The sequence below is a fragment of the Colletotrichum fructicola genome, assembly GCF_000319635.2.
Source record: "Colletotrichum fructicola Nara gc5 chromosome Unknown KSG_Nara_v1_contig02, whole genome shotgun sequence".
Lineage (NCBI taxonomy): Eukaryota > Fungi > Ascomycota > Sordariomycetes > Glomerellales > Glomerellaceae > Colletotrichum > Colletotrichum fructicola.
The window spans coordinates 2852994-2903667 of record NW_027094052.1 but is presented as its reverse complement, the minus strand read 5'-3'; the positions used below and the strand labels follow the sequence as shown (position 1 = coordinate 2903667).

The window sequence follows — 50674 nt, the reverse complement described above, 5'->3', positions numbered from 1 at the left end:
TCTCGCCAAAGGAGTGCCAGGCCAGGTACCGTAGGTATGTACACGACGCCTGTGCCGCGACGACCCTGACCCTTGCTCCCCTTCCCTCTTCTTTCCCCCACCCACCAGATTTCCCGACCCTTCTTTTTCGCCGGTCGAGTTCGCTAAGCGCACACCTGATCCCTCCACCCCGTCCCGCGCCTCTGCACACCCTCAACCCATCCCATCCCGGTCGCGCGCCCCCCGCAGCAGCCTCTTGAGACTCTGGGAGAGAGAAGGGACGGAGTGCAGAGAGAGAGAGAGAGAGAGACTGAGAGAGAGTGACAGCCACCACACCTCCCCTTGATCGATGATCATTCCCATTGGCCGTGGCCTCGACCGGCTGCTCGACAACGGTCATGCGTTCATCCGTGGAGTCGACACTGAGCTAATGTCACAGAGACCAATGAGCAGCATCCAGATATCCCAGCCGAGATGCCCTTCTCACTCCTTGATTTTCTTCTTTCCCGAACCTCTTTCTGCCGCCGTGTCAACTTGTCAAGGGTTTGCGATGCGTGTGTGTGTACTGGATAGTAAGTACTCTCTCTCTCTTTCTCATCGGGCTCTCCTCAATGCGAGCGAGCGAGAGAGATCCATACCCACCCTATCTACCCAGCTAGCATCAATTATTTTTGGGCCGGCCGCCTCGGTGGTGCCTATGCCTGTATCCCGTACAAGAGCGAAGGGAAGGGCACCAAGAGAGCAGGCCTTGTGCCTGAACCTAAGCCCATGCCATGCCATACCATGCCATGCTATGCCCTGCAAGCTGTGCCTGTCCGTCTACTTTTTTTACACTGCGGCCGCCCCAAAGAAGGGCCTGAGGTGAGGAAACAGACCAGAAGGGGGCCCCGTTCGCACCCTGTCTCATTCTCTCAAAACCGTCCGCCTGGCTCTGCACTGATTCAGGTGTCAACATCAGCCAGGCCCGTTCTGGGTCACCGCTGCCGCTGCTCTCTTGTGTACTATGGTAGGATCTGTCGTCTCAATCTGGCGAATCTCTGGCAACACGGACCAGGTCGCGCCATTACTGGGCTGAGCTGGATGGGCTGGATGGGCTGGTCGTCGGTTGTGTGGTTCCAGCAGACATCACGGCATTAGCCATTCAGCCGACGCGAAAATCTTAAGGCCATGGGCGCCGGTGATATAGCTGCTACTATCGTCCGTCCGTCTGTCACTCGCCTTTAGCGAATTCCCCAGGCTCTGCCCAGGTTTTCTCGAACAGCGCCAGGGTGGAGTGGAGGAGGAGCCGAGCGAGCAGGCCAGCACCAGCAGCAGCCAGCGACATGGACGACCCACGGCTGGTGTACAGAAATATCCACACCCATACACATTACACGCACAGATGCTGGAGTGGACTAGACTGACTGACTGACTGGATGCTGGATGGACTGGGTCACTCACCACCCAATTCCCACTGACTGGGAACAACCGGAGACTGGAGACCGGCTGTGGCTCAGCCAAAGCAACCAGCAGCAAGAGCAGCAGCAGTAACGGGAGTGAGCAGCAACATCGCAACTTCACCAGCAGCTGCCACCCACACCAAACCACACCCCCTTCACCCTCACTCACCCTCAATTCACTCAAGTACCTCACCACTGACCAGAGTCCAACGCACCGGGGGGGAGACCAGCCTGGGGGCCTGGCGGGCGACCTTCAGTTCGATGCCCATGGCATGCCTACCCGCCTGGCATAGCATGGCATGGCATGGCATGGGCATGGAATGGCACATGAGCTGCTGCTGCGGCTTTTCTCGAATCGACATGAGCCTTAAAACAGTGCATCGGGTCCCCTTTCGAGGCCTTCATCCCCACTACGACGGTACGGTACCTGGTCCTCAGTTCCCTTCCCTTGCCTTGCCTGGCCCTGCTCCTCCTCCAGTCCTCCTCCTTCTTCTTCCCTCCCCCTCCCACCCCCTGCTCATTCAACCTTGGACACCACTGCTCACTCACTCAGGTACCAGGTACCGTATGTACCTACCGTCAAGTCAACCTTGAACCCTCGTCGTTCGACGAGACCTACCAGCCGTTATCCCATCGTGGCCGCCGCCCGTGCTTGCCCTGCTCCTGTCCGGATCCAGCCTCGACATTTCTCCGTGTGGATGGCAGTACCCTTCGGTATTAATTCCACCTCTGTCATACTACTGAGCAAGGGCTTCCCTACCAGACTGCCTTATTACAACCACGGGTATCCCAAGGACTTGCCCACACGTAACGGGGCCTGTCAGTTCCAGGCCTGGGAACGCCTCCCAGTCGATCGACCCCGCCATACTATCAACTGGCACACCCTCAAATTTATACAATATATGATCGATCCTACCTACCTCGTGGGACCTGGGGTAGCCAAGTCCTCGTTCCCTTTTTCATCATCCTCTCTTCCTCTTCCCAAAACGAACTTGACTTGACGCATCAACACATCCATTCACTCCTTCTTCTTTTTTGATTAAATTGCTTCTGGGCCCCCGTCTTTGGTCTTCATCTAGAACCCAGACACCTACACACCTTGACCCTACGACGTCAATTTGAGCTACCCGTTGCCCGACCCGTCGGTTGCTCTGCTCCTCAATCTATCACAGCTTTGTGTGAGCTTTACAAGATTGCCAACTACCACGGTTATTCTTGTTCATCAACAACAGACATCAGAAGCCGTGCCTTTAGTCACCTCTGATATCCTCACGTCACGAAGAGAAGAACTCGCTTGGAAAAGGTTCTCGATGCGCCATCACACCATCTGAATCTGGACATCGATCTCGGAACTCGCCACTCGTTGAACAACACCACTCTCTCTTCAGGAAACACCCACACTCCTTACCACGCCTACATCGGCCCAAGCACACCTCTACAGACGTTTCTCAGATCGTCTGTCAACACCCCAACCAACACACATCAGCCCAAACCTCCCAACAGTCCCAATGCTCGTTACCAGGCAGTTCGATACCACTGAGCAGAGCCACTGGTCTTACAGCAAGTTTGAGAACCCCATTCACAAGCCCGGGCCCGCCACACCTCCACGCATGTCGAACCAGTTCGAAGCCCCGTTGCCCACGCCTCCCGAGTGGCAGGGCCAGCAGTACTCATACCTGCCAACCCCGGAGAACAACAACGTCTTCTCGCAGGCCTACGAGACCGGCAATGACTCCTCAGAACCTCGCACTTCGGCCGGCGCAAACACTCAAATAGAGATCACAACAAAGTCAGAGTCAACCGCAGACAGCCGCGGACCCGTGGACCCCCTTGGCCTTCGACAGGTCAAGCAGCCCACCCCGGAAGACGAGCCTGAACTTCAGCAGCACACGCTCAAGCAGGAGCAACGACACAACAGTGTAGAGAAGATGGCCGACGCCGCACCCCAGGAGACCATGGCTTCGACGGAAACGCAGAGCGTAACGATGGCTTCAGCCCCTTCGTCGACGGCAGGCGATGTTCCCACGGTCCAAATCGAGAATGATGAGGGCTCCTTGAGCAAGGATGAGGACGACGACCTTGATGACGATGACATGCTTGACGACGGAGATGGAACTCCCCAGACTGCCGCTGAGCGGACAGCCGCCCGCAGGAAGATGAAGCGCTTCCGGTGAGTGAGCTGGTACTACTTGACTTGCACTCATGTGGCTGACCAACAACAATAGTCTTACACACCAGCAAACGCGATTCCTCATGAGCGAGTTCGCCAAGCAACCTCACCCTGATGCCGCCCACAGAGAACGCCTGTCTAGGGAAATCCCCGGACTCAGCCCTCGCCAGGTTCAAGTCTGGTTCCAGAACCGGTAAGTTTGCTCGCGGACTCACCATACCAAACATGGCAGCATACTGACTCAAAATCACCAGCCGTGCCAAGATCAAGCGTCTCACAGCCGACGACCGTGACCGCATGATCAAGATGCGCGCCGTCCCTGACGACTTTGACAATGTACAGGCCCTCCACTCCCCCTACGGCGCCGTCCACGGCCTCGGCACTCCCCTCGCCTCGCCCATGGGCTTCGGCACCCAAGCCTACGCCGACCACATGATCCGACCCTTGATGGTGGACGTAAGGAGAGCAGAGGGCGGTGAGGACCACATCTCGTCCTCATCAATGAGCCCAGGCTTCGGAGGCATGTCCTACACCCCGCCCGGCGCCATGAGCAGCCCCGACATCCTCTCCCCCATGACCCCCAACTCGACTGGCGACCACCGCTACGGCTACGGCAGCCACCTCTCCCCTATGGGCCCCGGCCCCCGCACGTCGAACCCCTTTGCTCGCCAGGGCGCCATGGAGAACTCGATGTCGATGCACAGAGGCCAGCCCGCCCGCCCCCTGCAGCCCCTCCAGCTGCGCGAGACCATGAACAGGTCGAGGTCCGAGAACCTCAACTCCCCTCTGCGATCCAGCATGTCATGGAAGGGTGACTCGATCGACTACAACTCCTACCACCACGGTGCCACCCCCAGCCCCCAGCTCAGCGGAAGACAACAGTCCGTCTACCAGCCAGACCAGATGAGCGGCTCATCAAGCAGCGGTCTCTCCTACGAGTCCGGCTCGTACTCTGGAAGCCAGGTTCACTCCCCGCCAGGTATGAACTACTCAAACTTCCAGTCCCAGCCCAACCGCCTGCGCGCCCGCGCCTCCTCCGGCACCGTCCCCCTCGGCCTCGACCTGCGCAACCAGTACCGCTCCGTCAACTCCGTCCCTCCCCCAGGACACGCTTCCACCCCGCGTGCCACATCCGCCCAGTTCGCCACATCAGGCCCTTACACCTCCTCCTTCCCCTCGGCGCCCCTTACCGCCCCTGTCGACTTCTCCCTCCCCCGCACACCCGGCCACCGACCCGGCGGTGTCCAGGACTACTCCATGCCTCAGATGTCGGCCCCCATCGCCGCCCCCAACGACTTCTCCCAGGCCTTCCACGCCAGCATGACGACCTCCAACGCGCGCACCCCCATGCGCGACTCCTTTGGCGGCGCCGGCGGCCCCATGCCTCCTCACGCAGGCGAGCACCACCAGCAGAGGGAAGAGCACGGCCAGGACTTTGGACTCAAGAGGAAACGCAGCTTCAGCGGTGCCTCTGCCGGCCCTGCGCCACCTCAGGCATACGGCAGCACGGCCTAAACACACCGGAGGAGGAGAAGACACAAGGAAAAAAAAAACTTTTAAAAACACAATTTTGGAAAGACGTCATGGTCGGTAAAGATACCCAAAGGAAAGGCAAGGGAGGAAGACACAACAACAATTCATCATCATCACAACATGGCAGGCATCTATCTGTTTCTGGTTCAAACGGGAGGGGGAAAGGCAAAGGGGGCGGCAAAGGTCGGGAAATCTGCTTTATTAGAAAAGGCGAGCGCGCTGCTCAAACGACACGAAACTCTTTCACTGGTATTCTGCTGCTGCTTTCTTGTCTCTGGGTCACATAACCTGTCGTTTTCTCTGCGGTTTCTTGTTCTTTTTCATGTGCTGACGACAAACATTTTTCCAACCAATTTTTCTGTCTTTTTCTTGTTCAAAGGCTTATCCAAATCCCAAATGCACATACAAATTTTCTCTCCAAATTTCTTGCTTTCCAACAAACAACGCATCTTTTCCGCTTGAGCCAAATCTTCGGGCGTCGTCGTCAAGGTTTTCTTTACCCTGATTTGGTGGTTGTCTTGTTCGGAAATACCCCTTCTCGCGCGCGCCGTTTGACCGGACTCAGAGTTCTTGCGTGTATCTATCTTTTGGTTGTTTTCAACTGGTCTCTTGTCATCAAGTTGGCTTTTTGTACATTACTTTGAAATTTAAGCAAAACCTTTCCTTTCCGAGACCATGTTTTTAGTACATACATATACCATTCCATCCTACAACGTCCAAATCTCTCTCCTCCTTCTGCAAGCAAAGCGAGTTATACAGTGTATCTGTTCGATCTCTAATCTACACACTGTTTTTCTATACTTGAATATTATGAGGTCGGCGTGTGTGGCTCACTTCACTCCTGGTTGGTTCACGAGCATGGGGCAGACGGTAGTGCAATCCCAAGGGCGGGAGAGGAGGCAAAAGAAAGCATCCGAAACGGAAACTCCATGTCGGTTAGGCACGCACGCACACACGATGCTGTGTCGTTGTTTTTTTGCCCAACATATTTTGTACGTACGTCCAGTCGCTTATGCGCTTTCCGTCAGAGAAGATGCATCGCGAGAGATATTAGCCATCGTCATAACTCGCCTCCGTGGCGAAGCTAGCAACGACCGATTGCATATGCATCAAGGAACTTCACTCTGTGGAAAAACTCGTCACCATGTCTCGAATGCCTTAGAACCCCTACCCATGCTCCTCAAGCGCTGTCTGGCTAGGTTTGTGAAGAAAAGACAAGCCGCGGCGGCGGCCCATGTTCGTTCGCCTCCTCCTCCGCCCCCGGTCCTTCGATGCCGCGGATTGTGGGGAACCAGCCCGAAATGTCCATCTCCTGCAACGTGGTTGGTTGGCTATGAAATCCCGTCGGCATCACCTAGCCGGCATCATCTCGGCTGTCCCAGCCGGGAAGGCCCAGACGACGGAGCAAGCGAGGGCTGACTGAAAACCAGGAACAGAAAGGAGGCATCTTGCCAAGAGCAACTACATGCTGCCCTTGCTTGGTTGCGATTGGACCCCGATAACGCCCCCGAAGCTGCAGACTTGCGTGGCTGCCATGTGGTTGCCATCTAGGCCTGATAGACGCGGGGTCGCTGGGTGCACGCCGTGGGATCAAGGCTGGGTTGCTACGCCATTGTCTGTGTTGGCGCATCCGACTGATTATCCCACGATACTACGGCGCGGGACGGTACCGTGGTTGCGTTGCACAGGCAAAAAGCAACGAACAGAGCCAGGAGCCAGCTCCGTCTAAGAGCTAAGCTCTCATTGCAGCGATAATCGTTCGATCTGCTCGTCAATGTGACAAGAGTTGATCCCCTCATCAGCCGCGGTTCCTTTGCAAGGTAGCATCTGAGGTACCGTTCAGCCGAGGGTTCCGGGGGGGCTTCAACCGCGGTCGGTCCCAGCGGAGGGCATTCACATCCTTCCTCTTTGATCCGGCCGCATTATGCCTGTCGGTTGATAGCGAACATCTCGTCCTCTGATGAAACTAGACGGCGCGGCAAAAGGCTGTGAGCCTTGAACCAGGGACGGTAAGCCACGATGGTACGACAGCAGAGTCAACAACCAAAACACGATGCCGGCGGCCTGTCCTGCTCTCCAAGTCGCATCTACTTGTCGGCCGAAGACATGCCTGTGAAGAGTTGCAGCAGAAGCACCAGGTGTTTCGCAAGTCCGTCGCTCGACCCATCCGACACCCATGATCCGCATGGCTATCAGACTGTCTGACACCTGCCGAACAGCATCCGCAGCTGGCCGGTCGACGGGTCGGCCAGCACAGGATCTCTAGTCGGATTGGGCAACCTCGGAGGCTGTGAGCTGTAGGACCGCTTGTCCACGGCTTGTCCACTCCGTACATGCATGCCTTTGAACCGCGTTCTGCGAGCCTACATGGTTCTGCCCGTGAATCGCGCACACCATCGTATTGCCAGACTGTTGACTCGGGTCTCGACCTGGTGATACAAAGACAAAGAGTGCAAGACGGGCCAAGTCTGGCGCGAAGCTTCCTATTGCCAAAGCCGTCATCTTGTCACCGCGACCAAGATCGTCATTACCGCCACAGCAGTCAGACAGAGACATCCTGCGGCAGCCACAATTGGCTTCGATTGAGGCAATGGTAGCACCTTGTGTGAGGTAACGGAAAGACATCGTAGAGGCATATACGAAATCCTCTGGTGCCTGCTGTCTCATGGCGGGTAGCCGAGTAATCGCTCCCGATCCGTCCGTGTACAACCAGGAGACCTAAGCTTACTCTCTGCATGGTAAGGGTGTCCGGACAGCGTGCAACATACACCCTTGGCCGGTTGAAAGCCGCCCGACTTTTGTGCGCCTGCCCGAGAAATGGGCAGAGTTCGGGAACATGGTGTCAAGTGTAAGCGCGCCCGGCATCGACAAGACGTTTAAACCTTAGCCTCGTCCTACCCACCACAACAAGCCTGGACAAATGGCCATGTGCGTTACAACCCCCGGATTTTCTCTTTGAAATGGGTGCCTACCAGCCGACTGTCATGTATGCAGGTTGGCTGGATCAGCAAGCTAACGCGAGGCACTTCTGAAAATATGGTTATTCTCAGCGGCGATGGAGTGGTGTGACTGCAGAGCGTCGATCAAGGTTCGCGGAGAGGACAACGTTACCGACGTACCACAGAAGAGGTGGCTGGAGAGATGTGCTTCAGGCACGGCTTATTGCGTTGGGACCACCATTGGCGAGGCAGAGGAACGGCTCGTATGCTTGTTGAGCTAAGGCAGTTAGTTCCCGAAGCGTCAGATCGGGGGAGGATTGTCGAGGGTTACGCTTGGCTCGATGTGTAGTCGGAAGGAGACGGCCGACGGCAGAGATCGCCAGTGTGATAGGTGGAGTCGGGACTTGGATGGCAACCGTATTATCCCTCCTTGTCGTGGGCTAGGCATATCATCTGCACCATGCGGGGTATGCTTCAACAATCGTGAGCGAACGTGCAGTTGCCCATGTGCAATCCGATTCGCGCCTTGTTGTCAGCTAACGGGACGGTTCTTTGAAAACTCCTGGCTGAAGAAATAGGGTCGTAGTCAACCGGTCTAGAGGGGTATTTTCTAGCGGAGATGTTGCCGACGAGCCTGACGAGAGCATCAGCGGCCCCTCAACCCTAGTCCACCGGCAGAGCCAAGGTGAAGCTGAACCAATCGCGGTACGCATTCGAAATTGCGAGTTGCTGTCGGCGAGGGGTGCCGTCTGTGACTGTCCAGGGGTGTACCGGTTGACAATCAAAGTTGGCTCTTCTGTGCCGTGGAAAAAGGCCGGCTGTTAATGATTCTCTCCGAGACGTGATGCTTGTTTTGCTCCGAATGTGACATGACGCCGGACCGTTGACACTCAATCGAGGGGCAATGCGTAGAGCTTTTCCAGAGACAGGTCTTGAGGCGTCAGTCCAATTTACGGGCGTGCATCTTTGTCGATGTGAATTTGCGGAGTGCATGCTCATTGTATAAAATCCCGAGAATGAGGTCTAGGTTGATGAATGAAGTTGAGGAGGTTGGAAGGAAAATCCGGGGAGAGATGAAGTTGCCGTGAGGTGGGGGAGGGGAAGGTGGGATCCATTGTTGAGTGCCTCTGTGGTGCACTGACCTCCGCCGCAATTTATCGGGGATGTCTAATTTCAACGTCGTGCTTGCAACTTCCCCATTTCAACTCTTTCCACTCCTATCAGTAAGTATGGCTGTAGATAGTTACGGCCAGAGTAGGAACCCAAATTCACAAGGCTGGTCGGATTCAAGATCGAGAGCACATGGAAAGCTGTTTCCTCCAGGCTCATGGCCCCAGGTTGGGAAGCCTTGGACAAAGTAGGAGCAAGCTTCGACTTGCCAGAACTAAACCAAAGACGGTAATCTGCGGACAAAACCTCTGTTGTTATTCCATTAACGACGCTAGAGAAAACAAGTTTCTAAGATATGACGGTTCCATCTTCAAGACCTACGTACTCCAACATTGCACTTGCTATTTCGGCAATGTATCACTGCTAGCACGAATCTAATTAATAAAAGCCCGTCGTTGAAGAACTATTCTTTTTGATATTTCCTTAAGGTATGTTCCCCGGCGTAAAATCCGCAATATTATCCTTGTTTTGCTTACGTATCACCTTTTCCAGAATCTTTTTCGCTACAGGGCCGAAGAGCACAACAACCTGCTTGAAGAGCTCATCCGGCCACCTCATTTCTGTTATTCGAATGGTTCTCCTCATACGTCCCATGATCCCCTGGCAACTCGACCGCAGTAAGATTTCCAGACATCTCGTGAACATCTGGAGCCGCAGAGGTCCTGTGAGCTATGTCATCCAAGCCAGGCGCCTGTTGAATCTCCGGGCCACGCTTTTCGTACGCTGGTGGGTTTGCGGTTGTTTCGTCGGAGACATACTCAGCCTCTGCCGCTTTTCGCTTCTTACGTCTCAAGAAGAACAGAACAAGGCCTATTGTCAAAGCCAATCCAACTACACCACCTACCACTGCACCCACGATCGCTCCTACATTCGGTTTGGCAACTTCATCGGGCCTTGCGTTGCTAGTTGGGTCAGACGTAGGTTCTGTCGAATCCTCCAGTCAGTTCTCTAGTCATCTTTGTGTCTTTTTTCTCACCTACTTAGAGCAAATAATGACTCCACGTCCTTATTCCAGGCGATTTCATTCATTCCACCACTGTCGTACCATTGCCTTACCACCGCTGGACTGTCATATTTAGCTGCTGTCCCGTTGTACTTGTTTGACCAAGTCATTTGCGTCAAATCAAATACGCCAAGCCCACGCGTCCAAGGGTCACGATTGTTCCAAGATGCAGGAGGCTCATAGTCGCTCGATCCTCCGATAGAGAGCATGTGACGATTGCCAATGAGAACGCAGGCATGATTCAAGCGGGCGGTGGTTGAACCAGGACTCTTGGCTTTGAAGAAGCGGAATCCGGGCAAAGTCAAAACGTGAACCTCGTCGGATATACCATCTTTCCCTATGCGACCACCATACATGAAACTAATCATATGCATATGTATTAGTATGCGTGATGCGCTTCTTAGTCTTCGACTTACATGTCAAATGTGTTGTTTGGTCCATCAACACCCACCGTACAAAACTTGTCTCTTGGGGTTGGCTGATCTCCTGTAGTCTGTTGCTTGTGCCATTTTCGGGCTGATCGCATGTCAGCATGCCATATCAAGGGGTGACTACCAACCCTCACCTTTGAGATCGTATATGAACACATGCCTAAAATCCATCAAATTCCAATCCTCATCGGTATTTGCTAACGGAGGAGCTTGTGATCCGCCGAGGACAAGGAGCAATCCCTCAGGACCGAAGGGTATGGCCTCCATGGAACCATCTCTGAAAGTATTGTAATCTCCAAATCCATCCGATGAGGTATTGGCAACCTGCATGCTGGACATATTATACGACACAAGCCCTGGAAGTGCAACACGCTCGCGCTCGAAACCTGCTATGGAACTATCCGTTTTCGGCGAGGCGAAGCCACCAAAATAGTACGCCATGTTTTTGCTCTGAGCATAGGCCCCCCCTTTTGGCTGCTTAAGCCTGTTGAAATCTTCGCGGTTGTCGATGGTGGCATTTTTCCAGAAACCTTTACCATTTTGATCGGCCTCAAAGAGCCAGATATTCGAGGGCTTTACCTTATTTTTGTATGGGGTTTCACCGCCCCATACATAGAAACCTCTCGAATTGTGGTCTCTCCATATTGCTTGGAAGTTCAACCTCGGCATAGTGGCTTTGTCTGAGGTTTTTATATCGACAATGGAAGTGTTCCATGATGATTGCAGATCGATAGAAAGCGTAAAGTTGACTACTCAGGAGATGCCTTGCGTGAGCTCACATCTTCCATTTCGCTACTTCTAGAATACTCACCAGACTGCGATGGATGATGCTCCGATAGCGCATTTTCCCCATTACGCATCCACGAGATCTCACCACCGTCGATGTAGACGTAGTTTCCGTTGACAGTAGCTTTGAGATGTTAGTGGTAGGCTGTCGGGTCGGAAACTGAGCACCTCACCTGAACAAAGCGATCTCCGCAAGAAATCCTCATTCTTAGGATTGCTTGTTGCTTGCCCGAGCGTGAGCCAGTACTGCGTTGAGACTGCCAGTAGAGACAGCCAATAGAACGCTGAGTAGCGCATTGTTCTCTATGTCCGCGCTATGATATCGCGAGTCCTTCAGAAGATCAAAAGCATGGAATAATAAACAGGGTAAAGAAGTGATGCGTGCGATGTCAGGGGACACTGGACAACGCAGCATATGGCAGATCTATGAGGAAACCGAGACTTGATCCGGTCGACGCCCCGCCCTCGCTCCAAGGTCTTGCAAAATACGCCTATACGCCACATGTGCTACTAAAGAGAACAGTACTGCTTATTTCCTAATCCATGTGAGCTGAGGCAATCAACGGGATTCAAACACCCGCCATATTCGCCAAAGTCCCGCGCAGCGTGTCTTGATTCAGACACCGCTCCGTTGCGGGAATTACGAATTACTGATATCGAATCAATTCGTTCAGTTATCTTCCTCTTTTTGAGATGCTCATTGGGATAAGCTCTTTATCTATTCCCGTCAGCACCGACGGGCTTTTCTCGAGTGTTTCCGAGTCACTGTTGAAAATCCCAAAATCCATGAGTAGGAAGCTCGATTGCACGCATACGTTTCCGACTGTGCGACTCTCATCAAGTTATAAACCTTTGATGCCTTTCCCACAGCCCCATTACCGTGCATGACTCCAATCGCCGGGAATCCAGGGTGGGCTGCAGAGGCTCTTGCATGCGTGTCCGGAATCATTCCAAGCTACTTTCTGCAGAAAGGCCTTGGCGAATTTTGAGCTGAACCCTCGTGTCATGTCTGGATTCGGTACGTTAGATGTCAAGTAGAACCATTCCTTTGTGGCGCTGACGAACCGCAGATGTCTTGTAAGTGGCTTACGATGATCCGTCATCAGCCTAAACACGACTTTTGCAATCGATCTTTGTGGCAGAATTTCCAGCCGATTTCTACCTCGAGAATCCTGAATCTGGGATAAATTAGCATCGACCTGATATGAGTGAACCATGTTTAGCCAATGCCACCTTTGGGCCAGTCCTGTTCGTCGCACAAATGTTATTCAGACATCGGTATGCAATGTCAGACAAAGCTGTCTTGCCTCAGCACCCGCGACTTTGGGTCACATAGTGAGCTTTGCTTCAGAATGTTACCATCATAAAAGGCTTTGGAAGACCGGTCTCTTCACATAGCTTGGCCGTCTAGTACTGGAATAGCAGCTGGCTTTGGTATCGCCTTGATTTCAACATCCAACGAGCTCCATGACTTTCGTAAGTCGATGGAAAGCGTATCATTTACTGTCCGAGAATGGTTATTTGACGTCAGCCCATTGAAGAAATTGATAGAGATAGAAGTCTACTTACGTTGCCATGATGGATGATCATACGTGGACTCGTTCTTTACATTGACCAGGACAGCAATCTCTCCACCGTCAATATAAGCGTGATCTCCGAGAACAACTACTGTTGAAAGTCAATAAAATCGGAAGAAGCCCACAAGGGGAGATCCATCCTCTCACATGAGCAAAGCGTTCTTCTTAAAAAGTCACTATTTCCAGGATTACCATTACGCGCAACAAGATTCGGCTTTCTAAAGATAGCCGAGACTGGCGCCGAAGCTAACAGCCAGGCCAGCAAGATAAATTTCGAGCAGCACATCGGTGACAGCCTCCGTATGCCTTTCTTATTCATGCCCTTGCCATAGCTAATAGGATTGCGGAATTCCATTCCTTATTATTGATTTTTTAGAGATCCGGCGCTTTATGACAAAAGAATCCGTGAAGCTGTATCACAGTGCCCAATGAGCGGTTTCGAGCACAAGCGAGACATCCTTCTCAGCGCGTTTGGTTCGCCCAAATGTCGCACAGAAAATACTTCCAACCATCACAGGGAGTAACAGTCTTGGTGATACTGCTCGCTGCCGAGGTCATTCGGTCACAAAAGCTTCGCGAATAATGGTATTACGGGTCTCTTGAGGCCCATGTCTACGAGATTGAGGGACACCTCATTTTGGACGACAAGGCCCTTCTATTTACGTTCCGCTCTGACGAGGACTTCATAAACCGTATATGGACTTCTCGTTCTGAGATCCCCTGCATCATTTCCCATGAGTATCGCCAAAGTCACGCGAGGTAGCGAACAAGAGCGGTACTAGATGTTTTGGGTTCAAGTGAGAAGACACTGGTCTCGACAACGAGAATTACGGATGACAGCTGGAATTGTGCTAATGACCAGATTCAAGTTCCAATTTCGAGCAGAGTTGTGACACTTTTCAGGAATGTCTCAGTGCTTTGTCCTGAGTTGCTACGCGATGGATTTGAAGGAGCCTGTTTGTGAGCCACTCATTCGCATACATTTGAACAGATCAAATTCGCACAAGAGCCTTATAAGCTGACGCAACCCGAAACAGAGTGACCGTCGGATACTGTCACTGGATGATAGACACCTATCAAATGATCAGATTGGCGACTTGTACACATTCTTTTCCAGAATCTCGCCTTGGCTGAACGCCGCTTTGGAAGGTTTTCGTATTCTTTTGCCTGTTGTGAGGAACTGAGTGCTTGGATTTCGAGCATCAAATTGCATGGGGTTTGCTTCCCGTCATACAGTTCACTGGCTAATTTATACTCCTACAACGGTACGAAGGAAGTATGGCGATCCATGAGTTCAAGGCACGTCCTTGGTGCTTCTACGGTCAAGTATTCAGGTATCCTCTTCGAAGTAAGCTCAATATCACAACATTTGAATTCATTTTCTTTATTCCCGTAGGACTTATATTTCGTGTCCCTGCAGGCCCATCCTTGAGGATAGTGAATGGGTCGTAATTCACAGACTTTGTGCAGGGCCTGGTGCCAAGCGCTATTTCCAGAATAGTTTGATCGATCGCGGACATTCCTGGTCTCGAACAATGTCCACATCTAGGAGGCTCTGCTATGCTATGGGAGATAGTGGTGAGCCGGGGCCCCCAGTCGCGTGGCGGCAGTCGACGCGTCCGGGAACGTCGACGTGCAGGCCCTCATAAAGAGAACGAATGGATGCCGACCGCCCGGGGAGCTCATGGGAAACGTGCACTTCTACAGACGCGGGATGGACATTTCGCCCGCCATTGGAGGGGCGAGGCTCAGCCGAGGAACTTAAGTTTCTGCTTCCGCGGGAGGGGCAAGGGCTGAGGGAGCCGGGGAGGGGGTGGCCAACGGGTGGACTACCCGGACTGTCGGTTGTGAGAGTCACTGTCACGATCAACGGTTCTGGTCTGTGTGTCTGATGGAACCTCTCGCTTCGAATTGCCAGGCTAAGACGGATCTGGACCGCACGTAAGGTATGGGCTGCGCAGCTGGGAGGTTCTGCCCACACCTTATCATGCCGAGGGCGTTAGAGGCCGCGGCCCGCGTCAAGTCTGTTAATATGCCTTTCAAGTGTATGGTCTTCCCCGAAACTAAGATTTATTTTTTTCTAGTCTTCGTTGGTCTCGTAGCTTAGTTTCGAGTAGCAGCCCCCATGATAATGTCTACAACGACTACTGCCGCCAACGCTTTCTCATGTTCCAACCAGAAACGCAAAGACTAGTAGGAGATGACGAGTTGTCTGAGACCCTATTGCCGTGCAAATATGTTCCGTCACGAGAATCCGCTGGTGCTGACTATCCGCACTCGGCGGCCCGATGGGTGCTTGGTAGGACTACTGTGGCTTTGGCTTAGGTTGGGTTGGTCTAGTTGATTTGTCTCCGGTGTAGATCTGGCTGGGTTTCGAAGAGGAACAGCCTTGTGGTTTTCTGCAGTTGCCATCAGTCAGCTTCAAAGAGTTCCACGAGGCCACCAAAGCAGTCGTTCATGCTCACAGTTGTCTCTCAAGCTCGGTGGTGAAAGACATGGTATTCGTCGCAAAGTCGCGCTGAGCAAAGGACAAGACGCGTGACAGTCAGTGGTTTGAATACGCAAGAAGTCGCAGTCGGAGGCTTGTCGGGGGACAGAAAATTGCATCGCTGTCCAGCTCGCGATACTGAGGGGGTTGGAAGGGGGCGTATTTATAGGAAACCAGAGTCAATTTTGCTACCATCGTAGTTTTATTCTTCAGTTGTGTGCCCTAGAAGAAGGAAGCAAGGTCTGTCTGCCCCGTATGCGTGATCAGACATGACAGAGATCCCGACAGCTGACGATGTTCAAACTTGAGGCTAGCTAGTCCTCGCTTCTCCTTGCTACCATGCGGCCGTCGATGCAGCCGAGTACGTTCGAGGGCACGATGCGGCGTCTCCTAGGCACTGCGCCGCAAGACAAGTCAGTGAACAAGCCTAGGGGCGTATCGAATGTGCAAAACACCAGCGGAAGCACGAAGTCGGGCGTGGTGGTTGGTTCGTGGGGAGCCGGGGAAGAAGGCGTCCCGCGTCACCTACCCCGGCACTTTCCTCACCCATGAATACCACACCTCAGAGCAGAGCGATAACTTCGCATATCAGCTCAAGGGGACTTGGGGGCTCAGGTATCCTCCCCCGGCTGTGGTGCCGGGGCGGCACGGTCCTCATGTGCCGCGTCTGATGAACTCCCTCGCCAGCAGGGGAAGGGGGGCTTGCGGTGGCGTTCCGGGCCTGGTCGGTTGAGATTGCAACATGCGTGCCCGTAGTGCGTTGGCGGTAAACACAGCCAGGAGCACAGCTTTGGTGTCATACAGGGACCCTTCTGCAAAGCTCCTTCGCTGGGAGACCCGTCCTGTTCCTCTGCAGCTGTCACGCGATTCTGGTGACGCGTTGGCGTTGGCGTTGGTCTGCCCGACGCGTGCGCCGGCCTGCGATCGAAGACATCCAGCTTCAGCATGCAATGCGTGATTGACTGCTAGAATCGAAGGAATCCTGGTTGTCTACCGTGAACGACAGGCTGGGGTGGTCTGTTCTGGTTCGGTCAAGGTGAGCGACCCAGCGAATCAAACCATGTGTGCTTGGGACCAACGAAACCGGTGACAGGGGAAGAGAATCCCCCTCACCTGGGGCTGAAGAGGTGGTTAGATCTGCATGGCTGCTGCCGTCGCCGGAAGCCCCCTTCCCTCCCACCAAGCTTTCATTTGCCCATCCAATTCCATGGACAAATCCACGCCGTCTGCGCGGAGTTTGGGACCTGCGACAGACATAGAGCCATTGAATCTACCGCCGCCCATTGAATTTTGCGCTGGCAAAATTACGACCCTGGATGAAGCAGGGACCACACCGATCTGCCATCAGGTCTTGGCGGTAATGGTTGCGAACCGACGATAGCGACAAATCTCTCCAATTCAACCGCGTAACCGTGCCATTCGATTGCGGACATTGGAAATGCACTCGCCACACTGAGGCTATCACCCGGAGTAGTTTCGTTTCCTTTCACAGGCTCAGCAAGCGGTACAGCATGGCACCGAGCATAGCTATGGCGGATGTTTGAGATGTTTGAGAATTGCGGGCAGAATGGTGTACGGCGGAGATGTTGCTGAATCAACAGAAACCACTAGCAAATACGTCAGTGGATAAGTCTGCAAAAATTGGAGGGAAAATACCGAGCAAAATCATTCATGTGGAAGAATAGACAGATGTCGTTGCCTTTAGGTGACCCCATAAGGCTGATGTATGTCATCAAGGGACGGCTCGCAAGCCAGCCGTCTCACATGTTCAGTAGATCCGATTCTGCGCGAATCCCAGAGACGGGAGCTGACTAGACCAACCAGTGTCGAATTCATGGGCGACTAAACCATAAATAGGAACGCCAAACGTTGCACAGGCTTCCCCCGGTGCACAATTCTATCTAATGCCAGCGCTTCCCGGCCGTAGCCATGCATATATTCGCTCGTATCGGGTGGGCGTCCCAGGTTTCCACCATGAAGGTTGCATTATTCATCTGGAGATGAGGCTTTTGTTGGCTCGCGCATTAACCGCGCGTATTAGAAAGCGTCTGGCGTGGTGGCATGGGTTGACACCACTCGCAGTTCCCACCTTTCCCCCAGGGGACACAGTCCGAGATGGCCGCGTCATGCGAAAGACGTGGGGAGACTTGCCAAATTGAATTGATATGGCGAGTCAAACACACTCCTTTGGTCCGATACATAAGCCATCTGCATCAATCAAGGTCTTCGGGTTTTTCATTTGTATTTATGAACTTCTCTTTGCGAGATCACAGCACGTTCTGCTGCGGCATTTCTCCTGAATCGAATGTTGGTTGTACAGCATGGGCAAACACTAGCCCCCCTTTGTTTTCATGATCAAATGCGCGACAATGATGATCTGGGGAAGATTCAGAACTTGTACGATGGGATCCCATCGCGGGGCCGCCTCGGTGGGCCGGTCCGGACTCGCTCATCCAGCAATATGACCCTCCCAGTTCCCCTTTTCATTCCCATTGCTTTACAAACCATTGACTCTCAATCTCGAATGAATCGGAAATAGCTCGTAACAGATCTTGGGGGGCCACTGGTCGCTGCTCTGCTGTCGCGAAGAGGAGTGTGGCGTTACCCCCGCAGTACTGGCAGAGATCCAAACTGGCAGTAGCTCCAATGCCTCCCTATACTTCAGGTCATGTCGACCTGACTGATCAAACCAATGATGATGTGTGTACTCAGTCTTCCTCAGCCTGGTTTTCTTCACTTCTTCCACAGGATACCGGGCCGATCCTCTTTGGATTGCCGACTCCTTGCGACCCGAGCTGATAGGGCGCTATCCCACTTTCTTGCGGCCCGATAGAGGCTGAGAAGATTGGCAACTGCACCACGAAGAGAGCGGTGAGAATCTGAAATTCCCTAAATGTCTCTGATTGAAGATCTATTTTCGTCATCGTCGCTGGCGTGTACATCTCAGTACTAATTTGTGCACACCCACCTGCTGTCACGACCTACTCGACCTGTGAGCGTACTTCTACAATGTTGGAACTCTGCTGTCAAGCAGCACATTCAAACCTTCTTCAACATCATGTGAACTCGGCCTGCTTCTCTTGCGTCTTCTTTACGCCCGAAACCATCACGAAGGCGACGAATCGGTCAGCAGATCAACACACCATCGCTCACCGCAACAGAACATCTTCAACCAAGTATCTCAAGAGCAGGCAGACAACTCACCATATCAGGGCGCCTAAGATCTGCCTTTGCCCATCATATCCTGTCTCCCTACACCACCTCATAAGGTGGGGTCCAAACTGAGGGACCGCCGACCAACATCGCCATTTTGTTGGCAATGTTGGCAAGGCTGGAGCACCCAACTCGTTCCACGCCGACATGACGATCTGGGCGCTCCCACTTCTAGCCTTCGTCTATAAAATGGAGTCCTAAGTCATCTAATTCTTGCGAGATTCCAGAAGGAAGATCAGACGAATACGATCCTTTTCTTATCATGACAACTACACTTTCTACTGATATCGAAGCCGGCCACGGCGAGAACAGCATATCCACAACGACTAGTGCTCCTTCCACGAACCTGATCAGGTCTATCCTTCATGAATGCGGCTTTTATCCACAGACAGCTGCTTCTTCACAGCGTGCGTGTCCCACTGCTCCTTACACCGGTTCACCTTACTGACACAGCAAGCAGTGGATCCGAGTAACACTTCCGTCCGATCCGCAGACTATGTCTATAGTTCCCAGAGTGAGCACAAGCATCAGAAGAACCTCGGCTCATACGAGTCTAACATGCATCAAGTTAATCGGTACCCGGAAGGCTGGTCACGCCTAGCCGCCGAGCAAGAGGGATTCGAGAACACTGCGATCCACCGAAAATTCGGCTATCTACTGCAACGATGCCTTCTAGACTCCCATCACAGACTCGCAGCCTTGGCAAGGAGACTGTTCGAGTTGGACCATCTAATGGCTAGTACCAGAGCACCAGATGATCTCACAGAGACCACAGGAGAGATAGATGACGGTCTAGCTGGCGAGCGAGCCCCTGCGGGAGAAGCCTCACTACTCAGCGAGCAACAAGGCAACAGCGTCCCACAAAAGATATCTCAAGTGATACAGGAGATATGGCCTCTTCTAAACAACCATCGTAAGGTGTTCCGGCAGCTGCAAAATTGACAAAGCGATTCTGACTGATGACACAAGACCAGATGATGTTCAACGAGAAGACCTTACGATCACTCCACGAAGTACGAGAGCCCGAGTTCTGGAATCGATGCAACAAGATTAAAGATGACGGTTACCTGAACGAGGAAGAAATGGAGTATCTGAGTCACCCAGACGATTTCGTCAGTACGGCGACGGATCCGCTATGGCGGACAATCACAGGCTGGATGTACCTGCTCCCGAGGTGGCTTGTGTTGGTAAGCTATCAAGAACAAAATGGAGCATCGGCGGATACTTTGCTGACTTTGCCTGTCTTCATAGCTACTCTTCAAGGACAAGAGAACGGAGGAGCAGAAGTTTGCGTCTCCTCTGCTGACGGGAGGCATGGAGATGTTCTGCAAAGGACTTGCCATACTGGTCTACGCAATCGTCCTGTTGCTGCCGATCATATTTCTCTACATCTTCCCAGACATGAGCACAGCAGGCGCCGTATGTCTTGTGACTAGCTTCACCCTCCTGTTCATGGCCATGATGTTTTGTCACCAAGGGGCCACCATGCTGGTCGTAGGTGTAGGGGCCTGTACTTATGCTGCCGTCCTCGTCGCGTTTCTGGCCAATCTCCAAGGGTAGGCCAAGGCGAGCCCAAGTTGGAACTAAGGTGAGTCTTGAAGCGAACAAACCTTGACTGAGGACATGGATAGTATTGCGCTATGATTGTGTGGACGTTCTGGATGGGCAGAACGAGGCTGTGGATCCAACTAGGTGCCAGAGCGACATGTCGTTGTTACAGCGCAGGCAAGGAGTCGTGCGTATCATGATGCGCGCGTCTCATGTTGACTGAGGATAGAAACGAAGTTGCTCGGTTGTGTCTTGATATGTTTTTGTTAAGTCATGTTTTTCAACGGTTTTTAGTACTTGCGATTCAGACAACAAGAAGTAACTACAAAAGTTTCACCCAGCACAATCCCATGTGATGTGAATACTTCTTTACAGCAATTAATAGTGCCAATCTCAACCCTGCGAATTCGCAAGAGAGCGAGGCTATTCTATGCATCACAATTTGGAAGTAGAGTCGACGAAACCGAAGTGAGAAATTATGTATCATAATTAAACCTCCGTAGCAAGTGAGGAAATCGACCTTTCATCTAGGCAAATCCAATCGCTTCCTTCTATCGTGTTCATCGTCTTCATAACCGCGAAGCGTATATCCTGGTATCATCAAACAAAGCAAAGATCCAACGCGTGTTTTTAATAGCTTTCAGTTCCCTGGAGGGGTGACCACGATGGTATCAGGGCTAGCCTGATCAAAGTCGGCCTCCACCCCTCCGCCGTCCTTTTGCGACTTGTTGGGTGTCTCCGAAGCCTCGCGAATCCTCTCAAGGCGCCACGAAGCCTCGGCCTGCGGCGTTGACGGCACATTATCGCCACCAGTAGTCTTAGCCATCTGTTGCGCTCCTTGTGAGCCATCGCCCTGGACACTGACGCCCTGCAGCGGCTCGATGGTCTGGTCGGAGCGTTTCAGCGTATTGGGGATGGCCAGGAGCTCTTTTGTCAGGCCGCGGACCCCTTCAAAAATGTGCTCTGGGGCATCCCAAGCGACCAAGCCCGGTGTTACCGATGCCCGCCGCGTGTGGAGGAGGTTGTACGAGACCCTCGCCCACGCCGGACACGCGTATGAGACTGACGCCGGACGGGGCGCGACAACTTGCGCTTCGACATCACTCGGCCCAGTGGCTGCTTCGCCAGTGAACACCGTCATTGCGATCTTGGGCTTCACAGCCGACTTCGGCGGCGCCTCCTCCTCGTGGGCAAGACAGTGAGCCCAGAAGCGCAGTGCGGCCTCGGGGCCGGGAAGCCACGCCGTCTGCGTCAGAGTGACGATCTCTGTTGGTGAGAACTGCTTCTGCGCTCCCAAGACGCGGAGGACCTTGAGCACGAGCGCGAGGAGCCCGACCGGCGAGTCGCAGAGGGCGAAGGATGGCGTATTTGGCTCCAGCATGTCTGGCGGAGGGGTAGCTGGCGATTTGGAGGCCCGGTCCAAGGAAGCGAAGTCCTCGCGTTGGTAACCCAGTACTGGGGCGCGGAAGAACTTTGCGATGGACCACTTCATCCACTCCAGAGGCGCTGCCTGCGCAGTCGGTGCTTTGATGGACGGGTTGATGAAGTGGGCGCCTACGCAGCTGTTGGGGTAGTGCGTCGCCAGGTAGCTGGCGATTTTCCAGTCGATTTCTGCGGGACTTGAGGCGGCTGAAGCTGTGTTTGTCGTGACATATGTCGAGTACGAAAGTCTTGTCATGACGGTGTTGAGAACCTCTGCCGTCGCCGAGATGACGGATGTGTTACTTGGGAGCGCATCGCTGAAGCCGATACCAGGCAAAGAGGGAATCACCACGTGGAAAGGCTGCTTATTCTCCGGATCCTCCGGCTCTGCCAGAGGCTGAATAAGATGCTGAAGAGATAGATTGGTGAAGGGGAAAGGAGGAATCAAAAGCAGGGGGACTGCATTGCTTTGAGAAGACCTGACGTGGATGAAGTGAGACCGCACGGAAGCCTCGGTGCCCGGGATGAGGACTGCTGTACGGAATTGGGGGAGCTGGGCGTTTAAGAGCCTCTCTTGCTGTCGCCAGTCAAACTTTTCGAGCCTGTTTGCGTGCTGCTATTAACAACGCGCTTCTTCTGCTTCAGGAAGAGAAGAGGTAACTCACCAGTAGTCAACGAGCGGCTCGATCCGGGGTTTCGGCTCCCACCAGTCTTGCGACTTGGGTTCTGAAGTTTCATGAGGCAGCCTGGTGAGTTCCAGCTTTTGCTTCGTGAGGTCGAGGTATTTGCTTGAAACCTGTGGTACAATGAGTCAGTCACCAAGTCCCCTCACCTTGCTTAGAATCTCTCACATGAATGCGGTAAGGCCTAATCTCATCACCTGCCAAGACGGCGCTGTTCTCAAGAGGAGTCACCATGATGAGTGGGCATAGTCTTTGAAGATCAAACTTTAATCCTTCTTTTCGTTTTCCAGAAGGAAACAAAATAAACAAAGTCTCCAAAGAGACGGTGAGCAGAGCGAAGAAATGCCAGTGGAAAACAATCAAGGACGGGGCGTATTGAATAAGGGCATCAACCACGTAAGCAACCCAAAGCAATAAGTGTTACCCAACTGGGAACCAACGCCCTGCAAAGTCTCATTGATATCGCCGGGGACTTTAATAAGGTCCGGACCTTCCACAATTCCAAGCGAGCGCTTCCATGTTCAATGTCCGTCGTGCCGTCGTCCTGGTCGAGTGAAGGCATTGTGGCTGGACTCCTCCCTACGTGTTGGAAGGCCTCTGAGTGGTCGCAGAGGTGGGATAGCAAGTCTAGAACGGGTGCACACCGATAGACATGTGGCGGTGCACTCGAATCCCCGTCAATATTCGGAAATGATCACCGCTTTTTGCTGGCTTTGCCAGGTACAGAGTTGCATCAACCAAGCTAAATCTTGGACGGAATTTTGGAGCTAGTGCATCTATTGGCTATGCTTCATCCAAACCCCTGCTCAGTTGGGATGGTAAACTTGCCACATCAGCCACACTCTTTGAGTTTCCCATCATTTTCAGATTCCCATCTGAGTGACTCGCGCCTGGTGTCTGTCAGTCGCAGCCGCAGAGAAGGTGTGTGATAAAGGCAGTTCAGTGTATGCAATTCTCAGCAGCTTGCTCATGCCTAGGTGTGATAGTCAAACACGCGTCCTTTGCCACATCTGATCTTCCCAACGCCAATTGTAACCTGATCACAAGTCCAGTATCACCCCGGCGCTGTTCCGGGCGTCTCCAGAATCCCTTCTTTCGTCGCGTAGTCTCGCTGCAAATCATGCACCACGCTTCCCTTGGAAGACTCGAGGACGAAGAGTTCGAGTCTCCGCACATTCGGTGGCTGTCGTCCCCTCAGGTATCTCTTGTTCTTCATTACCTCCACAAGTCCAATCGTTTGATGTGACAAGCCCTCTGTTCCATTTGCCGCGACCATGAGTCTTGTGTGTTTGGATCCGTCCGAATCGGTAGACGGCTTGCCTCAAAATGAAGATTCCGGCCTCACGAAGGGCGCTGCGGAGTACCTGGTGCAGCAGCTCCCGGAGCACCGCGAAGGTTCATAGCGCCGATACGGGACACGATGTTGCTTCCCACGGCGTCTACTGCTCCTCTAGGTGAGGTCAAGCTGGGACCTTGTGGAGCTGTTTCTTGGACGCGGAACAGTTTTATTGCTGTCCCGTTCCAGATTCCAACTGTACCCTTAGAAACCTGAATCTCGCTGGTGAAGACGAAACCCCAGAGGAGTGATTCGTACCAGCCCAGAGACAACTGTGACCACTCGAACGAATGGACACGAGGCGGTGTTGGATCTACACCTACAAGCCTGATTTCCTGTATCTTTTGCAGCGTCTCTCGGTTGGCGGATTCGCCAGCAAGTGCTTGACGGGGCAGCAGAGCTGACACTTGCTGAATCACAGTGAGCATGGTATGGAGCGGGAGCTCTGGAAGCCAGCTCTCGATCCACTGCGCACTTGGCTCAAAGATGCCGGTCTGTGATTGTCCACTGGTGGAATAGCCGCCGAGACTTGTGGTGCTGTTCTGTCGGGAGAAATTAGGTACGCCAGCGGGCATCTTTCCCCTGGCCTTCTCCGACATGCCGCGAAGTTGCGTAGGAACTGCATCCTCTGCAAATTCAGCTTGGGACGATGTGACGGACGGGTTCTCGCTTGTAGTAGACTGAGCTGGCGTGGGGCGATGATCGTCTTCGTCTTCGTCATCATCGTCATCGCTATCGTCGTCGTCATCCCCGATCGCGAAAGTTCCATCTTCTTCAGGCACATCGCTGAGGGTGGGTTGCCGAGCTTGCGAAGTCGTCGGGCTGCGGAGGCTTTCAACGGAGCTTCTGACCGAACTTGGTTCTAATCCATCACCACTAGCCGCAGCCTCTTTGCGGCGACGGTTGCGTCTCTCAATCTCCTCCTGACCACTCTCAAGCGTGAAAGTACGCAGTGCTTCAATGCGCTTCTTGTTGCGCAAGATCGAGAAGATCAACTCTGGATTCTCTGTTCGGTCGTTAGAAAAGTGTGGTTTTGGCGATGCGGGTGCAAAGCTGCACCCTACATCCGTAAGGCGGTAAACTTACTTTGGTACTGATGCTCGACGACTGAGTTGATGGACTCCATTAGTGACCTCAGGAGGTCGTGGTTACTATCATTTGCCAGAAGAAACGAGGGGGACGACATGGAAGAGAATAGCTGCATCAGCTTCGATGCAGATGCCGGACTGAGTCCTTCGAGGTAAGGGGCGATATTGTTGATCACAGCCAACAATGCTGGGTAGATAGCGTTCAGTCTGCCTTGACTAGTGGTGATGAGATTGTAGATTGACTAGCCACAGTTAGCAGAGTTTCATTTCAGCGCAATAACATTGCTCACGTGGATCAAGAAGTCAGCGTATGTTCCGCTGAATCCTGGTATTCTGATGGTCAAAGGCAGACTTTCTTGTCGCCCAAAAGTGCGGTTGAGATTGGTGCCAAAGTTCTTTTCCACACTCAAAGTTTGGAGCAAGAAGGCACACATCCGCACTACCCCTTGCTTGGACGGATCATTCTTGTACTCCAGAGCGTAGAAAAGTGTCAGGACGAGAAAATCCGTCAGTCGCTCTGTATCGATGATGAATGAACGGAATCGTTTGTTGCACTGCGTAATTTCCCAGAAAAGCATGATGATTTCTGGAGCGAACTTGGCCCCCGTTTGTCCGCTGGGAATATACGAGCTCTTCTCCTGGAGCGGCTGGTTGAGAATTCGCGTCATACCATCGACGATGAACTGAAAGTCCTGGGGGCGATGAAGTCTTCCAAGGAAATGACGATAAAAGTTCTTGGGCGTCGTGCCATCCTGCTCGGGTATTGGATACAGCAAGAATACCAGCAGCAGTTGTAGTGTGTAAGTCACCAGAATCTGCTTCTCGTCTTTGAAGACGAGCGTGTTGTAAGGAACACGCCAGGTGGCTGGGTTGTACTTTAGGGTCTGTTCCTGTCAGCGATAGTTCCGTCTATTGGAGCCGCAATATGCATGCACGTACAGTATTCAGCAGCGAGCAGAGAACCGACAACACGACCTGCTTGTCGGGGCATGTACAAATGTGGGTCAAGGCCCGGACACCCTTTTGTGGAAGAGCGTTGGGTGACATATACATGCTCTGACTTGTCATGGTCATGAGCAGGCGGAGAATCTCGCTACGGTTGCTTTCGAACTCCTTGGTGGTAGTTACTGCGGTATTGCAGCCCACGCCACTCTGCCAGATGGCGTACGTGACTTTCGAGCGTCCATTGGGTTGTTTGGGTAAGGTGAGATCGGAAAAGAACAGCAAGTCTACGAGAGTGTCGATAAGCTCCTCGGCGAGAGGCTTGGCGTCTTCGAAGTCTTCAGGGTCGTTCCTCGGCTTCGGCGATCGCGGGCCATCCTGGGCTCCGTCGAACAACACTTCGTTGGCAATGGCGGATTGCCTCGTCCTCTTCCGCCTAGCCCCCCAGAAGAATGTTTCTTCCCATTGTTGAAGGTTATCAGCCTCGTAGATGAAGGGTAGAATGCGCGTCAGGACTCGAATACAGTTCAGAGCGTCTCGTTCAGGTGCGATCTCAGGGTCGGGGAACGAGGGATGATGGCGCAATATGAACAGTCGAGATGTGATTGCAAGTATCAGGGTTTCTAGGTTTTCGAGGGCTTTATCTCTGGTGCGACGAATGTCGGCGGGGGCAAAGAGGCTGAAGATGTCCTCTGAGGATTCGGGGAGCTCCCAAAACTGTCGAAATGTGGTCAGTAGACGTTGCCTGGGAAGAAGACACGATGCAGGAGTACCTACAGAAGTCCAGTAAGGGTCATCGGCCGGGATGTGACGCTCCTCAGACAGCCTGAAGATGCCCTTCTTGAAGACGAGCTTCGAGTCGCTGGCACCCATGTTGTCACAGAGCGTTCATATCTATCAGAACGTTTCTGACGGAAGAAGCTTGGGAAGGCGACGGTTAATGGTTCCAGACCAAAGGGCGCCCGGGTGCTACGTAATGCCAAAAAGGCGGGTCGCAGCTGCAATCCGGCCAATAGACGTTGGAAAGCGGGGTAGGTGTTCCCGTATCTTGAGGTCGCATCCTTCCATTTCCTGATGCCGAGGTACGTACCTGTGCGACTGACACGCCCAGATTCCAGGTGTTGAATGAAGGTCCATCTCTCGTAGCATTATCTAACCTCTAAGCACAGTAGAATCTGTGAAGGGAAACCAGACCAGAGCAAGACGTCCTTCTCATCCCCACCTCCTTGAATCGATGCTCTTCTTACATCGATTGTGGAGTGATTGACCCAAGTTATGCACGTGTGTTTTGACTGTGATCCTCGAAGTCCTAGTCCCATTTATGACCCGCAGGTTCTGTAGATTGACGTCTATGTACAACCCTTGCTCCTCATGCGCGTCATCTTGAGAATCCGCTTGGTGGTATAGTAATCCCATTAACAGAGCTAGGCATCTCCTGAAAAGACCCTTCAAGCGGTCCCGTAACGCCGTTCTCCAAGCTGGCAGAGAAACCACAGTCTAAAGCCCCAAACACTTCGAATGCATTACTCCATCGTTTGCGAAGAACCGTCATCATGCTTAATGCATCCAACTGCCTCCCGAAGATCTCCTGCCCCTTTCATAAAGCCACTTGTTGTTCAAGCCAACACTAGTGCGCTTGCCCGTCGAGGGGCTTGGTGTTCCGGGGTCGGGAAACAGAGAAGAGGCGGTACTGGCGCCCAGGTTGCTGTTGGTGCTCGCACCAAAGTTGGTGGATGAACTGAAAGATGACCTCCGGTTGCTGTTCAGACTAGCCGAGAACTTAGAGGGGCTGCCGTTCAGAGGAGAGGGCGAGTATGATTGTCCATTGAACGAGGACCCGAGCGCCGGGCTGCCCCGTCCAGACAGTGGAGAGCCAGAGAAGCTTCTGTTGCTCGCGGGTGAGCCAGCCAGGGACGGCGTGCGTGAGTATCTCGGCGGCGTGCTGTACACAGCATCAGGAGTGGCTGCCGTTGCGCTGGGCGGCAGTCCAAGAAGCTTGCGCTGGGCAGGCGTCAGGGGAATGTCGGCAAGATCGTCGGCAGGACGGAACAACGGAAGCATAGCCATGCCGATGTTTACGAGAGGAAAGAGCTGGACCGCGTAGTACGCCCAGCCGAGATACGATCGCAGAGAAGGATTGATCCTGCTGTCTGTTAGAGGTGGGCGAGATGTTCAGGGTAAAGTCAAACATACCAAGAAGTAGGGACATATGATCGTGCGACAACCTGAGAAAGCCACAGACCGAGGAGAAAGGCAATGTTGTATGCGATCTTCCTCACGTTCTTCTCGGAGAAGGTGGTCGCATTGCGTCGTCTCGTGATCTCGTTCAGACGAGGATGTCTCCAGGTACCCGGGCTGTCAACAATAGCGGCGGTCTTCTGTGGTGTCGACCTGACGGGCGTGGTCACGGCGGCCCTGCTCACTGAGGAGGACATTTTGGGTGCTGTGTTGGGTATCGAGGGTTTCGAGGTTGGAGTCACGAAGTCGAGGTCGATGTACGGCGTCAGGGTCAGGGCCTGTTCTGAACCACGTCAGTCATGCTTGAGATTTGCGCACCCGCCCGGGTGGGGACAGCTTACCGATTCGTTTCTTTTGAAAACCTGTGGTATGTTAGTAAGTTGTCGTTTCCGACGCTGCGCTGTCGCCAAGCGCGAGCGTGGTTCAGTGCGCCGCTTCTGTGGTCGAGTTGACGATGTTGATGGATATGGCAGATGCAGGTCGCAGTGTGTCTCGCCAGAAATGGCTGGCAGAAAAACAATGCACCAGCCACACGGGCCACAGCAACCGGCAGAAAGCGGTCAGTCGCACTCTGGCTAGGTAAAGTGGGTACCTGCCTTCAGCTGCGAGCTTCCCGACGTGGGGCGGGTGGCGCTCAGATTCCACAGGTGCCGGCACGGAGCTGTTGAAGGAACCCGCACGCACTTTAGACCAGGTACGTACCTGTTTTAGCTGCGGAAAGGCGTGGAAGTTCCCCCAAACCCCGGGAATTTGCAGGCCGCGGATTGCGTAGGTAGCAACACCACAGGCAAGCAGAGCGCCTCACGGTCCCTGAAGTACCTACCCGACCTTCCATACCTTGGGGCCCTGAGGGTCTTTCCCGTGCAGCTCACCCAGGAACCTCTGTGGAAAGTCAGCCCAGCACAGCCGGGGGGGTATGTCAGGATCCCCGCCGAGAACTGCCAGCGCAGCCCACCTCACACGACGAAACCTCCGAGCTCGAGCTCCGGCACTGCCTCATGCTTTTCCCTCTTGTTAAACCCTCCGAGCTTTCCATGCCGGCCACGTAAAGCAATCGGTCAACTTGCTCCCTCTTCCGAACCCATCCACTCCGCACTACCGACACCGGCGACTCGAGTCTGACTTCACGATCCCGCCGCCCACCATGGGGTTCTTTGACAACGTCATGCTCCAGATGGACGAGGGCGTTTCCGGTTTCTTCGGACAATGGAACAACTACACCACCGCCATTGTCACCCTGCTCGTTGTCATCGTTTCCTATCGAATTGCATCCAGCCAAGACCCCGATACCCATCCTATGCTCCTTGCCCGACAGGCCCAAGGCTCACCAGTTCGACAAAAAGGAGAATCGCCCGTCTATCGATCCCACTCTTCTCCTCATGGCATGCCCCTGAACAGCGGACTCAACGTCAAGGACCCCGGTGCTTCGAAATGGTCGAGAGGACGCGACGGAGATCTCAGAGATATATGGAGAAAGGTTGTGGCTGGCGCAACTGGCGATGATGGCAAGGGTGTCATGGGAAAGGGCAGACTGCTGACAGTCTTGGGCTCCGAGAACGTTATTGAGCACAAATTGGGTGAGTTTGGATGGCGTTCATGCCCGCTGTTGGTTCTGACAATAAGCAGAGGACATCACTCGACAGATCAATCTCATCGGACAGCATATCCACGAGCAAGGTGGTATCCGCGTTGCCATTTACCTGCCAAACTCTATTGAGATCCTGGTTGCCCTGTTTGCCTGCAGCTTCTATCCCAATCTCACGGCCATTCTGATTCCGTTCGACGTGTCCACGGAAGAGCTCACCATGATGCTCCGTCGATCTGCCGCAGACACTGTCATCACGGCTCCCGGCGCGTTCCCTTTTGAACCTGTCGTCAAAGCGTATCCCTCCCTGCGCCAGCTGATCTGGGTTGTTGATGAAGGAAGCAGCCACATGGACTGGAACGAGGTGCCCGAGGGTACCGGCGGCAGTGTCAATGTCGCGACTTGGCAAGACATCATTCGCGACGCCCCTGCTGAAGCTGGAAAAGAGTTGCCTGCTCCGAACAAGGAGGATGAACCCAGGGAGGTCATTACTTTCTGGCAGACGAAGCCCGGCACCATGGAAGAGATGGTTCGTTTCACTCAGGCCAACTTGGTCTCTGGAGTTGCTGGTCAGCTTGCTGCTGTTCCTTCAACCCAGCGCCTCAGCCCTTCTGACCTTTTCCTCGCGGCCGACTCTTTGACAAACACTCACACCCTCATCTTGACGCTCGCGGCTTTGTACTGCAACGCCTCTGTTGCCTTCAACTCGGTTGCTGGACGCTCGCCTGACTTGGTTCTCGCTACCCAAGGAGTGGCCCCTACCGTGCTTGTGGCCACGCCAGAGACTCTGTTGAGGACACACCAGGAGGCTACTAACCGCCTGACCTCTGCCATTGCCAAGGTTGCTCACTGGGCCCAATCCCGCTCTCTGACAGAAAGCGGCGTGATGCCCGTTGCCTCTGCGGCCTCCCGATTTAACAGCTCATCGCGGCCGGCAATTGGCAAAACGCCGGGCAAGTTGCGTCTCGTTTACGTTGCTGATAGAGCCGGCGCTGATTCTCCGCCTCTGTCTTCTCGGATTCTCTCTGACCTTCGCGTGTTCTTGGGTGCCAGGATCATTTACGCTCTGGCGGCCCCAAAGGTTGCAGGCGCCGTTGCGCAGACTGGCTACTACGACTACAGAGTTCATGACGATGAGCGGTCGCATTTCGGTGCGCCTGTCACGAGTACGGAGATTCTGTTGAGGGACACGGAGAAGCACAAGAATGCGGACTCGGATTATAAGGGAGAGGTGAGCGACTCATTGTGGTGATACCGCTGGACATCGCTAATAATCGTCACAGATCATAGTCAGAGGCCCTTGTGTTGCAGGCAATGAGGCGTCTATCAAGATTGCTGGCCAGATTCGGGACGACAACACCTTGGCGTATGCCTGAGATTTGTACTTATGTCACTCGGCTGAATCATGAGGGATGGAATAGAGGCAACGGCCGGCTCCTTCCTCAGCTGTAGTTTCAGATTACCTGCTCCATTAGAATATAGTTCTGCAAATTTGTATGTCATAGTGCTGTGTCATGTCCAGATCAAAAGTATCTCATTCCAGTAGCACCCTCTGAATCTGCCATACGCGCCAGTGGGCTGCCGCCCCAAACTTACATGCGTCTGGTTCATCAAGCATGGTTGCCCACAGTATAGACGGCGATACTGATACTCCCGGTTCAACTACAAATGTAGATCACACATTCAATAAAAGTCAGGACGCGCAGGCTCGATGATTGAGATATTTTGATTATTCAAAGCTAATGAATCCAACTGGCGATGAGCCTTCCTTGTCTATATCCTTATGTTGTCCAACTCTATTTTGACTGTATCAATTTTATGTCACAAAATCGGGTCAATTCCTTCGTCGGTCCCGTGATTGCACATTTCACGAGTACCTCCTCATGATCGACTCCTCAACGTCTTTCCAAGGTTGCGTGGAGGACGTACTGCCGCATCAACGAGATACAGACGAGAGCCACAAGTGACATGCCCAGCATCGTGTACCAGACGCTCTGGAAGGCCTCCATGAAGGAGTCGGTGACGCCGGGCTGCCAGCCGGGGGGCAGGTGCTTGAGCTCGTCGAGGTCGTCCCTGATGCGTCCGATGATCTCGGCGGCGTTGGGGTAGTCGCCGAAGCGTTCCCAGAGACGGCTCTTGAGTACGTTTTGGTAGACGGCGGAGCCGATGGTGATGCCGACGGTGCCACCGAGACTGCGGGCCAGGTCTGGACTTTGTTAGCACTGAGAGTTACTGAAATACGGTCGGGATAGACTCACACGTTGCCGAGGTGATGACGGCTTGCTGGGAGTGATCGACTGCGGAGATGCATCCGAGCAGCGTGATGGTCAGCATGGCGCCGTAGCCGCCGCCCGCGAAGAAGAAGACGAGGTAGTTGACCCAGGCGGGCGTGTTCTCGTCGAACTGCGTCAGGATGACGATGCCGGTGTTGAAGATGACCAGGGCGCAGATGCCCGGGACGACGTACTTGCCGGTCTTCTTCATGATGTAGCCCGCGCCGATGGACATGATGGACACGCCGAGCGGGGACGTCAGGATGCGCAGGCCGGCGTCGGTGGCCGAGAGTCCGGTGACCTGCAGGTACAGCGGCACGTAGAAGAGGGCCATCATCATGACCATGGTGCAGAGCAGGTTGGTCAGGCACGCGGAGAGGATGGTGCGGTTGGCGAGCAGGCGGACGGGGATGATGGGCTGCTTGACCTTGGTCTCCCAGAAGAGGAACGCGCCGAAGGCCAGGAAGGAGAGCGGGATGGTTGTGAGGGGGAGGGGGTGCACCCACGGCACGAGGTTTCCGCCCGCGTTCAGCCCGAGGAGCAGCAGCACGAGGAAAGATATCGTGAGGAAGACGCCGCCGAAGTCGATTCTCGCGAGGTAGGACTTGTCCGAGGCCTTGGGGGGTACCTTGACCAGGACCGCCACGAGCACGGCCGACACAAGAACCGGCGGGACCTGGACCAGGAAAGCGAGCCGCCAGCCCCAGGCCGTGTGGTCGTTGATGAGGCCGCCAAAGACGCCGCCAAGCATGGCGCCCGAGCCGTAGGCGATGTTGCCGATGCCCTGGAAGATGCCTCGTCTCCTCAGCGGAATGAGGTCGGAGCCGAGGAAGGTCGAGATGGACATGAGCCCGCCGCCACCGATGCCGGCTACGACGCGGCCGAAGATGATGGCAGACTGCGTCTGCGCAAGGCCGCAGATGAGGTTCCCGGCGGCGAAGAAGATGTTGCTGAAGACCAGGCCCGGGCCGCGGCCGAAGATGTCGGTCAGGCGGCCGGAGATGGGCTGGCAGGCGGCATTGGAGATGAGGTAGGCCGTCGCGAGCCAGCTCAGAAGGCTCAGGGACTTGAACTCGCTTGAGATGGGCCCGGAGAGGGTTGCGATGATCTACGGGGATGGCTTCGTCAGACTGCCCGCTGCTGCAGAGCCCACGACATGGGAGTGTGGTGAACGACTCACGGTGCTATCAATGGCGCCAAGAAACACGCCAAAGTACGAGGTTCCCAGGATGAGAGCCAGACGGCCGTTGGAGACGGTCTCGGCGATGACGGTGGTCTCTTCATCGTTGGCGGCGGCAGCTGTAGCAGCAATACCGCGAACACCGCTATCACCATTGAGCAGAGGCGTCGTCTCCGAAGACTGCGCGCCGTTGGCCGCTCGCCGCGGCTGTTCCTCGTCCACCGGCATGTTTACGGCTCCAACTTCAATCTCACTCACAAAAACTTCCTTATGGCGAATGAATGAAACGGAGGAGGAAAGTTTGTCGGCCGGGATTGTTAATGGCGCCTTTCGGCTGATCTACGGGGCCCCGGGCACTAACAAAGACGGACGGACGCATAAGGTAAAACGTTATGTAAGACGCCTGTCTCCCCAAGTTTCCCGTCGGAAAACGGAATGTCGTCGATTAAAGGTCGTTCGCATTCGATTGCGGCCGCGCGCCGGTCCGGTTGCGAGACTGACTAATTACTGCAAGGCCAATGGGTAAGAGAACTGCCGCCTGGCCCCGTTGATAGATCATTGAAGCACAGCTATCCGTAGTATTCTGCAGCGAGTATTACTACTACTCCTGGCTCTGCCGAAGCTCGGCAACCCCCCAGCTTCTGCGCCCCGGCCATCTTGCCCGCAACGGGTAATGGCCTCGCTGGTTGCCCATGAGGCAATCTGGTGCCGCGCGCACCCATCACGGCTTGCTCAAGCAGAGAATTTCCCCGGAAGGAAGTTTGCAAGATAAGCGCGCCGTTTGGCATGTCTTCAGCGGGGTGCCAGCCTTCAGGAAAGGGAAAGACGGCCGCGAGCTTATTGGAAACTAATCCCCGGGTGTTGCGTATGCCTTCTTATCTTACCCACCAGCGACGGAACCTCGCAATCACGTCACTGCCGATGTCGGTGTCGTTAGCGGCCTCCTTCACTGACTTATTTACCGCGCGGGCCTGTCTTGGGCTTTTGCACATTGTGCATTTCGCGGGATGCATTTCTCAGATTTCGGTCAGACTGAGAAAGACATGATGAGAATATCGACGACAGATTGAAGAAAGACGCAGAGTGATGGATCGGGAAGTGGGAGGAAGATGAGCATACCGAGCGGGATCGATACATACGAGCGACACGACGACTACGACTGAGCGTTTGCCGAATTCAGCACCAGGTATGAGGTATGGTTCATTCAACGTTTTTCAACCTCTCATTACGTCTCACTTTCGACGTCATGTATCCATCAAAATTCAAAAGACTGTCGGTTAGAAATGTATTTTCCATTTTTCCTGTGCAAACTGAGGACGAAAAGGTGCATCGCACTATGAGATTCCACTGAGGCCAAAATGGCCTCAGACGTTGCCTGAGGACCCAGGCGGGCGCAGCAAGCACCAACAAAGCCATCCAGGTGGGAAATCTCCAAACGAGGCCAAAATGTTTGGAGCCCGTGTTACTCAGACCGAAAACTCATCCGGCAAGCGACAATGGCCTCATTTGGACTTGGTGGAAGAAGCGGCCTACGGGCTTATAAGAGCTTCATGAGATGGCCATCCCTTCACTCGAACAGATCTCACAGGAGCATCAGCACCACCGTCTCATTCAGACAGCGGCAGTCTTCACCACTTCACAAATCCTCATCAACCAAGATGGCTTCCTCCGATGTCCTGTCGCAGACCCTCTTCACCATCACGAACGTGAAGCTCGACCAGCTCCACAAGCAAAAGCGAGCCTACGAGCAGTCTAAGCAGGCTCTCTTGGAAGATGCGGCCCTCGAGACCGACCACCGAAAGCGGGCAAAGCTGCTCGTCGAAAGAGCAGAGAGCCTCCCCTTCATGTCACAGATCGCCGACAGCCGCCTGATCTCCATCGCCAACCTCAAGCGCTTCGTCGACCAGGCCGAGTTCGACCCCTGTATATCGGCGGACTTCGTTCGCGGGTACGAGAACGCCGTGCGGCAGAGCCTGGACGTGGAATCGACAAAGTATCGCTTCGCGGAGCTGTACGGGAAGCTGGTGAATGAGTGGGTGTCTGATGGCAAGTCGGACGACCAGGGCTCGGAGGCGAGCTTCGTTCCGGTCGGACGGGAGGAGATGCACCAGCAGCGGGCGACGTGGGAGGACTACGTTTTCAAGGCGAAGGAGACGGACGAGGCCGCCATCACCGAGTACCTGGAGCAGCTGTTCTGCGAGTCGTCAAAGGACGTCCGTCGCGCATTTGCTCACTTGAAGGAGGACATCGAAAAGTTCCAAAAGTCGTGGGATGAGAAGACGACGCACTTTGATGAGGACTCTCTGGGCAACACCATCCGCGGGCTCCTCCGGACAGACACCCTCACCGATCAGAAGAGGACGATCCTGAACGACTTCCTTAACAACAAGGTCGTCCTGCGCGAAATCGCAGACGTCCTTAACATGCGGATGCAGACCCGGAGAGAGTGGGCATGGGACGGCGACAGCATCATCGACCAGCGACGACAGCTCAACGGACGGTACCGGTTCTTCCCCGACGAAGACCTCCTGCAGTCCATCTTCATCCACCACGTCGGGATGCAGTGGGCCGTCAGGATGCGCGCCCTCCTCGTCAGGTTCATGCGAGAGCACGGCGTCGAGAAGGCCGCGGCCAGGCGCATGAGCAAGGAGGAAGTCCGTCGGCGGAGGTACTTCCTCAGGACGACGAACGTCGACGACGACGGGTCCGTGGAGAAGAAGCTCGCGGGCCACTTCCACGACGAGATCTTCCTCGACCAGCTGCCGGCTTCCGCGGAGGAGAGAAGGGGCGGGTACAGCTCCAGCAACGACCGTCTCGAGGAGGAGGACGACACTCGTAAGTCGCACACGGCCGTGGTCCAGAACCTACTGCATCTCATCCAGTCCGAGATCATCATCCACCAGCGCCTCGGCAGCGACATCACCGTCATCCGGTCCGACCTGAAATGGTTTGGCCCCAGCGTGCCGCACTCGTCCATCTTCGCCGTCCTGCGGTTCTTCGGCGTGCGTGACGACTGGATCTCCCTCTTCCAGCGCATCCTCGAGTGTCCCCTCCGCTTCGCGCAAGATCCCCCCAGCACCCCGGCGCAGATCCGCAGGAGAGGCACGCCCCTGAGCACGCCCCTGGCGGACTTCATCGCCGAGACGATGCTCTTCTGCATGGACTTCGCCGTCAACCAGAACGGCGACGGCTGCCGGCTCTACCGCCTCCACGACGACATGTGGCTCTGGGGCGGCCAGGAGACGTGCGCGCGGGCGTGGAGGACGATGGGCGAGTTCGTGGAGATGATGGGGCTGGAGTTCAACGAGGACAAGACGGGCAGCGTGCACATCAGGGCGGCGGAAGCGGAAGCGACGGCGGCAGCCAAGAGCGATCACGTAAAGGGGCTTCCCAAGGGGGACGTCGTGTGGGGATTCCTCCAGCTCGACCCGGCGTCCGGGCGCTTCGTCATCGACCAGCGCAAGATCGACGCGCACATTGACGAGCTCCGCCTGCAGCTGGAGGCGTGCGGCAGCGTCTTCGACTGGATCCAGGCGTGGAACATTTACGGCGCGCGCTTCTTCGGGACCAACTGCGGCCAGCTCGCCAACTGCTACTCCCGCGCGCACGTGGACAGCATGCTCGCGACGTTCCACCGCATACAACACCGGCTGTTTGGCGAGGACAACGGCGGCGGCGACGACAGCGACGAGAACCAGGTCGGCGGGGGCAGCGCCGGGGCGAGGCTCAAGCGGATGGTAGGCGAGAGGTTTGGCATTACGGACATCCCTGACGGGTATCTGTATTTCCCCGTCTCGCTTGGTGGTCTGGGGTTGAAGAACCCCTTTGTGCCCCTCTATCTCATCCGCGAGGCCGTGGCGGAGGACCCTCACGAGATCATGGACAAGTTCCTCGAGGAGGAGGAGGCGGAGTACCGGGCACACAAGGCGCGGTACGAGGACATGGACGCGGTGGATAGGGGCTCGTGGTGGCACAACGACGACTTCACGGACCTCAGGGACGAGCCGTTCATGAGCTTCGAGGAGTTCACGCGACACCGGCGGCGCACGTCGGCGAGCCTGGGCCGGGTGCTGGACAGGCTGCGGCAGCTGCCGGAGGCCAAGGGGATCGAGCTGGCGGGCGACGTGGAGGCGGCGCTGGGGTCGACGCCGGCGGGCTGGTACGGGCTCGGCGGGTACGAGCAGTGGATCTGCGGGCTCTACGCGAAGGACATGATCGCGAGGTTCGGCAGTCTTGTGATTGTGGACAAGGGGCTGCTGCCCACGGGGCTGTTGGACATGCTGAGGCAGAGCCGGTTCAAGTGGCGCGGCTGAAGGGAAGACGATAATGATGCGGAATTTAGGCGCGAGGGGCATGTCCTTGCTGGTGTTTGACGGAGTTCATGGACCAGGAGAGGACGTCTGAAGCATCGAAGTCCCTGTCGGAGTGTACAACAGCTTAATTTAGGGTTTGGATAGGGGACCTCCATGTTCGGTGTGCATCCGTACACCGCTGTACCATCAATAAAGCAAAGTCGCGACTCAAGCCTGCCCAATCTCCCCTGAATGCCCTGACTCTGTTGATGGCTGTGAAGTTGATTGCAAAGAGGCGAAGAAACGTCGAGCCTCGATCCCCGTCCTCCGATCCCTGAGCACGCGGGACTTGACAACTCCCAATACCCCGTCAAGGAGAACCCAGGGTCCTCGGCTCGCGTTGCCTTTACACCGACGAACCCGATCGTGTGCCCTTATCCATTAGCTTCATGGCCTTCAATTCTTCCGTTGGCGATGGTGGAGATGTGCGTGCTTTTTTTCTTTCTGCTCGCTCCGGCAGGCTAACTAGCACATACCTTAAACCAGGTTCTGGCCACTAGATAGATAGCTGCAAGAAGCCAAGCATCGCAGAATGTTGGGCGTGTGCGTTATTCTTCAGGCTCCGGGCGGCCGACGGACACCAAGATGGAAACTCGGCAAGGTGCAGCGGCTACGTCAGGTTGGTTGACGTGTATTTGGTATGCACCACCTCTCGAGTGAGAGATGTTCGCTTCCCTCACCGGCTGTCGTCATAACTGCCGGGGAGAGGAGCGAGGGCAGAGAAGAGTGTTGATCGAAATCCTCACCACTTTTGAATTTCGATTCTCAAATCCGCAATGACCTCAGAGGGGGGGGAGACATATGCGATCACCCTGGATGACCACATCAAGGCCGCCCATCACGGAGATGAAGGAACCAAACAACGACGAACAACAACTCAAATCCCCGAGAGGAAGCCCGTCAGACTCGCTGGGTGACCCCCACGCGCCGTCATCTCACTGTCTCGCCATCGTCCACGGTCCATGGTCCTTCTCTCTCTCGTCGCCGACTAATTTGCACAAGTCAAACAACTCCCGCAGCTGAAGGACCCCGAGCCCGCTATCTTGACATGCTGCTGCTGCACGGTAAAGTGGCATGCACGAGGCAGGACGCTCACGACGTCGTTCCGTCCGCCTTACTCCGTCGTTCTCCGGGCCATCGCACAGACGAAGCAGCCACGGAAATGGGGGAGGGGGAGCAGAGGATGCTACGCTACCTACCAGAGGCACACACACATACACACCCTGGTCGACAACGGCGACAAGAACAGACACCGGCATGATTAGAGTAGTCCGCAGTAGGTACGGGACCCCAGGGGAGGGAAGGGAAGGGGAGAGCCAGCCATGCCATATGCGCGTCTAGGTTATTAGTTCGCAGGCGGGAATGATGGATCTCGCCACCGCCTCGACTTCCCCTGCTCTGTCTCTGCCTGTCTGTCTGTCTGTCTGTCTGTCTGTCAGTGTCTGTTCTGTCAACTCGTCCCCCTGCCCCCTGTTCTGTCCTCGCTTTAACCTCCCATCGGCATCCTCCACTCTTTAGCAAACCCCCTGCATCCCTACCGCAGCCGTACCCATCCCCTCTCCGTCCCATGTCCTGCCTGCCCTTCCTCTACTAAGTATCCTTTTTTATTTTTCCCTTCTCACTCTTCCTCAATCGTCCCCTTCTTGTTGTCCACACTTCTGCCACCACAAAGAGCCCCTGCCAAACCCATGCTTCGCCAGATCGAAGACCACAAACGCCCGTCCAGTCCCGCGTCCGGCTCTCCAATCACATCTCCCCATCCCGCAACCACCCTGGCTCCTTGGCCCGAACGTTCCCTTATCACCCCCACATGGGAACTTTTTTGGCTCGAGTGGGCTCTTCAAGGCATACCCTGTCCTGCCCTTCTTCCCCAGCCCGTATGAGCCCCTGATCCCTGACCCTGCCCTCCTCTGCTCTGCTTTGTACCTCTGGTACTTGGTCCTGCTGTTGTGTTGTGTTGCTCGCCAGCCGGTCTGGATACCTTACCCCGTGCGCATCGATGCGCCAAACTCCTCGATCCGTCCATCCCCGGGCGCCCTGTGTCTTGCTGTTCGTCCGGCTGTTCACTACACACTACACTCTCTCTGTTCTGCTCGACATCTTCAGACTTGCAGCGGTACTTCCGTCCTCCTAGCCCCTCTCCGAGATATGTCGTACCAGCGGATGTCTGTCTGCGCTGTCCCCTCGAAACCCAGTTCCAGTTCGAGACCCGGGACCCTTTCAACATCGATCAACACCGCGCCGCGCTCTTAGCGTTGCAAATCATATACAGAAAGAAACTCAAAAACGCTTAAAGGAAAATGCCCATCTCCTGCCTCGGTCTGTTGCAACCGAGCCCGGTGCAAGGATCACATAAGGCAAGGAACCGAGCGAGAGAAATAACAGGGTCCATCCAGCCCGGCTTTCGCATGAGAGCGCGAGCAAGCAGGCAGGCAGGCAAGCAATACGGGAAACCACCACTCTATTCATATCCCATTATCTCGCCGCGATATATCCAGCGTATAGTACCCGTATATCCACATCGCATATCCGAAAGCTCGTGCCTCCGGATGGGAAAACCAAGTTTCCTACCGCGCACTATACATCACGTCACATCAAACACACTGCACTCCATCAATATTCTTTGGCGCTCTCCCCGTTCCTCGCCAAAAATAAGATATGTCTCCTTCCGGCGGCGCCGTACGTACAGAGCGTATGTAATCAACGAGAGACAAAGATAGCTAGACCGTCCTAGGTACTATGTAGACACCAGACCAGACCCCTGTCAGCAGACACATGGGCGATGGATCGCGCCCACATGCGCCTCCCGCTCCCACAAACGGCGCTTGGAGCGATTGCGACTGGACAAGACCGCCTGTGGAGTCGAGCCGGGGTGAGGGGCGACGGCGGCGGCGCACTGCGAAGAGCGGGAGGCAAATCAGCCACCGAACCCTCTTTCCACCGTCCCCCCTCTGAGTGAATGACTGAGTGACTGAGTGACTGCTGACTTGTGGTGGTTGTGGTTGCTGGGCGGTGCACTTCACGCAACTCACCTGTGATTTCCCTCCTCCCCCTCCCCCTCCCTCTGCTGCTTCACCCCTCACCCCTCACCTCACTCTCACCACACCCTCCTACTCCTACCGACACTTCTATCCTCCACTCACACACCCCCAGGAAAAGCGAGCCTCGCAGCTTACTTAGCCTAGCTCAAACGCGATGAGACGCTGTACAAGAGAGAAAGGCCCAGAGTTCCGGCAAGTTGCGACTGACTATCCGCTTGCACTCCGCTGAGAGAGAGTGAGAGAGAGAGAGAGAGACCCTGAAAGGCCGATCCTGATCCGCTTTGCCCTTTCGCCGCTGCCCGCTGTTCGGTAGACGAAGCAACCGCCCACTTGGGTTCCAAAAAAGATGGCACTCTTTTGAGCAGCTACTCGAACCCACGCCTAGAACACCCGCACATAAAGCTTTAAAATCGATTTAAAATATCCAGAAAATACTCTAGCTCCTAGAGAATAATATTCTGAGTTTAAATGTTTGAAAAGAAGAAGGTAAGCATCCTAACAAGAGGTGCTAAAGGTAGCGCTCTACAAAGTGTGCCATTCATTTTGGAACCCGAGTGCCGCCGCAACGCAGGTACCGTTCATCACGACTCGGCAGACCACGAGCACGCCATCGCAACTTTTGACTTTGATGTCCAAGCTTGATCGGACATTGTCCAGACGGAAATCAATTGTCCAGATGAAAAAGCTTTGCTCATTAATTTCTAGTCGTTCTAGCCTGAACTCTCTTCTGAGCCTTGTCTCCCTGAAAAAGAAGCCCGGGCCGAGGCTTCTTTTTCGCATCATTAATGAACACTGAAAGTATGATATAAGCTTACACTAGCGGGTATTGTGTAATCAAGATCGCGTGTTGGTCCAGGGTTGTGTGCAGTGTGCAGTGTGCGGCCTTTCATCGTGCTTTGTATTTTTGCGCTGAGGCTATCCTCCTCCTCCCTCAATCCCTCCAACCCAGAATTACGCCTGATCGTAAATATGCATAATGTTTAGTAGTTACTATTGTACAGTTACAGGTAGATGTCCACCCAGCCCCCCTTTCTCATCATGTCGTGACCAGCCCAGCTTGTCGCCGAGTAAACCAAGTGTGTAAAACCAAACATCGCGCGCTCTCCGGACCGCCTCAACCGCGCGCTTGACTCGCGTAACAACCCAGCAGTCCCAGTAAAAACGAAAATACCCTTCCCCTGTTTTCCTTTTTTTTTCCCCTTATTGCATGGCGTCCCCTTGTTCCCTACTCGCACAAGCCACGCTCAAAACATGATCCACTCCACTTCCACGCCGGGTCCCCCGATGCACCTCGTCCAGTTGAACGGACCTCGGCGCATCGCTTCGAGCTTGACCGCCGCGGGGCTGCGCGGCTCGTTCTTCTCCCACTCGCCGGCCCAGAGCTTCTCGAGCACGTCCAGCGCCGCGAGGTTGTTCATGTAGCCCGAGCGGGCCATGATGTCGCGGCACTTGCTGCGGACAATGTTCTGCTGCAGCTCGTTGACGCACTCGCTGCCCGCGACGAACAGGGGCCAGAGGAGGAACTTCTCGGCCTGGCTGCCGGCCTCAAGGCTCGTCGCGTAGTAGACCACCTGGGAGACGAGGTTCTGGAAGTTGCTGTGCGTCGACGGGACGTTGGGCGAGGCCAGACGCTCCGTGTAGAGCAGGGCGGCGTAGCGGAACGCCTCGGACAGATGGCCGAGGTCTCGGACCTGTGCAGAGGTTGCGGGGCCGGGGAGCGAAGCGTGAACGCGAGCCGAGTCAAACTCCCAGCTTTGGAGGGCAACGCGGGCCTCCTTCCATTCCCGCCAGAAGTTGTTGCGGTGGTCGTCGTAGGTGACGGGAGAGCAGATAAACTCATCATCATCCAGCGTTGAACCGAAGCCATTGCCGTCGAAACGGTGGCTAGGCATGTTGTACATATCTCCCAGTTGATGGTGCTGAAGACTGTTGAGGCTGCCCTTAAAGGCGTGGCCCAGGGGCGAGCCAAGCGGCGACTGAGACCGCGATGGCACGTTGCGAGAGAGAGTGCTCTGAACCGCGCGGTGCTGAGAAAGCAAGTTAAGTCTGCCGAGCCTGCTGATGGTCTTGAAGAGCTCACGGTCGCAGCCGACCATGTTCTCAGCGCCAGGAGGAAGAAGCTGGGCGTCGGGCATGACACCGTAGAAAGTAGTGTTGAGCTGAGCCTCGCGGTCGTTGATGCTCGCCGAGATGGCGTCAAAGTAGGTGAAGATGGCCTCCATCCACGCGGAGTCGCGGGAGGGAGCCAGGTTCTGCGAGCGCCTCATGGAGAGAATCTTCTTGACGCCGGCGAACTGGGTATGGAACTTGGCAATGCCAGACTCCACCATGCGGTAGTGGCAGAGCAGTAGGATAGTTGCCAAAACCGAGTCATGACTCGACTTGGCCGGGTCGTTCAGTTGCTGGTTGAGCAAGTGAACGGCCAGGTTCCGGTGCTGGTACTCTTCTGACAGAGACTGGTCATCAGGCTGAGCATCCGCCATTGAATCAGCAGCGGATTTCTCTGCCATGAGCTTCTCGGAGAGCTCCCGTGTGTCCTGGCCGAGACTGAGCCTGCGCTTCATCCGCAAGTTGCATGCCGACAGGGCGCAGATGGCGTGTTGTAAGCTTTGGCTGTTCGAGGCGAGCTGCAGAATGTGCTCGCGGTAAGGGTTGCTGGGGCCGTCAATGAAGACCATTGACGGGCACATAATGTTCTTGTAGTAGTCCATGAAGAATGGCATCTTGGAAATGAGATCCGAGTTGACGTGGACGGCTTGGGGCTCAAACATGGTAGGCCATTGAGCCGACGCCTGGTGGTCTGAATGTCGCGGCGACATCTCTTCGGGAGGAGGCGAGGTCCATACGTTGCTGTTCGAGTTGCAGCTTGTGCTGTACGCATCCATCTCGGGAACGCCTAAAGCCGTCACGTCAGCGAGCTTGATCCTATAGCAGAGCCGGACAGGCCGTCTCACTTAGAGTGTCACACTCCCGCATCAGTTTCTGACTCAACTGGCTCTCGAAGTTGTCCATGTGCGACGTGAGGCTCGAACTCGGTTCGGACGGTGCGTACACGAGGCTTGGGCAAGACGTGGGGGCTCGCTGGTCAATGAGAATGGCGGAGATGGGGCTCTGCGGAACTGGAGAGCCATGCGTGCTATAACCGTCGTACATGACAGTAGGGCTGTGAAGAAAGGGAATGTCGTCTCTCGGATATGAGTGGCTGATGGGTGACATGTAGTCGGCGTCGCTCACGGACTCCAGTGAAGAAGACAGAGCGCTCGAGATGGGAATCGGGCCCAGATGAGCTCCCAGCTTGCGGTAGTTGGGTCCATCAGTTGGTATACTGCTGGAATATGAAAGGTTGCCCCAATGGCTTGCTGCAATAGACGAAGATTGCTCGGGATGCGACATGGAGAGGAAGTCGTAGCTGTGAGGGTAGGGGGTGGTTGGGGTGGTAACGATGTGCTCTGGTGAGAAGCCGCCATTGTCGCGTGAATTCCTTCGAGACATGTTGTCAACGTCGGCCCAGCCAGCGGAGGTGGCGGTTGAGTTAGCACGGGCGCGGACTGGGGACTTCTTTGCGACTCCAGCCACGGGTGGCGCTTTCGCGATGGGAAGGGACAAGCCGCGGAGCTTGCCTCTGCTGGCGACACCAACGCCCCATGTCAGTTGGGTCTTGTAGCCGGAGCACTCGTTGCCAATCTCGAGACATTGTGAGCAGTAGGGCCGTCTGCGATCACACTTTACGTTCCTCTTGGAGCATGTGAAGCAGTCGTCAGCGGCACCTCCGGCGGGAGCGCGTCTTCTCCTCTTGCGAACAGAGGCGACGGCAGCAGCAGCCTCCTTGGCTTGCGCCGTTGATTGTTGAGTTATGGGAGCGGTCATCTTGTCAGGTTTTGTAACGAGTGAACTGTCAAAGATGTTGGTGGCGCATATGCGAGGTCGAGTGCCGGTCAAGGTAGAAGTGGAAGCGGAAGCGGGCAGATCCGAACGTCCAAGACTCCGTGTGGTTTGGGTAAATAGGATTTAATGCGGAAAGATGAGTTCTACTTCAGGCACAAGCAGAAGGTAAAAGTAGGTAGACTGATGAAGTCGAGAGACACGGCGATACCTCGAGAAAGGTATGGCTTGGGGAAGAGGAGTGTATAAATGTATCGAGCTGTGTCGAGCGTGCTTGCTGGCAGCCATCGATTACATGGATGAGAGATTGGCTAGAGATATACAGGCGGCGAACATGGATCATAAACCTCACCAAGCAACTCGTCCGGGGGAGGGATGTAGGAATTGTACAAGCAGTATGAAAGTACATCATGTGCGTAGACGGGGGGCCAGGAGGCAACTTGAGAGCAGTGACGGGGGTGGGGGGAAGGCAAAGGGGGAGACCGGGGGCGGCGACGTCGACCGAAGGAGAGAAACCTACGTGAAGGCGAGCCGGGTTGGGTGGGTGTGTGAGAAGTGTAGCTTCTCGGGGTGTGTGTGCCTCGCCTCTGGGTTCCTGGCCGTTCTCTCGATCTTAGTGGACGGGGGAATAGAGAGCTCGAGAGACACAACTAAGAGTGGTAGGCAAGGCTAAAGATGAACAGAGAGTTGAGAGAGCGAGTGAGAAGAGAGAGTGGGAGGGTGAAGACGAGCAGATCAGCGGGTCCGTTGCCAGATGCCTGAGGGACAGGGATTCCCTGACAAGACGGAGTCCCCATCTCATTGCAGGTACAAAGTCCAGGGTTCCAGGTACCTTGCTTTGCCTGGCTTGCCCGCGATTTTAGGTTGTTCTGGTCAAGATGTGGCCAGTCGATGCGACAGGGGCCCTGGTCATCGAGTCTTTGGAGGGGGTTGCATGCCTTTTCCATTTCCCTTACTCCAAGATTCAGTTGTGAGGTGCGCTGCTGCTCGACGACGTTGGAGAAGAGGAGGGCAAATGCGGAGAACTTGGCTAGAAGACGACTCCGGATCTAAGAGTATTAGCAAAGACGAGACTGCCTCTCAAGACGACCAGGCAATAGACTATGAGGAGCCTAGTTCTCGGCTCGATGCACGTCCGACTCAGTGCGGTCATACAATATCCGGTCTCCGCCGCTGGGATATATGAAAAAAATCATGACTGATGACATGCGATGAACGGAGATTCAACCCGGTCGCCGCAACGGGATCCGTAGCACGGGAAGCCAGCGAGATAAGACGTGATAGAGGATTGCGGGGGGGAAGAGGAGACGAGACGGAGAATGATCAATGCACCCGCCAGTAGAGACGAGGATAAGACGTCCATTTGGCGGCGCTTGCGATCCCTGTCACGACGAACTCGTATTCACGGTACCTGAGAATGCTCCCAACCCGCTTTGCCAGCCCGGATATCTGACAGAATACCAAGCGAACAGACGAAAGGCTGGCAGTAGATCCGGTGGGACTACTGATCGCGGATCGTTGCGGATGTTCAAGGTGTGACGATTCCGAGTAATCATCGTTGATGGTCTTCGAGTCTCAGCTAATAAACCGTGCTCGTGGCCAGTGTCGGTCGACGAAGAGGAATAGCCAGAAACCTCTCGAGACATGGACCCAATACTCAGGCCGGTTTCTGTGGGCAGTAGGAGAATACAGCGTTGCACATCCGTTGTCAGTCTCCGAGAGGGTTTCTGAATAGACTGAGCTCCAGGCCATGCTGGTTGCTGCTCCTTTAGCGTCTAGCCTCAACCTAGCTCAGGTCCTTTTGCAAACCCACCAAAAACCCACCCTCCTGCTCACTGCCCACCCCTGCTAGCGATGCGATGCGATGCAATGCTGCTGCATCTGCCGCGCTACAGGGCATGGCAGGACAGGGTTGGGCATGTAGGGACAATGACAACGGCGGCGGCGGAGGAGGCGGCCAGGGCAACGATTGATTGGCAGCTGAGCAGCCAGCTTGCGTGCTTCTTCTGCATCGAGAATCTCAAGAGGCGCCTGTGAAGAACCCCAAGCCTGTGCAATTAACTTTGGGCTTGCTGCGGGCAAGGAACCAGGCGCCGCGAGCTAAAAAGACGCGGACAATTGTCGTCGACGGGGGTGAGGCTGGAACGGTACTTGAGCTGGGATGGGTGGATGAGGTAAAGCGAGGTGAGGTCTTCTTTGACCAGCGTTAGCTACAAACTAAAGGCGGGAGATGTTGATTGGACACAATGTTTGGACGAACTGGCGGCTGGCACAAGCCTTCGCCGTTGACCCAAGCCAGCCCAACCTGGCCAATGGCACATCTGAACCAGGACTGCCAGCGGAAGCCACATCTCGGTAACTGGGCAATCCCGTCTGGGTTTGATGTCGAACATGACAGGATGAACCAGTCAAAAGACGAGTTGTCGCGTGGGGTTGACAGCGTGTCTGAGATGACTCTCGAAAGATTGCGGCGCCGGTGGGCAAAGAGAAAGGCCCACGAACAACGAGACGCAGCTGCGGTAAGGCGAGAAAAGGAGCGAAATGCATGTGACAGCTGGAGATATTGCTGGTTCTGGTGCTGGCAGAGAGATGTGAGCCAGAGACTGAACTGAAGTGAGCGGACGCTCTCTCCTCGCACAAGGCGTGCTGAGTCCGAGGCGGACGAATACCGCCGAGTACTTTTCCGCTACTGTCTGAGGTACCGGGCGACTGCGGGGGATCCCGCGTCAGGACACTTGTATCTGACGGCGTCTGTGTTGTATCGCCATCTCCCTGTTTCCCTCGGTACCCTTTGCCTCGAACCGAGCTGACAGGGATGATGACGGGGTGGTTCATCGGCCGCCCTTCAGCCCACCCGCTGAGCGCAGGGCAGATGGAGGAGAAGAGTCGGTGGTCTGCGGCCCTGTGCCTTGTGGTGCTGCTGTGCAACGACAACGGTTGAACCCCCGCGCCCCGCGGCGGAGCAATTCTTGTCCTTGTCATTCCCGGCCTTTTTCCTGTTCCTGTTCGGCTTCCAAGTTAACTGGCACAGCGCTGGTGCCCATATGGCGCCAATGCTCAGTGCCACAGCCAGGAACCGCGGCAGACACAAGTCAGAGGGTGTCAACGTGCCATATTGGGCGAATTTGGTCCTTGTTCTGTCGTGGCAACTGGCTGAAAGATGGAGCTTGCAGTGGAGAGGGCAATACAGTTCGCGTGCGTTTAATATCCGTGGGATGGACATTCAGCGCAGAGAGAGTTTGTATCCATTCTCGATATCAGCAGTCGAGTGCTGGAGAAGCCCGTTATCTTTTTTGTCTGGGGACCCTGTCTTTCCTGCACCTGCTCCGAGCAAAAGGGCCTTGGGCTCTGGAGCCAGCTGCGCTGCCAGCGCTGAAGCGGTCTAGCGGTGAAATTGGCTGCCGGTTTGACGGAACCTGACGTGAAGAGACATTTGGTCGCGGTTTCGCTTTGCTCGAGGGTGCCCGGAGACAGGCGATGCTGGATATCATTTGCCGCATTTTCCTGTCGACATGAGAAATGGCCCAAGGTCAAGGTCAAGGTCCCGTCTGCCCAAAGTTGCCTGGAGACGCAGTTGCCGGTGATCATGGGAGACGCCGTCGTCTTGGGAGAGACAGGATGCCCTGCCCAGCGCCAAAGGCTTGTCTTGTTGTCTGTCGGCTCGGTCGCGTGTGGAATATGATTCAAGGTGCAGCAGCAGTGTAGTGGAGAGAAAGTCTTGGCCTGCGCCGGATGCTGGATGGATGTCGGAGAGGAAAAGAAACTGGCTGGCTGGACGGGTGCAAAAGTGCAGGTGTGGAGAGAATTGCAGACGAGTCCCGGCTGCGCTGGCGATTGCAAGTGCAGGTGCAGCAGGTGCGGTGCAGGTGCAAGTGCCACCCGTGCAACGGCACTGGCACAGGCACAGGCACAGGCACTGGAACTGACGCCAACACCTGGCAGCCACCTCCCGCCCGTCAGTGATGCTGGTCCCGGAGGAGGAGGAGGAGGAGGAGGAGGAGGGGCTGCGCCGGTACTCGAGGGTCCGAGCAGACAGGAGCAAGGCAAGCTTCCCTGGATGCTTCAGCAAGCCAACCTAAGGTGAAGCAGGGGCTAAAGCGCAGTCAAAAGTGCCAAAGATGCCCTGTTCTCAACTGTCACGTTAGGTTTCATTCGCTATTCCCCATTCCTAGCGCGGGCAGCCTGCCATCCCGCTCCAAGCACCATCAACACCCATCGTCACATCACATCGGATCGTGTGTGTATGTGGCTACCTAGGTACGGATAGGTAAAAGTAGTTTACACCTTCCACACATCTGCCAGTGCCTCTTCTCCTCGTCGCCCGTACAGGAAAGGCCAAATCAACAGGCATGATAAGGTAAGGTACGGCCATCCGTACCTTACGAGATGCTTTATCTGTTCACCTCGACCAAGGATCCTCAACCGAGCATGCGACCCTCCAAACCTGATGGAAGCGCTGGAATACTACAGAAGAACACGAAGAGCCAGGCTACAGCGGCCTCTGGAGTCTTGGCTTGCTTGCCTGCCTGCCTGCTCCTACTTGTAAGTTAAGTTACTAAGGTTCGTGTAGTGTGCGCCGAGGCGTTCCACTGCGCCTAGCAGCAGCAAGCAGAGCGTGCCATTGCAGCGCGGTGCAGGCCATTTGGCAGGGTGTTGCAACCTCTACAAAGTGGCACAGAGCGGGCGGCTTTCTGGTTGACCTTCGGTGCAGACTTCGACGCGCCTTCTGCCGTCGCCCAGAGCCTTTCTAAGGCCAATCGCCCACGACACGCCTCTCATCTCGTTGGACAGGAGTGACTTGCAGCGAGATAGTTGCAACAATAGACCAACCCAACTACCTAGACAAACTGCACTTGCACTGCACGAAGAAGAAGTGCAAAGGAAGGAGGGGGACATCACCCACACCTTGTGCCTTCTGCGTTCTGGCTCGGCTTCCATCCCTCCTTCCATCGTGCCCTCCTTCTTTCTCTGCTCCGGCCAAGCCCAACCTCCAAGAAGGTGGCTTGCATGGCCCGTACCTGCCTTCACTCCAGCTATCTAGGCAGCGGCTTCCTTCGGTCACATCAGGAAAGGGAAGGAAGGAGGAAGGAAGGAAGACCTTCTGGAATGTCTGACCTGCACCTCCTCGTTGTGGTTTCCGTGCCTCCCGCTCCCGGATGTCTCTTTCCTGCTGCCGTTCCTAATCCGAACAGACTTAGAAGCCAAGGCATCTTGGTCCTCGAGGAAGAAGGAACGCGATGTGTCTTATCTTATCGCGCCTGCCACTTACCTACTTGCCCATTTCCCTCATTGGTTCCTCTACGACCTCACGCGCCTGTTGCCAAGCTCAACATCAGGCCGCTCTGCCTTTGGCATCGGATCGGTGACGCCCATGCGATGGAACAATCGCCATCAGCATCCGTCGTCGGGCTGTTCCTGAGCTGAGACATGTTGCTCATGAACCTACGTCGCGAATCGGAGCAGCAACAGAGCCACGGGGTGCTCTGACCTCGTCGTTGGTTTCTCGGCATCTCGATAGTACCACCCAACCACCGCGTCGGGGCAATCTATTTACCAGACGACATAATTTCCATCTCTTTTTCCATTCGACATCAACCCCGGCCATCTCGGACGACAAGGACCAGCCGTCACTTAATTACCAATGGGTGACTGTGCATTCCTCAACAACCTACCAGACGCCGGGACTTGTCGTCGGAGCACTCGCGCACGCACTGCAAAAGGCGACACAACAACCCTGATTTACTCTGACCTTAATCCCCAATATCCCCTGTTCCGGTTCGCCATTTTGGAAATTTCCATCTGCACCGCTGATGACATTGTATTGATTGAGGCACATCAGGAAAGGCGGCGGTGGCGGCACGGGCAGCAACATCCAGCCGCACCATATTATCACGGTTGTGTGGCCCCAACCAGACCATTAGTCCGTCCTGGTATTGCTCTGCCTTCCATCCCGCAACACCCGTCATCTGACACAATGTCTCGAGCCCGACGAGCCCTGCGAGCTCCTCCGCAACCTAGCGGTCTTCGTCCACACTTGGCTAACTCTACGCCATCAAAAAGTACCGATGCGAAACGGACTAGGAGGTACACATACCGGACCTCTCACAGGAGACCAAGACACTAGCAAGACGATGCCGGTTGACGTTGTGCTCAACCAACAAAAGTCAACAGTTCGTGCTGGCACGTTAAGCCTGCACTGGCCCTGTCGCGTTAGCTCGCCTCCCCAATGCAATGTGCCAGTCCGTCGTCTGTCAAAATCCTACTTCATCAAACCAGCAACCTGGCCTTCAGAGATAAAGTGCTGTTGGTTTACATCAGTGTGGCTGTGACAAGGCACGGCAGAGCGACGGGATCGTCATCGTGGGGCTCGCCGGAG

The 50674-nt window shown here is 54.9% G+C and overlaps 10 protein-coding genes across 10 annotated transcripts; 4 read left to right on the top strand and 6 right to left on the bottom strand.

Annotated features, from left to right (window-relative positions):
* Positions 1-2926: 2926 nt before the first annotated feature.
* Positions 2927-5103, top strand: HDG11 (Homeobox-leucine zipper protein HDG11; the record flags this gene model as incomplete). The annotated part of the gene is made up of 3 exons (XM_032033891.1): positions 2927-3588; positions 3644-3781; positions 3843-5103. The coding sequence occupies 3 exons, from the start codon at positions 2927-2929 to the stop codon at positions 5101-5103; spliced, it is 2061 nt and encodes a 686-aa protein (XP_031887061.1).
* Positions 5104-9771: 4668 nt separating this feature from the next.
* CGGC5_v003556 (Kelch repeat-containing protein) lies at positions 9772-11105 on the bottom strand (the record flags this gene model as incomplete). Its single annotated transcript, XM_032033895.2, has 4 exons — positions 9772-10154; positions 10211-10593; positions 10650-10749; positions 10799-11105. 4 exons carry the CDS (start codon positions 11103-11105, stop codon positions 9772-9774), a joined length of 1173 nt encoding a protein of 390 aa, XP_031886896.2.
* A 7885-nt stretch (positions 11106-18990) lies between these two features.
* On the top strand, positions 18991-20288 carry CGGC5_v003555 (uncharacterized protein; the record flags this gene model as incomplete). The annotated part of the gene is made up of 5 exons (XM_032033896.1): positions 18991-19135; positions 19189-19242; positions 19297-19641; positions 19698-19915; positions 19980-20288. 5 exons carry the CDS (start codon positions 18991-18993, stop codon positions 20286-20288), a joined length of 1071 nt encoding a protein of 356 aa, XP_031886897.1.
* A 628-nt stretch (positions 20289-20916) lies between these two features.
* Positions 20917-22615, bottom strand: CGGC5_v003554 (putative epoxide hydrolase; the record flags this gene model as incomplete). Its single annotated transcript, XM_032033897.1, has 3 exons — positions 20917-22300; positions 22364-22494; positions 22550-22615. The coding sequence occupies 3 exons, from the start codon at positions 22613-22615 to the stop codon at positions 20917-20919; spliced, it is 1581 nt and encodes a 526-aa protein (XP_031886894.1).
* A 1107-nt stretch (positions 22616-23722) lies between these two features.
* ftp105 (Ubp5-interacting protein ftp105) lies at positions 23723-26620 on the bottom strand (the record flags this gene model as incomplete). Its single annotated transcript, XM_032033898.1, has 5 exons — positions 23723-24723; positions 24804-25047; positions 25096-25689; positions 25745-26464; positions 26525-26620. 5 exons carry the CDS (start codon positions 26618-26620, stop codon positions 23723-23725), a joined length of 2655 nt encoding a protein of 884 aa, XP_031886895.1.
* Positions 26621-27304: 684 nt separating this feature from the next.
* On the bottom strand, positions 27305-28820 carry POM34 (Nucleoporin POM34; the record flags this gene model as incomplete). The annotated part of the gene is made up of 4 exons (XM_032033900.1): positions 27305-27890; positions 27941-28263; positions 28327-28347; positions 28809-28820. The coding sequence occupies 4 exons, from the start codon at positions 28818-28820 to the stop codon at positions 27305-27307; spliced, it is 942 nt and encodes a 313-aa protein (XP_031886901.1).
* A 309-nt stretch (positions 28821-29129) lies between these two features.
* On the top strand, positions 29130-30946 carry CGGC5_v003551 (uncharacterized protein; the record flags this gene model as incomplete). The annotated part of the gene is made up of 3 exons (XM_032033901.1): positions 29130-29562; positions 29612-30801; positions 30854-30946. The coding sequence occupies 3 exons, from the start codon at positions 29130-29132 to the stop codon at positions 30944-30946; spliced, it is 1716 nt and encodes a 571-aa protein (XP_031886902.1).
* Positions 30947-31465: 519 nt separating this feature from the next.
* On the bottom strand, positions 31466-33251 carry fnx1 (Multidrug resistance protein fnx1; the record flags this gene model as incomplete). The annotated part of the gene is made up of 3 exons (XM_032033902.1): positions 31466-31776; positions 31829-32951; positions 33024-33251. 3 exons carry the CDS (start codon positions 33249-33251, stop codon positions 31466-31468), a joined length of 1662 nt encoding a protein of 553 aa, XP_031886898.1.
* A 1430-nt stretch (positions 33252-34681) lies between these two features.
* CGGC5_v003549 (uncharacterized protein) lies at positions 34682-37336 on the top strand (the record flags this gene model as incomplete). Its single annotated transcript, XM_032033903.1, has 1 exon — positions 34682-37336. One exon carries the CDS (start codon positions 34682-34684, stop codon positions 37334-37336), a length of 2655 nt encoding a protein of 884 aa, XP_031886899.1.
* Positions 37337-41660: 4324 nt separating this feature from the next.
* On the bottom strand, positions 41661-44283 carry BEA4-3 (Beauvericin cluster-specific repressor BEA4; the record flags this gene model as incomplete). The annotated part of the gene is made up of 2 exons (XM_032033905.1): positions 41661-43312; positions 43371-44283. 2 exons carry the CDS (start codon positions 44281-44283, stop codon positions 41661-41663), a joined length of 2565 nt encoding a protein of 854 aa, XP_031886904.1.
* Positions 44284-50674: the final 6391 nt, after the last annotated feature.